Source organism: Nothobranchius furzeri, chromosome 6, assembly GCF_043380555.1.
Source record: "Nothobranchius furzeri strain GRZ-AD chromosome 6, NfurGRZ-RIMD1, whole genome shotgun sequence".
In the NCBI taxonomy this organism is placed as follows: Eukaryota; Metazoa; Chordata; class Actinopteri; order Cyprinodontiformes; family Nothobranchiidae; genus Nothobranchius; species Nothobranchius furzeri.
The window spans coordinates 50,288,932-50,351,508 of NC_091746.1; the positions used below are offsets into that span (position 1 = coordinate 50,288,932).

General features: G+C 41.3%; 2 protein-coding genes across 5 annotated transcripts; both read left to right on the forward strand.

Moving 5' to 3' along the window:
* The first annotated feature begins 22,019 nt into the window (after positions 1–22,019).
* Positions 22,020–36,122, forward strand: LOC107372615 (uncharacterized). Of its 3 annotated transcripts, XR_011520967.1 has the most exons (9): positions 22,020–22,178; positions 22,319–22,404; positions 26,856–26,893; positions 29,702–29,832; positions 30,321–30,606; positions 32,375–32,476; positions 33,061–33,271; positions 33,582–33,656; positions 35,869–35,894. XR_011520967.1 is itself a non-coding variant. In XM_070552760.1 (8 exons), exons 4-8 carry the CDS (start codon positions 29,758–29,760, stop codon positions 35,889–35,891), a joined length of 516 nt encoding a protein of 171 aa, XP_070408861.1. In that variant the 5' UTR covers positions 22,020–22,178; positions 22,319–22,404; positions 26,856–26,893; positions 29,702–29,757; the 3' UTR covers positions 35,892–36,122. The 3 variants fall into 3 exon arrangements, 2 of the variants coding, with proteins under 2 accessions (XP_070408861.1, XP_054600234.2); XM_070552760.1 differs by lacking the exon at positions 32,375–32,476 and having other exon boundaries at positions 33,215–33,271; positions 35,869–36,122; XM_054744259.2 differs by lacking the exons at positions 29,702–29,832; positions 32,375–32,476; positions 33,061–33,271; positions 33,582–33,656; positions 35,869–35,894 and having other exon boundaries at positions 30,321–31,106.
* Positions 36,123–42,674: 6,552 nt separating this feature from the next.
* Positions 42,675–60,661, forward strand: si:ch211-243g18.2 (keratin, type I cytoskeletal 18). Of its 2 annotated transcripts, none has more exons than XM_054744263.2 (10): positions 42,675–42,799; positions 44,679–44,992; positions 45,094–45,219; positions 45,566–45,648; positions 46,548–46,704; positions 48,196–48,360; positions 48,471–48,596; positions 49,579–49,805; positions 56,745–56,773; positions 58,813–58,909. In XM_054744263.2, exons 2-8 carry the CDS (start codon positions 44,729–44,731, stop codon positions 49,798–49,800), a joined length of 1,143 nt encoding a protein of 380 aa, XP_054600238.1. In that variant the 5' UTR covers positions 42,675–42,799; positions 44,679–44,728; the 3' UTR covers positions 49,801–49,805; positions 56,745–56,773; positions 58,813–58,909. The 2 variants fall into 2 exon arrangements, with proteins under 2 accessions (XP_054600238.1, XP_054600237.1); XM_054744262.2 differs by having other exon boundaries at positions 42,679–42,799; positions 49,579–49,796; positions 58,813–60,661.
* Positions 60,662–62,577: the final 1,916 nt, after the last annotated feature.

Genomic DNA, 62,577 nt, shown 5'->3' on the forward strand with positions numbered 1-62,577 from the left:
GGGCCGCGGTGGCGGACGCCTTGTGCATATTCAGTGCACCCGCTGGGCATATTGATCAACAACTTACTTTGAGCAAGAAGCATTGAAATATATCATATCGCAATGTCAGTTGTAGAAAAAATACTCTTTTCTTCTTCTGTTGTCAAAACTGACAGTAATATCTAGAGGGACAGACCCTTTAAATTTGAGTGAATACTTATTTATAATCAAGCTGTAGTAATTTACAAGATACTGCTTTGCAAAAAAAGTGTAATTCATAAGAAAGTAGCTCTAATTTTGGTGCTTTTTCTGCTTTTACTTGATGTAATCACCTCTCTTTAAGGTTAATAACTCTCAACAGTGTCATGCAGGTTTAGTTTTTATCTTTATCGTGACAAATACTTCATATTTTATCCATTTTTGTATATTTAAGGCTTTTTCTATTTGGTTCACAATAGACTTAATCACCAAGGGTCCTAAATTGAGTGTATTTTTCACTAGATTGCACCACCAATGCTCTTTAAAGATCAACTCTTTTTTCCATTTAGTTACAACACGAGTAATTGTTCCTGATAAGAGTCAGAACATTACAGTCAGAGCTGCTCATGTTTTTACACTCCTCTGATTGTTGTGGTAGAATACTTAACCAGCGATTATGTTCTGGAACATGTTTTATATTTATTTGTAAAACACACACACACACACACACACACACACACACACACACTCGCATGAGAGTGCAGACTTCAGAACATGGCGTATGAATATGAAAGGGCTTCTTTCAACAACGGAAAAACAAGCGTGCTGCCAGCAGTTAATGGGACCAAATGAAGGAAAGCTGAGCAACACTGGATTCTGAGCTCCTTCCCCTCAAAACAAACATCAAATGATCACATTAGTGATGGATCACAGAGAGATTTCACTGTTGTCTTAAGCCTCTTGTCTGGTTTACGGCTCTGGCCTCAGTCATTCACACTTTAGGAAATAAAAAAAAGAAGGAGTGATAAAAGGTGGCTTTTGTAGAGTCAAATATAATTAAAAAAATTCCCAGTTTATTTTGGCTTTTCATGCAGAAACAAATGGCAAGCAACAATGAGAGACTTGCTGGTGATACATGGTGGTCGCTTTACCATTATCAGGTACTGTATGATCACATGGCTCGTGATAATGTCATTGTAGAGTGCCTAAGTCACGCCCATCTTCTTCTGGACCATCGACATATGTACTGGACAATTAATTTCCATAGGCTCCAATATCACTTTTTTGAGGCCAAATGGGAGGTGGCCACCACCACCTTTTTGACCATGTCACAGGTTCCGTCAAGCCCAGACAATTCCAAAAAAGGGAAGAGAGGAGGAGCTGAGGGTGGGGCTGTAAGGCTGGGATCGACTGACGACACCCGGTCGAACTAGCTACAAGCTAACCTGAAGCTAACCCAAAGCTAATGCGGCGGTGGGAGCTAAGCTAACGGAGGTAGCAACCTAGCTACAACCGGAGTTAACGGTGCACCACACCAGAGCTTCTGAGTCAGAGATACGCCGGGCTGACCACTTGGTAAAACCGGGTGGAACACAGAGGTCTTCGAGACCAGGTCTCGGAGACCTCCACAAGCCGGCAGCCACACAGCACACAGAAGCCGCGATCAGACAGATGCGCCGAGCTGCTGGGAGAACCAGCCCTCAGCCCGCCGCAGCACACAGAAGCGGCGATCAGACAGCGATGTGCCGAGCTGCTGGGAGCACCAGCCGTCAGCCCGCGCAGCTAAGGAGCCGTGATCAGACAGAGATGGGCCGGGCTGCGGGGAGAAACAGCCGGCATTCCGGGTGGAAAACATCGGTCTCACGAGAGCTCCACAAGCCGATAGTCGGAACCCAGCTCCACCAACATGTTATATTTCAACCCATTTTCTAAAGTGCAGCATTATGTTAAATGCACTGAGTTTTACCCTATTACATTTAAATTTCATGGTTAAACAGTAATGTTAAAATCTAAGCTCAGCTCGGCAGTGACCTAAAATACATAAATATAATTTTACTTACCGAAAAAAATGAAGTGGAGACTCCTTGGACGCTCTATTAGTGCAATTAATGCCACAGGAAGTCATTTTGTCCAACAATTGCACAAAAAACATCCAAAAAAGAATACACAATCACAGAGACTCAAAATCCCGGAGCAGTTTCCAAGCCACACCGAGGCTTAGACTCAGTGGCGGCTGGCCAGTAGAGGGCGATAGGGTGCCGCCCTCCCAGTTTTCCCCAGTGTTTTTAATTTTTATTCAAAAAAATAAATAAATAAAATTAACAATAATCACACATTCTAAGTTAATTGTGTGTTTTGTAACAAAAATAAATCATATATATATGCAGCCGTCCAATTGCTGACAAGAATATCAAAGGGTAGGAATGGGAATGTATCCAGTCAGCGTCGACGTTGTTTCAGAAGCATGATGGGCGATAGAGCTACCGCCAAAGGCTTTCGTTGGTGTTCGGTAGAACTCGGCAGAGTCGTTTTTGGTCGTGACGTAGATGTAACATGGATCACGCCAGTGACTACAACCAGCATGGATACCGGATCTCAGCAGCCACTGAATTCAGTTCGGTCTCTTCTCCAGTATCCGTTCGAGAGAACTATGGTGGAAAAACTTAATGTCAAAGAGCTTGGACCAGATCAGCCCGACGTAAAGATAAGCCAGCAGGAGAAGGAGAGAGGTAAACTGTACACACGAGGCTTCTCCCGAAATTGGGACACCAGGAAGGCTTGGCTAGCTGGATGCAATCACGCTAATGCGTTATTTTGCCTTCCGTGTTTGTTATTCAAAACGGCTGGGACAGATAAGGCATGGATTGAGTCAGAAGTTACAGACATGAAACATTTTTCTGAGAAGGTGAAGAAACACGAGCCATCCCGGGCACACATGGACAACAACACGGTGAAGCTAGCCATGCTAGGCAGAGCTAACATTGCCATGCAGCTCGACGAGGGAAACGGAAGAAACGGAGGACTTTTGGACAGGGAGAACAACAGCAGCTGGGTTCAAAGGTAAGCTGTTGTAAGGTTATGAAGTTCATTATTTTCAGCTCCACACAGCTGCCCCTGTACACAGTAACACCCGTGTAGAAACGCCAAGGTCGGGTGTTCCTCAGACTGTTTACATTCCAGGAGAAGAGTCCGAAGGAGAAGAAGAACGCTTTTACTTAATCAAAGTACTTTATTGGTGATTAAAAAAATTAAGCAGAACATATGTTGATCAATAATAATCAATTGAATGATCTGTGAAATAAATATGTCATGATTCATGTTTAATGAAAACAGGACTATTGCACAGACAGACTGATCCTCATCTCCATAGAAACGCATGACACATTGTTCCAACCAATCAGAGCTTTCGGCTGCTGCAGGAGAATCTGGCTTGTTGACTTAAAGTGTCCAATCCCCTTTACTAAAACTTATCAACAATTCAGAGATATAAAACAAGGCAACGCCATTTTAAGCTCAGTTCCATTTTGACTTCAGTTCTATTCACCGTCATCCTAAAGAAAAGCACAGCCTGGCCAGATGTGTTTTCTTCTTTAAACTAAGAACTGTGAAGTTGGAGATTTTCGTCGTTTAACAACCAGACGACATCCTCTCAAAATAAGAGCACCTGCTGACGCTGCCGATCGGTACCGGGGTCGACCCTTCAGACGGGCTTTGACGTGCTGCGACCGCTGCTCCGACAGCTCCAGTACACATCCGAGGTTCTTGGACCTGGCATTTCCTGATCTACCTGGGAGGCCCCCACTGGGTACGTACATGGCAAAATAGCAGCTCATGTCATCATTTTATAAGCCTCGTGATATCTAGTCATAACAAAGACGACCAGAATCAATTACGTCAGCCTAAGGAGTCTGAAACAACCACACACACACACACGCACCAACACAACATCCAAATCCATTTTCATACATCACAGAGTTAGTCCTGGTAGATTGTTTAGAATTTATAATTAAGAAATTAAAGATTCTCAAACGATCCCAACTCTCTCTCTTTTCTTGTCTCAAAGTCAATACAGAGTGTTTAATTAAACTCCCTGATGATAAAAACAACCTATTCTTCTGATTATAAAAAGTGATCTACTTACAGTGTATTAAAATACAACTCTAGATAGTTACATCACTCTATTCCGTTACACTGTACATTACATTTCTGTGAACAAGACAATCAGATTCAGAAATCCTTGGTTGTCCCACAAACCGGGACATTTGTTTAATAACATGTTTAATGTGCAATAACTGTAAAAACTAATTTCAACACACATACTTATTATACATATTTAATCATGTAAATGTGTATTTCATGTAAATTTGTTCATACATCAATCTGATTCCATTTTACTTGTTACACTTCTGCTGCAGCAAACAAATTTCCCAGCTTTTGGGACAATAAAACATTTCTGATTCTCAATTAGATGTTTTTACCTCAAATGTAAAAACATCTGATTGAGAATCAGAAATGTTTTATTGTCCCCAAAACTGGAAAATATGACATTTGTAAGAGGATACTGATGACATTATTTCCTATGAAAGTGTTTCCTATGTACTTATCTGTTGTTTTTTTTTTATTTATCTACTTTAAAGAGGATTAAGACTTTCCTGAGGAACACCATGACACAGGATGGGCTGAATGCTCTTGCCATGCTCTCCATGGAAAAAAAGCTAGTCACAAATATTCCTGACTTCAATAAAAAGCTAATCGAGAGCTTGCCACTCAGAAGGACAGAAGGGCAAAATTTCTGTACAAATGAGGTATCACACACACACAAATGCATCCACTTGATCTTTGTATAAAGTTGACCTTGGCACAACACTCCAGAAATATTTAACAGTGTAAATTTCTGGCATTTTGTCTAAGTAGTGTTTACTACCATTACTGTAACAGTGACCTGCTCATAATTTTTCGTGTTCACTCAAATGTTGAAAGTAAACAAAATGTTTTTGTTACTTGCCTCTTGCATTGCCTATTTACCATTTATGGTCATATTATTTTATGTGCAATTTAATGCAGTATTTTTCAACCTTGGTCCGCAAGGCAGTGTGCCAATAGACAGACACACCTGGATTAATCAGTTTGTCCAATGATGTAAGACAGGAAATAAAAGAGCTGTGCTTAATTCAGGAAATAGTGAAGTTGTGCACAAAGCTCAGAAAGCACAAGTTTGTTTAAAAATAAAAAATAGCACAGCCCCACCAAAAATATTTTTCACCAGCCGCCACTGCTCAGACTGAGGCCTTTCCACGGAGCTAGCTCTGCGGTCACGTGGGTCGGATGCTCATTAGTTATACAGAATTTTAGGCTTTTAATACACTTAAACAGAACAGTGAGAAAAAAATTCACCCCCCTCAGAGCTGTCATGAGTGTAAACTAGATAATTTAAACAAAAAACATGTTCTGGTACCAGGCTGTAAACATGCTTATTTCTGCTGTGAAATTGGCATTTTTAACATGGGAGTCAATGAGGATTTGCTCGCTTCTGATACCAGTCCCCAGCGGATGAGGGTGGAACTGCAATTTTTGGTACTTCCGGGTTTGACTCAATTTTAAAGCCGCATTGTGGGGGCTTGTTCCGGACCAAGGAAAACTGAATGCAAGTCAACAAGGCAACAAAGCTATTTTCTAATCCCGTTTGATATGTGCCATTGATTTCACTAATGATGTCTGTGAATTTTAAAGACACATTTTGATACCAAGAAAGCGATTATTTTTGAACGGCTGCAACAGTTTTTTTTAGGTTTCGTGTGAAAAGATGTGTAGGACTACAAATGTCCGTCTCACCATCAAACCAGATACGGAGAAAAAAAATGGCTGTTTAACAAGCTTGGAATATTTCTTCCAGGACAACAGAAGGAACATTAAACGTGTAAAACCATAGCAAACAATCTGGCCATGTGGTGAGTAAGTGAGATTCTGCAGTGGAGTCATAGATGCAACGTCTAATTTGTAGTCATATTTTGTATGAATTTTAACAAGCTAACAAATCTCAAAGTACATGAAAGACATAGTCTAAATTTATATAATTACTTTTAATTTAAACTGAAGCACAACATGCGTGATCCAGGGCGTAAGGCAAAGCAGATTAGAAATTAGCTTTTATAGCTCCAGTCATTTGAATTCATTTCGTCATTGTTCCAGGATCCCATAAGCCAACTGGAAGGGAAGGAGACTTAAGCTCCTAATAGGGAGCCTAAGTCACTTCTGCATCATGGGTCCCCGGAAGAACGAAAAAATTAATGCAAGTCAACGGGGCTAAAAACAATATTTTCTAATCCACTTTGCCTTACGCCCTAGATCGCACATATGTTGTACTGCAATTTAAATGAAAAGTAATGATGGGTGTTTTGGCCACGCCAGTCACGCACTTTGAGATTTGTTAGCTTGTAAAAGTTCGTAATTAGCATGACTACAAACTAGAAGTCGGCATTTTGCATATGTGACATCACCACAAAATCTCCTCTCCCCTAACGTAGCTGCTACTTACCACATGACCAGATTTATGGTGGTTCTTTCCTTCTGTGGGAAGTTTGCTGAACTTACATTCCTTTTCCCTCAGTTTTCTCCGTGTCTGGTTCGATGACATCACTTTCATGAAGTGCATTTGTAGTCTTGGAGTTATTTTCACACAAAACCTAAAATATCGTTGAATTGTCGATTTCACAAATTCTTGTGAAGTCCATGTCACAAAACAAGTGGAATTAGAAAATAATGTTTTTAGCTTCATTGACTTGTATTCATTTTTTTCTTCGTCCGGGGACCCATGATGTGTAAGTGGCTTAAGCCTGAGTCATGCTTCTGCGTCTGCGTCAGTGTGGAGACATGCAATGCCATTATCAGCCCTTGCGGGCCTGCTGGAGAGCCCCCGCAAAGACGGACGGAGTCAAGCTCTCTTTTCTAAACATCCGTCTGTCGAGACAGAGAACACAAGCTTGCAATTGGTCAGGGCACCGCTGTCGTCTACACCGCCGGCATTATGCCCTCAAAACCATAAACGAGAGCCGAGGATAACTAGCGGCAGACACGGGAGAAGCTTGAAGAATACCTCGCGAAAAAATTCTAAAAACATGATCGTTTAATTCCCCCGTGACTGGAAGAGTGAAAAGATATGCAGCAAGAATTTTTTTTTGTGGACAGAAATGACAGGAAACGTGGGTTTAGAGGTGGCAAGCCCATGAAGAGGTGGAGGAGAATAAGAGACAAATTTGTCTGTGTTAAAAAGTCTCTTATATACAAAAAAACCCCATAATATAAACACACTATCTTGGACCGGATACATGACAGGATACCACAGAACAGCGCTACGCCCTCTGCTGTCCTGGCGGGGATTTGCTTTGCAACACTCCCCAGGAGATGGAGAAGTATGAGGACAAAACATCTCCGTCTGTGCGTGCGTGTTTCTCCCTTTTGGAGCTGATGGAGAAGCATGACTCAGGCTTTAGGCTCCCTTTAAAAAGGTCAACCTCTTACAGCACACTGGTCCACTATCACCTCTAGTGTTGTGGAGCGGTGTTGCAACTCACCAACAATAAACAATACTGATCCAATATTTCACAAGCCCATATTGTCATAAATAAACAGCGTTCTGCTAAATGCTAAATACCTCCTGATTGCAAATGCTTCAGTTCCATTGAGTGGAATGGGCTGGGTCGCAGCAGGTAATTTTGGGCCGGTATCAACCAGTATGAACCGGTCTGGGGCGGCGATGTTAGGAGAACATTTTCATCACCACTTGGACTTTTACTTAGCAGGCGGAGTTAAATCTACATACGTTCCATCTACAAGTGGCTGTGGTCAAATATGATGAGGCGTGTTTGTAAATGCTGACCAAACCATTCTACTTACCGGCATCTTCTCACATCTGTGAGATACCAATAACAGCGTGAATGGCGTGATCCAAGTTGGTTTTCTGGCCCGCTTTTACAATTATATCCTCACCCACTCCAACCCAATCCTGAAACCAATCAATGGAGCAGACACTTAACTTTTACTGATTATTAATTTAGTCCCTGAAATTGAAATTATGAATTTAATTAAGTTATTTGATTGGGGCTGAATCTGTATTGTTTCTTCATCCATGGTTTAAAAGATTCACCTGCATGATTGTTCTACCAAGGACCTTTGGAGCACATTTGCTTGTCGCAGATGAACTGTGGTTTTCACATTATGTCTCTCTTTGGTTGTACAAGTAAAGAAGGTAGAGGACTTTAAGTGCTATGGCCCCAAGCAACGAAATGTGTGGAACAGAGGTGAAGAAGCATGTTCAGGTTGGAAAAGGAGGAGAAAAGCATCAGGTGTGTGCGATTAATGAGTGAAAGAATAAGCAACAATGAAAGATAGTGGTGAGACCAGTCATGTTGTCTGGTCTAGAGACTGTCTAGGAGCAAAAGACAGCAGAACTGGAAATTGAGGTTCTCTTTGGGAGTAATGAGGATGGATAGGATCATTAGAGGGACAGCTCTTGTTAGATGTTTTGGAGATAGAGAAGAAAGACTGAGATGGTCTGGACATGTCCAGAGGAGAGACAAAGATTACAATGGTAGAAGGGTGCTGTGGTTGGTTGGGGAGAAAGAGGCCGTGAAGTTAGCTGGTGTGAGGGTGCGGAAGATAGGACTAAATGCAGACAGATGATTGGTTGTGACAATGCCTGAAGGGATGAGCGCAAAGAGAAAGAACTTGATGTCGGGAAAACTCTGAGTACAGTCTTTTTCTAACATTATAGTTCCATCAATTCACAATAACACGTTTGTGAGGTCTTCAAGCCTTAAAAATTAGGGACTCAAAGATCAAAAGAGCTTTGCCTACTTAGTTAGTAATGAAATGTATTTATGAGTAATAGTAGTGACCATCAGCACAAAGTTAAATGGAATCGAGTGTAGATCCTGTGACGTTGAAATACGCTCATGTCATCAGCAAACATAACAAAGTTTTATTTTCCAACACATTTTGGGGTTGGGTCCAGGATTTTTATTCTATTTTAGCCAAAATTTTATCTCGTCATGTTTAGAATGAACAAAAATTAAAGGGACTTTACGGAGTTTAAAATTTTTATGCTCGCGATTGCCCCCTCTGGCCAAAAGCGTAATGGCAGCTTCAATAAGAGGCTCGTGCACGAGGCACGCATGCTGTACGTGCACACTCCTTAATGAAAATAACAGCTGAGATGAAGCTCTGTGAAGCTGACGGGGTCAGCTAATTAATTCCATCATAAACCTCATCATAGACCTCAGGAATTCACATGATAGGGTGGGGCCAGGCTTCACAATGAGCTCACCCGAAACTCTTGCTGAATAGGACCCACACCCACCCTCACACCTGGGCTCATGTGTTTATGTAGAAGATCATCAGGGGGTCTTTTGTTCCCTCTTTGGGGAAACTCCCACTGGGTTTAAATCTGGGACTCTCCACCATTTGACCTTAGAACTGAAGAAGCCTCTCGGATGAGAGGTGAAACGTCTTCAAGCAACTCAAAGAAGTCCAGACGCTTTTCTTTCAAAGCTCCTTAGACTACAAGGACCTGGATGACTGAGAACCTTCACAGACATTAATGTAAAAAAGAAACTCTAAAAAAAACTGTGTTCTCACCCAGAATCAAACCCAGTTCTCTTGCTCGAGCGTCCGACGTCTAACTAGATGAGCTAAACCACCACTGATGTTTTTGGTATCTGTAATATTTATATCCTTGATTACAACTAAAACAATGTTCAAAGAACGGTTCGGAGTGAAAATGGCTATTTTGTTGCTAATTTGCAGGAAATATCTAGAAGAAAGTAGCTAAGGGTCCTCAGAAATGTAGCTAGGTTTATCACTAGGCGTTAGGAACAGCGACAAAGTCGCTGAGTTGGCACTACCCCACTCTCTGCTGCTAAAGCTACTGATAGCAAATGCTATGGGCTATGCATGAGCGTGAACGCGCATGAAGCAGCCTGCTCGACCCGAGCAGCTCAGCTCAACTCTCTTTTTCTGTGATTTTACAGAAAAACAGGCAATCACAGTAAAAATGCCAGGGCTCATTCTACAGGACCAGGGCATTGCAGGAGAATGTATGAAGACGAAATTTATTATTTCTATACATGTTTTGGCTGTCAAACTTCCATAATGCCCCTTTAAAGCCACTTTAAATGCCAACAGTTATTGAAACATTGGCCACCTGTTTACATTTAAAATGTCCTCACACTCATGTTGTAATATTTTAGTCACTTATCAGACCCTGAATGTCTGGATTCATGCTTCAGTATGCAATGACTCTCTTTCCCCATACTCTAACTTTGCTGTGTCAGCCATTGTAAACTATACAGTCAATGACAAACAGAACATTCAAAGTGGATTCCTTAGATAGGAATGATTATGATCCAGATTTAATTTTTATGTGTAGAATCTTAAATCACAAGTTAATATTCTGGTATAACAGCAGATCACTGATGTTCCACGAAGACCCCAGAGCTGACCCATAAGTGCATGTGCTAGTAGGATATCAAAAATTAAAGTGATACTTTGCAAAACATTCACAGAGCATCAAAACATTTGCAAGAGCATGCAAATATAACATGAAATGTTGCAAAAATACACCTTTCCCCCAAGATCTCTTGTGGGTCTCAGTGATAGCTGCCTCCACCGTAAAATTAGAAACCTGCTTTCAGACGTGACATTCATGCTGCATTTGTATGTTTTTTATACTGTAGAATGAATGGTAAAAATTAGCTACTCTGCATCTCTCTCTCTCTCTCTCTCTCTGTGTGTGTGTGTGTGTGTGTGTGTGTGTGTGTGTGTGTGTGTGTGTGTGTGCACTTGTCTTTATGGGTTTGTGTGGACCAACCCCTGATGGGAGACCAACATTCTGTGGACATTGACCATTGTGTGGACATTTACCCGGTCCACACAACCAAAACCCTAGAGGAAGCTTCCTTTGTCCTAATAAGTGTTCTGACTAATTGTCACTATATGACCCCATAGAGATGTTAATCCCTGAAAAGTGTGTGAACTGCTCTGCTCTTGGGTGTCTCTGGTGGACACACTCCGGTACTGCGGCTAAAATATTTCTTTCACAGTTGATTTTTTTGATTTGTTGGTGGAGGGAATTTTCTGATTGGCTGTGTGGACTGCTCTTGAGTCACTCTAGTGGACGCTCTCAGCACTGCAGCTAAAATATTTATTTGGCAGTATTTTTTTTAATTTGTCTGTGATGGTAATTTTCTGATTAACTAATGCTTGGATTTTCTTGGTGGCTGTTCCTTTCATGTTGGAATGTAAGCAGGAAGTTGTTTAGGAAAATATGCACAACTAAGTTCTTCAGTTTATTTTAAATATAACATATATAGTTCTTGAAAACAAAAATTAAATAGATGATTTTAGATTATACAAATGATTGAAAATAATGAATACATTTACAACTTAATTATTGTATTTGCTATTTTTTCAATGTGAATATTTTTCAAAGCCTTTTAATTGAGTTTTTTTGTTACTTTTAAAGGTGTGGAGTAGAGGCTGACACATTTTTGGGATCCCAGTGGATCATGTGAGGCCTGCAGGATTCCCGTGAAAGGGAGTCAAGTTATTTATAATCACGTTACTGGGACAAAGCAGGAAAAATGATCATCGAGAGTGGGCATGATTAGGAATAAAATAAATTTTGTTTCCCGTTCAATATGAAATGAGTTTCTTTTAAAATAATGTGTCGTCTTAATTTATATTTAGTTTTGTCTGACCCCAATCAACCAAAATTAATAATTGAAAATACAAAAACACCTCTAAAGTATTCCAGAGCCTTAAATGGTCTCTCTGTCTAAACTACCGAATAACTCCTGGGCGCAGCCACCGCTCCGCTTCATGGGGATGGGTCGAATACAGAGATGAATTTCACCATTGTGTGATGATGACTATGGAACTTTAACTTTAATTACTGAAATAAATGCATCATATTCTAAGTTTTCCAGTTTCACTTGTTTGTATAATTTGGAGTTTTTATTGGCGTTTCTATTATTCATAATCTAGTAACAGCTTATCTATGAATAAAAATCCTTAAAACTGACACTAGAACAGGCACAAATGCCCTATTTGAGACCACATGGCATAAAATGCGGGAAAACTGCCCACGCGGCCCAAACGGACCCTCGCACATTGCAACAGGCACGGATTTGACTTGTTTGGTTTGGGCCAGAACCAGGATGCACCAAAAAAAAGTTTTGCGCGCCTCGGACAAACGTAAGCCGAACAGCAGCCAAAAAGAGGGTCAAATCTAGTTCAGGCTCCATTTCGGGCCTTTAGCTCTTGCATGTAGGGATTTTTCGACCCACCTTCCATCGTCCAATTATGATGAAATGTAGTGAGCACTTACAACTTATCAGTAGCGACTCTCACCAATATTTCCAGATTTTTATCTTATTCAGGGGCCGATCTATTACCTGAAAAATGCCAAAAAATTAATTTTGGCCTACGTTTCTGTCTTTTAAATGAGCCTAAAATGAAAAAGGCCTAAAAATGTTTTGTGACCTTTAACCTTTCTGAATGGCCTAACAGCCTATAAAATGGGGAGGTCCAACCAGAGGATCACCTGAAGCTACAGTAAAAATTTCAAGGTTAATCAGAAGCCGAGTTTCAGCGGCTGAATATTAAAGGCACGCCTTAATGAGGTTCACCTTTGTCCTAGTTACAAAGCAAACAAGCAGGGGAAAGGGGCGCTTAACCCTTCAATTTGGCCTAAGTTTTAGTCTTTTTAAAGCAGCCCTAAATGAAGACGCTGTTTGGGATACCTTTTAACAGTCAAAACTTGCCTTCATTTTGAGTTGCTTTCTCTCGTAGTCCAGAATGAAGATGCACTTTTTAAAAAACAATGCTTTTTAATTACTTAAAATTGCTTCTTTATTCGTAGGGACATGACTTTCAGATACAGTATGTTTTAAAGAAAGACGTGCCAATTCATAATATGTTGATTGCACTGCCCAACATTGCTCCCAGACCAAGTTAGCCTCCTAAAGGACGTGGACCAAATTTTCTTTCACTTTGTGGTATGGGGGGTTAGTGTGAGCGTGAAAATCCACTCGCCTCCTCAATGGCACGCATGGCACCAAAGGTATGCCACCTCCTAACAGTGAAAAGTGCGGGTTTTGCGGGGCTATATCTTGGAAACCACAACAGATTTTGGCATGCAACTACCCCAGGTGGACTTTTCCCAGGCTCCCGATCAACATACTAAAAGATGGGGCCACTGCCACAAGCAGAATTTTTTTTTCTACTTTGGACCAACTGAATAATCAGGTCTTTTTTGGAGCTATGTGTCCAAGACCCTATTTTGTGGCTGAAATCAGACATAGGACTTTTTTTCTGGGGGGTTTCTGGGAATTTGACACTGAATTCTGATTGTGCGGCCCCATGGGGACATACCTTCTGAAAATGGGGCCAACCATTGAGGAGTAATCGCAATAAAAGAGAATGACCCCAGTCACCTGCCGGTCAAGTGCCCACAAGGCCAAAAGAGCACTCAAATGACAAGCTACGGCTACAAAATTGCCAGGGCTTGCTTGGGGTGGTGCCTGCATGCAGAATCAGTGTTTGTTTGGTGAAAATCGGTTGAAAAAAATGCAACATTTGAGACCACATGGCAAAAAAGGTGGGAAAACTGCCCACACGACCCAAACGGACCCTTAAAGGGTTACGACCAGCACGACTTTGACGTGTATGGTTTGGGCCAGAACCGGGATTCCCCCAAAAAAGTTTTGTGCACCTCGGACAAACGTAAGCCGAACAGCAGCCAAAAAGGAGGTCAAATCTAGTTCAGGCTCCATTTCGGGCCTTTAGCTTTTGCTTGTAGGGATTTTTTTTGACCCACTTCCCTTTCTCCAATCGGGATGAAACGTTGTGAGCACTTACAAATTATCATTACAGTCTTGTCAGTATGAAATTGCTGGTGGCCGCCACATCAATACATTTATCTTTGGCTTCAATTTTTTCATTTTAGTCTACATGGTGTTTTACCGTGTTGCTACATGTGGAGGAAGTCTATTAATAATTTCATCAAAGAGTTTGCATATATTATTACTTTAAATGTACAGGTAGTGTTTCATGTGTATATTTTAATAGTCTTCACAATATTTAATCAATTTTCTTAACTACATCATTCTCACTAGTGTGGCAGGGCGAGAGAAACCCTGGACAAGCCTCGGTCCATCACAGAGACACACCCTGGGATAAACAACCAGTCACTTAATCACTCATAACTAGGGACAATTTAGATTCACCAGTTACCTTGATTGATGTGCATGTTTTTGGTCTGTGGAAAGAAACCAGCGCTTACATAGGGAAAACATGCTACCTCCACACAAAAAGGCCACGCAAGCTGGATTGAAACAGGTGGCCTATTTGCTATAAGGCAACATTCCTACTAATTACACCACCATCAAGCACCACAATAATTAATTATGATGAAAGTCCAAGTCTGAAGTTAAAGAACTTATATCAAATAAAAACTTAGACATAGAATTGACCGACAGGTAATTAAATATTTAACTCAAATTTAGTCCTGTACCCTGTTCTCCCATTTGCTAAGTTTAATGTGAGCTTAAAAATAAAAGCATGTAAAAGAAGGTATTAAAAAAAAATTGGTTTCAGATAAAAAAACAAACAGTAAACCAATCATTTAAATTTTTTCTGTCTCTATTTCCAGTTGAAAATGTAAAGAACATATTACGAAGGGGAATGTTTTTTTCTACAGGGTCAAGTCATGAACATTGAGGCAGGGTGAGGGAGAGGTGGCCCTTTTCAATCCAAACTCTGTTCTGTACAGGCTGTTTCTCTTGAGTTCAGAGGCACTAATCAACAAGGAGTCAGGGTGGGGGATGGGTGGCATTAAACAGTGGACTGGCTAACTCTGAAACCTCTGCTGCATTCAAGGAAAATGTGTAACTACCAGTACACTAGTTACACAACATAAAATCTGATCGCTGTCGTTTTAAATATAAATTTCACACTGTTAAAAAGTGCATAACAACTTCCTTTAAAAGTCATTACATTAGCAATTTTTCAAAATAAATATTTTAATCCATTAAAACTTAAAGATCTGCAGGCAGTTGTCAACTTTCCCAGTGCTCCTGAAAGCAACATCAGTGCACGACCACTGAGGGGATTCACGCAGCTGCAGAGCATCTGAGAAGCAGAAGGAAACAGTTTTAATGTTTGGAACCAGAAAAAAGTCTGCAACTAAACCAGGTAAGATTTATTTTTATTCATAGATAACTGTGTGAGGTGTTTGTGTGTGTGTATTTTGTTTATTTTGTCAAAAAATATATGTTGTTTATGTGCTTAGCTTTTACCCAAAGCGACTTACAATTTTTTTTTATAACCTATAGGGCATGTTGTGATCTGTGGGGGAAACCGGAGTACCCGGAGAAAACCCACGCATGCATGGGGAGAACACGCAACTCCACGCAGAAAGGCGAGTTTTGAACCTGCGACCTTCGTGCTGCGAGGCAACAGTGCTAACCACTGTTCCACCATGCAGCCCATATAAATATAGACAACTAGTGTGGTCTTGTGCAGCCAGTGTTATCTTGTAAGCTTGACAAAGTAACTTCAGGGGATCATTTTTATATTTTATTTGTTTTCAGAACAGTTGAATTATCTTAAGCCTGGTTTATGCTTCTCCGTCAGCTCCGCAAGGGACAGACACACACGGATTGACGGAAGCGTTTTGCTATCATACTTCGTCTCCTGGAGAGTGTTGCAAAGCAATTGCCCGGCAGGACCACAGAGGGCGTAGCGCTGTTCTGTGGTATCCTGTCATGTATCGGTCCAAGATCGTTTGTTTATATTGAGTTTTTTGTGTATATAAGAGACTTTTAAAACGGACATATTTGTCTCTCATTCTCCCACCGCTTCATGCGCTCCCCACCTCTAAACCCACGTTTCCTGCCATTTCCGTCCACAAATAAAATGCTTGCTGCGCATCTTTTCACTCCTCCAGTCACGGGAGGATGAAACGTTCATATTTTTAGAGTTTTTTCGCGAGGTATTCTTCAAGCTTCTCCGTGTCTGCCGCTTGTTAAACTCGGCTGTCTTTGCAATGGGGGCGCTGTAAACAACAGCGGCGTCCTGACCAATCACAAGCTTGCGTAATCCGTCTCGTTCGACGGATGTTTAAAAAAGTGGGCTCGACTCCGTATGTACTTGCGTGCCTGCCGAATCCCTACGCAAGGACGGATAATGGCGTTGCGTGTGCTCCGCACTGACGCAGACGGAGAAGCATAAATCAGGCTTTAGTTTACTCCTTAAACCACTGCAGGGATCCTTTTTATTGCTCTGAATGTACGTAGCTTTGCTGCAAACTTCAACCCACTGTTTTAGCTTGCTAACCAGGATTTAGCACTACATATTGACAAAAGGACTTGTAGCCCAAACTATTGCCATTGACTTTCTAGTCAATTCAAACTGTAAACAAGATATTTGCTTCCAATCTATGAGTTTGCTTCTCTGAACATACCAGTACTGGTCCAGAACTACAATAATTACCGGAAGTGCATTCATCCTGGAACTCTGCCAGCAAATAAGCACTGAGGTGGATTAAAAGTTTAATTAGTTTAAATTACTTTAAGTCACACAGAGAATAAGAAAAGAAACTGCTGCATCAACCTGTAATGTGTACTGTAATTACTAATACTAAACTGTGTTGTGTACCTGTGTGCAGTAAGTGGTCAATGTACAGTAACTGAGTAAGCCAACAGCCTGTGGGTGGACATTGAGTACTTTATCATTGTGAGATAATCTTTTTGTGATTTTTATTTGACAAACAAAAGCTGTAAGTATTGCTGATAGGTTAGTGAATTAAGTTAATAACTTTTATTGTCAAAATACCTAATGTATTTTAAACTTTTACACTAAGGACCCACAAATTCAACCACAACACATGAATAAATGTTAACAAAAATTATTTTATTGAAAATGGTACATTTTGATTGATTGCCGGTTACCGGCGGTACTCATGGCTCATTTTGATTGATTGCCGGTTACTGGCGGTACTCATGGCTCATTTTTGTGTTCCACTCAGCCAAGTTTTATTTCATACAGTATTTTACTTTTAATACACACTGAATATACAGCTGTAGAAGAGAAGCTAGGGGTTTTCCTGCATTCAAATTTGCGTGGCGGCCACGTGCCGCCCCAGCCTGATTTCACATATATGTATGATGATATCTATCTACTTTATATCTATGGTTGGTGCTATTGACGTCCTTAATTTCCCCCAGGCTCTTCCATATCAGAGCAGAGCTGTACAGTGCGACGAAAAAAAAACTGTCTGTGTGTCTCTGTCTATTTTTAAATGTAGCACTGGTGCAACAAATTTGAATTACTAATTTCACCAGAACTTTATTGAACAAAAGTAAGTTACGTGTAAGAAAAATGCTTTTTACTGGCGCACAGTGTGGTCATCTCGATGCAGTGAAGGAAAATAAAGGAACCAGCAAAGGCACAAAGGCAGAACCGGTCCAAAGTTTGGGATCAAAAGTGAAGCTACATGCAGATTGGCTAATGCTAAAGCTAATGGGTAGCAGTCTCACAATCAAGGGGCACACAGAAAAATATATGATGATCGTAAAACTAAGACTAAACTCTACAAGCGGATTAAAAGTCCCCACCATCCTGTTTATTCTGCATCCTGCAGCGCTACGAATCAGAACCGATGCAGATACGAGTCACATAACTGCTACAAGTGCTGCACACACAGAAGCCGATAGTACGTCATGCTGTTGTAGTATATAATTCACAGACGCCTATATCTTTGAACATAATTTCAACTGGATTATTGCCAACCCGTAAATAATAGCTGTGCCACCTAAAGTTGTCACTTGTGAAGGTGTAACCTCACGGTTATTGTGACCAAAATTATCACAGTTTTCGGCATTATCACGGTAGTTTTTTATGCGTGTTACATTTTCAGACAACTAAGTAAACCCTGTATATCAGGAAAATATTGTCCTCAGTTTGTGTAAAATTTGTTATTTTGTAATTATGTTGTTTATTTGTTTACATTTTTCCCCTTTAGTCTTTAAAATGCCAATATTTGCCCATAACGTCTTGTTTTTGCCTGTTTGATGTCATCATTTAAAATATATTAGATCAGATGATACTCAGTACTCAAGTAGCCATCTAATCAGATACTTTTTTTTTTACCATTGCTTGAGTAATAAACCCTATATCAGGAAAATATTGTCCTCGGTTTGTGTCCTTCCAGTGAGCTTTGCAGATGTGGGAAAATGTCATCAGGCTGTAATCATTGTTAAATTCATAATTATTCTCGGCGAGAGACCAACTCTTATCTGCTCTGGGAGCCCCATAATGCATAGCGTCATTTCAATATGGGGGTGTCCGCGACACGTTTTATATGCAGGTAGCGGCGCTGCGGCTGCTTTACGTATATAGTGGCTCGTTGCATTCTCCCTCAACCCAAATCCTCAGATCACGCATTTTAGCTAAAGCGCTAACGTTAACTTGCCTCGCGTTGACTGTAGAGTTGTGGGTGATGGTCATGCAGATGTGTCATGAGATTTGAAGCGTTGCTGCCTTTCACAGACACTTTTTCCTGCACATGCTGCAAACAGGATAGCCGTCTTCTATCAACCGTCCCTCGGCATTCTTCAAATACCTAAAAAAGGCCCATACTTCCCACTTTGTCTTCTTTGAGGGATAATACATGTCCTGAGCGCTGCCGTCTGCTCCTTTGGCCGTTATTTCAGCTTTAGCTTTAAGAAAGTTTTGGTTGTAAACAACTAAGTGCGCATGTGCCGCCGGCAACTTCAGCAGATGATACCGTGGCTGGTAAGGGTCACCGCGCCTACACCGCAGCCACGGTAATCCACCGAGATAATATATATATTTTTTTAAAAACAAGATGGTTATTATTATTGTCCACTTTTTTACCGGGGGTTTCCTCTACACCAGTTACTGTGACAACCCTACTGCCACCATTACATTGTTAGCAACAGAAATTAAATGTTCTTACCATTTTCAATGCAAATGCATGTTAATGAAGTGCATTAAATTTTACTGGATATATTTATGTGTTATTTTGACTAAGGCGAGTGTTATTAATACAAACCTTAAATGTTACTGAAATGTAGGTCGAATATTAAAAAATATTTTTAACTATAAATATCTGATGGGGAAAAAGGAACTAAATAACAATCTAATTGATATTATTGAACCTTTTATAATAAGTCTGTTGTTTCAGCCTGATAATTTTGTTGTTTTATTTCATATGTTTTAGCAGCAGACCAGTTTTGTTTCACTTGAAACATTGTCAAATGGAATATTCAATTAAAAGAAGCTTAGATTAGAACACTTAACGAAAACATATTTTGCCCTTAACAAAGTGAGGCAGTTGAATGCACAGAGTACCAAAAAATTAATTTTGGCCTACGTTTCTGTCTTTTAAATGAGCCTAAAATGAAAAAGGCCTAAAAATGTTTTGTGACCTTTAACCTTTCTGAATGGCCTAACAGCCTATAAAATGGGGAGGTCCAACCAGAGGATCACCTGAAGCTACAGTAAAAATTTCAAGGTTAATCAGAAGCCGAGTTTCAGCGGCTGAATATTAAAGGCACGCCTTAATGAGGTTCACCTTTGTCCTAGTTACAAAGCAAACAAGCAGGGGAAAGGGGCGCTTAACCCTTCAATTTGGCCTAAGTTTTAGTCTTTTTAAAGCAGCCCTAAATGAAGACGCTGTTTGGGATACCTTTTAACAGTCAAAACTTGCCTTCATTTTGAGTTGCTTTCTCTCGTAGTCCAGAATGAAGATGCACTTTTTAAAAAACAATGCTTTTTAATTACTTAAAATTGCTTCTTTATTCGTAGGGACATGACTTTCAGATACAGTATGTTTTAAAGAAAGACGTGCCAATTCATAATATGTTGATTGCACTGCCCAACATTGCTCCCAGACCAAGTTAGCCTCCTAAAGGACGTGGACCAAATTTTCTTTCACTTTGTGGTATGGGGGGTTAGTGTGAGCGTGAAAATCCACTCGCCTCCTCAATGGCACGCATGGCACCAAAGGTATGCCACCTCCTAACAGTGAAAAGTGCGGGTTTTGCGGGGCTATATCTTGGAAACCACAACAGATTTTGGCATGCAACTACCCCAGGTGGACTTTTCCCAGGCTCCCGATCAACATACTAAAAGATGGGGCCACTGCCACAAGCAGAATTTTTTTTTCTACTTTGGACCAACTGAATAATCAGGTCTTTTTTGGAGCTATGTGTCCAAGACCCTATTTTGTGGCTGAAATCAGACATAGGACTTTTTTTCTGGGGGGTTTCTGGGAATTTGACACTGAATTCTGATTGTGCGGCCCCATGGGGACATACCTTCTGAAAATGGGGCCAACCATTGAGGAGTAATCGCAATAAAAGAGAATGACCCCAGTCACCTGCCGGTCAAGTGCCCACAAGGCCAAAAGAGCACTCAAATGACAAGCTACGGCTACAAAATTGCCAGGGCTTGCTTGGGGTGGTGCCTGCATGCAGAATCAGTGTTTGTTTGGTGAAAATCGGTTGAAAAAAATGCAACATTTGAGACCACATGGCAAAAAAGGTGGGAAAACTGCCCACACGACCCAAACGGACCCTTAAAGGGTTACGACCAGCACGACTTTGACGTGTATGGTTTGGGCCAGAACCGGGATTCCCCCAAAAAAGTTTTGTGCACCTCGGACAAACGTAAGCCGAACAGCAGCCAAAAAGGAGGTCAAATCTAGTTCAGGCTCCATTTCGGGCCTTTAGCTTTTGCTTGTAGGGATTTTTTTTGACCCACTTCCCTTTCTCCAATCGGGATGAAACGTTGTGAGCACTTACAAATTATCATTACAGTCTTGTCAGTATGAAATTGCTGGTGGCCGCCACATCAATACATTTATCTTTGGCTTCAATTTTTTCATTTTAGTCTACATGGTGTTTTACCGTGTTGCTACATGTGGAGGAAGTCTATTAATAATTTCATCAAAGAGTTTGCATATATTATTACTTTAAATGTACAGGTAGTGTTTCATGTGTATATTTTAATAGTCTTCACAATATTTAATCAATTTTCTTAACTACATCATTCTCACTAGTGTGGCAGGGCGAGAGAAACCCTGGACAAGCCTCGGTCCATCACAGAGACACACCCTGGGATAAACAACCAGTCACTTAATCACTCATAACTAGGGACAATTTAGATTCACCAGTTACCTTGATTGATGTGCATGTTTTTGGTCTGTGGAAAGAAACCAGCGCTTACATAGGGAAAACATGCTACCTCCACACAAAAAGGCCACGCAAGCTGGATTGAAACAGGTGGCCTATTTGCTATAAGGCAACATTCCTACTAATTACACCACCATCAAGCACCACAATAATTAATTATGATGAAAGTCCAAGTCTGAAGTTAAAGAACTTATATCAAATAAAAACTTAGACATAGAATTGACCGACAGGTAATTAAATATTTAACTCAAATTTAGTCCTGTACCCTGTTCTCCCATTTGCTAAGTTTAATGTGAGCTTAAAAATAAAAGCATGTAAAAGAAGGTATTAAAAAAAAATTGGTTTCAGATAAAAAAACAAACAGTAAACCAATCATTTAAATTTTTTCTGTCTCTATTTCCAGTTGAAAATGTAAAGAACATATTACGAAGGGGAATGTTTTTTTCTACAGGGTCAAGTCATGAACATTGAGGCAGGGTGAGGGAGAGGTGGCCCTTTTCAATCCAAACTCTGTTCTGTACAGGCTGTTTCTCTTGAGTTCAGAGGCACTAATCAACAAGGAGTCAGGGTGGGGGATGGGTGGCATTAAACAGTGGACTGGCTAACTCTGAAACCTCTGCTGCATTCAAGGAAAATGTGTAACTACCAGTACACTAGTTACACAACATAAAATCTGATCGCTGTCGTTTTAAATATAAATTTCACACTGTTAAAAAGTGCATAACAACTTCCTTTAAAAGTCATTACATTAGCAATTTTTCAAAATAAATATTTTAATCCATTAAAACTTAAAGATCTGCAGGCAGTTGTCAACTTTCCCAGTGCTCCTGAAAGCAACATCAGTGCACGACCACTGAGGGGATTCACGCAGCTGCAGAGCATCTGAGAAGCAGAAGGAAACAGTTTTAATGTTTGGAACCAGAAAAAAGTCTGCAACTAAACCAGGTAAGATTTATTTTTATTCATAGATAACTGTGTGAGGTGTTTGTGTGTGTGTATTTTGTTTATTTTGTCAAAAAATATATGTTGTTTATGTGCTTAGCTTTTACCCAAAGCGACTTACAATTTTTTTTTATAACCTATAGGGCATGTTGTGATCTGTGGGGGAAACCGGAGTACCCGGAGAAAACCCACGCATGCATGGGGAGAACACGCAACTCCACGCAGAAAGGCGAGTTTTGAACCTGCGACCTTCGTGCTGCGAGGCAACAGTGCTAACCACTGTTCCACCATGCAGCCCATATAAATATAGACAACTAGTGTGGTCTTGTGCAGCCAGTGTTATCTTGTAAGCTTGACAAAGTAACTTCAGGGGATCATTTTTATATTTTATTTGTTTTCAGAACAGTTGAATTATCTTAAGCCTGGTTTATGCTTCTCCGTCAGCTCCGCAAGGGACAGACACACACGGATTGACGGAAGCGTTTTGCTATCATACTTCGTCTCCTGGAGAGTGTTGCAAAGCAATTGCCCGGCAGGACCACAGAGGGCGTAGCGCTGTTCTGTGGTATCCTGTCATGTATCGGTCCAAGATCGTTTGTTTATATTGAGTTTTTTGTGTATATAAGAGACTTTTAAAACGGACATATTTGTCTCTCATTCTCCCACCGCTTCATGCGCTCCCCACCTCTAAACCCACGTTTCCTGCCATTTCCGTCCACAAATAAAATGCTTGCTGCGCATCTTTTCACTCCTCCAGTCACGGGAGGATGAAACGTTCATATTTTTAGAGTTTTTTCGCGAGGTATTCTTCAAGCTTCTCCGTGTCTGCCGCTTGTTAAACTCGGCTGTCTTTGCAATGGGGGCGCTGTAAACAACAGCGGCGTCCTGACCAATCACAAGCTTGCGTAATCCGTCTCGTTCGACGGATGTTTAAAAAAGTGGGCTCGACTCCGTATGTACTTGCGTGCCTGCCGAATCCCTACGCAAGGACGGATAATGGCGTTGCGTGTGCTCCGCACTGACGCAGACGGAGAAGCATAAATCAGGCTTTAGTTTACTCCTTAAACCACTGCAGGGATCCTTTTTATTGCTCTGAATGTACGTAGCTTTGCTGCAAACTTCAACCCACTGTTTTAGCTTGCTAACCAGGATTTAGCACTACATATTGACAAAAGGACTTGTAGCCCAAACTATTGCCATTGACTTTCTAGTCAATTCAAACTGTAAACAAGATATTTGCTTCCAATCTATGAGTTTGCTTCTCTGAACATACCAGTACTGGTCCAGAACTACAATAATTACCGGAAGTGCATTCATCCTGGAACTCTGCCAGCAAATAAGCACTGAGGTGGATTAAAAGTTTAATTAGTTTAAATTACTTTAAGTCACACAGAGAATAAGAAAAGAAACTGCTGCATCAACCTGTAATGTGTACTGTAATTACTAATACTAAACTGTGTTGTGTACCTGTGTGCAGTAAGTGGTCAATGTACAGTAACTGAGTAAGCCAACAGCCTGTGGGTGGACATTGAGTACTTTATCATTGTGAGATAATCTTTTTGTGATTTTTATTTGACAAACAAAAGCTGTAAGTATTGCTGATAGGTTAGTGAATTAAGTTAATAACTTTTATTGTCAAAATACCTAATGTATTTTAAACTTTTACACTAAGGACCCACAAATTCAACCACAACACATGAATAAATGTTAACAAAAATTATTTTATTGAAAATGGTACATTTTGATTGATTGCCGGTTACCGGCGGTACTCATGGCTCATTTTGATTGATTGCCGGTTACTGGCGGTACTCATGGCTCATTTTTGTGTTCCACTCAGCCAAGTTTTATTTCATACAGTATTTTACTTTTAATACACACTGAATATACAGCTGTAGAAGAGAAGCTAGGGGTTTTCCTGCATTCAAATTTGCGTGGCGGCCACGTGCCGCCCCAGCCTGATTTCACATATATGTATGATGATATCTATCTACTTTATATCTATGGTTGGTGCTATTGACGTCCTTAATTTCCCCCAGGCTCTTCCATATCAGAGCAGAGCTGTACAGTGCGACGAAAAAAAAACTGTCTGTGTGTCTCTGTCTATTTTTAAATGTAGCACTGGTGCAACAAATTTGAATTACTAATTTCACCAGAACTTTATTGAACAAAAGTAAGTTACGTGTAAGAAAAATGCTTTTTACTGGCGCACAGTGTGGTCATCTCGATGCAGTGAAGGAAAATAAAGGAACCAGCAAAGGCACAAAGGCAGAACCGGTCCAAAGTTTGGGATCAAAAGTGAAGCTACATGCAGATTGGCTAATGCTAAAGCTAATGGGTAGCAGTCTCACAATCAAGGGGCACACAGAAAAATATATGATGATCGTAAAACTAAGACTAAACTCTACAAGCGGATTAAAAGTCCCCACCATCCTGTTTATTCTGCATCCTGCAGCGCTACGAATCAGAACCGATGCAGATACGAGTCACATAACTGCTACAAGTGCTGCACACACAGAAGCCGATAGTACGTCATGCTGTTGTAGTATATAATTCACAGACGCCTATATCTTTGAACATAATTTCAACTGGATTATTGCCAACCCGTAAATAATAGCTGTGCCACCTAAAGTTGTCACTTGTGAAGGTGTAACCTCACGGTTATTGTGACCAAAATTATCACAGTTTTCGGCATTATCACGGTAGTTTTTTATGCGTGTTACATTTTCAGACAACTAAGTAAACCCTGTATATCAGGAAAATATTGTCCTCAGTTTGTGTAAAATTTGTTATTTTGTAATTATGTTGTTTATTTGTTTACATTTTTCCCCTTTAGTCTTTAAAATGCCAATATTTGCCCATAACGTCTTGTTTTTGCCTGTTTGATGTCATCATTTAAAATATATTAGATCAGATGATACTCAGTACTCAAGTAGCCATCTAATCAGATACTTTTTTTTTTACCATTGCTTGAGTAATAAACCCTATATCAGGAAAATATTGTCCTCGGTTTGTGTCCTTCCAGTGAGCTTTGCAGATGTGGGAAAATGTCATCAGGCTGTAATCATTGTTAAATTCATAATTATTCTCGGCGAGAGACCAACTCTTATCTGCTCTGGGAGCCCCATAATGCATAGCGTCATTTCAATATGGGGGTGTCCGCGACACGTTTTATATGCAGGTAGCGGCGCTGCGGCTGCTTTACGTATATAGTGGCTCGTTGCATTCTCCCTCAACCCAAATCCTCAGATCACGCATTTTAGCTAAAGCGCTAACGTTAACTTGCCTCGCGTTGACTGTAGAGTTGTGGGTGATGGTCATGCAGATGTGTCATGAGATTTGAAGCGTTGCTGCCTTTCACAGACACTTTTTCCTGCACATGCTGCAAACAGGATAGCCGTCTTCTATCAACCGTCCCTCGGCATTCTTCAAATACCTAAAAAAGGCCCATACTTCCCACTTTGTCTTCTTTGAGGGATAATACATGTCCTGAGCGCTGCCGTCTGCTCCTTTGGCCGTTATTTCAGCTTTAGCTTTAAGAAAGTTTTGGTTGTAAACAACTAAGTGCGCATGTGCCGCCGGCAACTTCAGCAGATGATACCGTGGCTGGTAAGGGTCACCGCGCCTACACCGCAGCCACGGTAATCCACCGAGATAATATATATATTTTTTTAAAAACAAGATGGTTATTATTATTGTCCACTTTTTTACCGGGGGTTTCCTCTACACCAGTTACTGTGACAACCCTACTGCCACCATTACATTGTTAGCAACAGAAATTAAATGTTCTTACCATTTTCAATGCAAATGCATGTTAATGAAGTGCATTAAATTTTACTGGATATATTTATGTGTTATTTTGACTAAGGCGAGTGTTATTAATACAAACCTTAAATGTTACTGAAATGTAGGTCGAATATTAAAAAATATTTTTAACTATAAATATCTGATGGGGAAAAAGGAACTAAATAACAATCTAATTGATATTATTGAACCTTTTATAATAAGTCTGTTGTTTCAGCCTGATAATTTTGTTGTTTTATTTCATATGTTTTAGCAGCAGACCAGTTTTGTTTCACTTGAAACATTGTCAAATGGAATATTCAATTAACAGAAGCTTAGATTAGAACACTTAACGAAAACATATTTTGCCCTTAACAAAGTGAGGCAGTTGAATGCACAGAGTATGCATGTGCTGGCGCATGGTTAGGATGGTACCACCTCTCCCTCAATTTGAGCCGGGAAAAACCCTGGAAGTATTACCTAAAACAAGGAAAATACTCCCAATCATAGCCATGAATACATAGATGCCCCATTGGCCACTGGAGAACGTAACAGTGTCGTCGCCGTATTGGATGGGTCTCCTCACTGTCCAAAGTCAACGCAGAGTGAGCAATTACGCCAGACCAAGTGCCAGTTTTTGTTCAGCTAACGGTTAACACAACCGGCGTACAATTGAAAACAGATCATGTGGGATTACTATTGACTTTTCTAGCCTTCCTGATTGGATTTTATCTTTACATTTATTTTGTTTAATTATATTTATATATTAATTATGCCATGTCATGTGTCTGATTTTGTGAAAAAGCTTGATAAAATGTGCTGTTAAGTTGGGTAAGTGCCTTAGAAATGAATGCACTGGGGGCAAGTTTCTTCACATTTACATATTTTTATTTTTTTTAGATAATGAGCTGAAGGAAGAAGAACAGGAAGAGATAATGGTAAGTATTTCTTAATTTATCCTATAGGGCTTAAATATGGCTTAAAAATAAAATCTCAGATTTTTTTCTTCCAAATTTTAATTGAATTTTATTTTTTTCTCCCTTCTTTTTCTTGAAAAGAAAATACAAATAACAGACTTTATTTTATTTATTTTTTTCCCAAAAACAATAGTTTTAGAAACATCTTTAGGATGGTGGTCACCATGAAGGCAGCTGGTAATCAAACTAAATATTCACTGCTTTGGTTTTGGATTAAATTTGTTTAGACATCATTACTTCATCCATTTCAACACGACTCTACAAGGGAGGTCCACTACTTCCTCCCCAATGGTCTCATTCCTCCGCAGTATGGCACCCAACCACTTATCCTCTCTTGTTGCCTCCACTCTTCCATCTTCCAACACATTCTCTGCTTATGAAGTGAATGATGCCACCGAGTCACTCTGCTCCACACTCTGCTCTTGTCTTAACAACTTGTGCCCGTTAGCCACTAGACCAGCTAGATCCTCTCAGTCGCACCCTTGGCTACCCTCCGGTCTCTACTCACCAATCTTAGTGCTGCAGAACGGAAATGGCGCAAAACAAAAGATCCTGGTGATTAATTGAAATTTCATGAATTACTGTCCTCATTCTCTGCCAGCATCACTGATGCAAAGAAAGCGCACTGACAAAATTCTCAATTCTACTGACACTCATAAACTATTTTCAACATTCAAAACTCTGCTCAACCCTCCATCTCCACCTCCTACCAACAGTCTTATCAGCTGACACCTTTAACCCATTCTTCACTGACAAAGTGGCAGCTATAAGCAATCAGTTTACTCAACTGGCCACTCTTGAACATTCGCTACCACAAACTCCTTCTAGCCCAACCATCTCAAGCCCTGCTGCTTCATTTTCCTCTTTTTCCCCTCTCACTGAGAACTGTGTGTCCAAGCTTCTCACGTGCAGCCGCCCTACTACATGCCCACTTGACCCCATTCCGACTAAGCTGCTCCAAGCTATTGCTCCTACAGTAGCCGCAGCAGTCACACATGTGATCAATGCTTCACTGACATCCGGTACATTTCCCACCTCTCTCAAGCATGCTCAGGTTAAACCGCTGCTAAAAAAACCCATCTCTTCCTCCAAATCATGTGGAGAACTACTGACCTATCTCTCTCCTCCCTTTTCTGTCCAAAATCATTGAAAGGGTGGCTTTCAAGCAGATCGCAGAATATCTCTTACAAAACTGTCTGCTTGACCTTTAGCAATCTGGGTTCAAAAAGGGCCACTACACTGAAACTGCTCTGTTAGCAGTGAGGGAATCCATGAAAGAAGCTAGAGCGATTGCCAAATCTTCAGTGCTTACCCTGCTCGACTTATCGGCTGCATTTGACACTGTCAGCCATGGCTTCCTTTTGTCCACACTCTCTATCATGGGCATCACAGAGAAAGCACACGCCTGGTTTCAATCGTACCTCACAAGACGATCATTCAGAGTATCTTGGCTTGGACAATCCTCTACCGTGCACCATCTTGCCACAGGAGTCCCCCAGGGCTCCATACTAGGACCTCTTCTCTTTGCCATATACACCACCTCACTGGGTGAGATCATTCGATCACATGGCTTCTCCTACCACTGCTATGCAGACGACACCCAGCTCTATCTGTCCTTTCCACCGGATGACCACACTGTCTCTGCACGAATATCAAACTGTCTCTCTGACAAAACAAAATGGATGAAATCCCACCATCTCCAACTCAACTTCTCTAAAACTGATCTACTTGTCATCCCAGCAAAACCATCCCTCCAGCACAATATCTCAATCCAGAATGACTTCCTATCTCTGGCTCCTTCAAAGGCAGTTCGAAATCTGGGTGTTGTGATTGATGAACACCTGACCTTTAAAGATCATGTTGCCTCTGTTGCTCATTCATGCCGCTTTGCGCTGTATAACATACGAAAGATCAGACCATACCTAATACAACATGTCACCCAGCTCCTGGTGCAACCTACTGTCATCTTCTACCACGATTACTGCAATGCCCTTCTAAATGGTCTTCCAGGCTGTACTGTCAGACCTCTTCAAATGGTCCAGAACACAGCGGCGCGTCTGGTCTTCAACCAGCCAAAAAGAGCACACGTCACCCCTCTGTTCATTGAGCTCCACTGGCTAACACTAGCAGCATGCATCAAATTCAAACTGCTAACACTAGCATTCAAAGTCCGAGATGTTCAGCTCCCATCTACCTGAATCCTCTTGCAAAGGCTTACGTCTCGGCCCCGCCGCTCCGGTCATCACAGGATCATCGGCTATCAGTGCCTACACCATGCTCAGGACAATCCAGACTCTTCTCATGCATCGTTCCACAAATATGGAATGACCTACCAAGCACTACCAGAACAGGGGCTTCCTTTTCAATTTTCAAGAAACTCCTGAAGACCCTGCTCTTCAGAGAGCATCTTCTAAACTAGCACCCTCCCTGCACCCGTCCCCCCTCTCTACTGTCCACTCCTTGTTCCCTCCTCTCCATGATTGATGTCAAGTTGTTGTTGTTATTGTTATTGTTAGCCTCAAGGGCAACATGCCGATTATCACCTGTAAGTCGCTTTGGACAAAAGCGTCTGCTAAATACATAAGCATAAACATAACCTCTGTTGATGTTAGCAGCTAACAAGAGGTAAACTTACAGAGGGGACTCTGTTCTTCCTCTTTAGATGCTCATGCATTGCTGATGTGCTCCTGTGAAAGGAGAGTTTCGCTTTGCAGAGTTTGCACTACTTGGCTTTCTTTTGAGTTAGTATAATGCTCCCAAACTTTTCAGATATGTTGCGACTCGACACTTTCTCCGATGATGAAGGCTGAGCTGGATGGCCACCAATGCGCATGCGCCTCGGAGCCAAAGCGGTGGCTGAGCAGAGAGGCAGGAAGCAAAAGCCGAACGTGCCACAGCAGGCGAGATTTTAAAAAATTGTTTATAAAATAAGGTTTATTTTATTTGTCGGCGTTGTCGTGACGAGTCGACTAATGATGGCAGTCCTAGACATCTTGCTGCCTCTCGCTCTCTATTGGCTTGAGAGGGGAGGGCCTGTTCACGTAGCGTGCCGAGTCTGTGGTTTTGATTGGTTAGGAGTAAGTAGTGAGTCTAGTATGCTGCTACCTGATACTTTTTTATCAAATTTTTATCGACCAGTTTTTTTATCTATCGCACCACATGTCTATCCACAGATATATTGAACTATTGAATTATTGTCCAGCCCTATATTAGAGCTAAACGTATTATAGAGAAAAGTTTTTGAAAATACAGCAGCAAGGTAAGAAGTGCAAGAATTAACCGAAGTCAGCAGCTGGAAAGATTTTTCTGAAGTGTAATTAAAGGTAAAGTTAAGAATTGTGGTTTAGAAATTCCTGTCCTAAACTTGTCTTTGCACTATTTCTTTCAGGAGCTTTCTGCTTCAGAGGACTTTCTCTCAGACTCCAGCTATGATTTGGACAGTGATTATATCCCATTAGCTCCTCCTTCCTCAGAGGATGAGCTAACCTCTTCACAGTCTAAGCTCATGAAGACACATGATGCTTTAAAAAACCCTGGCAAAACCTCTCTCAGCCAAAGCTATGTTCATGAACAGAAGACACTGATGGACAGTGGTAAAAGTAATGAAGCTCTGGACAAGGATTACAATGCAGATACTGAGGAAGAAAATCCGGAGGAATATGAAGATGATGAGGGTAGGTCATGTGTTACCGTTAAAACTTGCACTAAAGGAGACAAAAGAAAGTATGACAAAAGGCAGTATTGTGTTTACTGTCAAAAACCACTTAGCAAAATGGCACGACATTTAATCCGTAAACGTGGCGATGAAAAAGAAGTTGCCCAAGCAACATTTTTTGTCTGCCAAAAAATTCAAAGAAACAGCGGCAAATATTTGAGCTGCTGCGCAGGAAGGGGAATTACTACCACAATGTTAAAGTGCTGCAGGAAGGAAAGGGTGAGATACTGACCTACAGAAGGCCAACAGAACAAGTAGATGCAGAAATTTAATTACCATGCAACCTTTGTTTTGGATTCTGTTCTAAAGTCGACCTGTGGAGACAGGCAAAGCAGTGTCAAAAAGTTACAGGACATTCGGACAATTCCCAAAAGAAGCGCAGAGTTCAGTCTGCTGCAGTGGCTCCTCTGCCATCCAGAGGACACTGCTCATGAAGATGTTCCAACATCCTCAGCAGGATGATGGTTGATGAAGTGTCAGCTCAGGTAAAAAATGACCCACTCATCTGTGAACTGGGAGAAAGACTACTTGAGAAGTAAGGAGGAGATAAATCCAGAGATGGCCATGTCAGCCAGAAGGAAAGAGTGGTTGGGAAATTTGTTTTGGCAGCTAAATCTTAAGGACTGCAAAATCAACAGACTTGATTTGCATTAGCTGTGGCAGCAGCAAAGAAAGCATCTGGTTTTACCAATCACCAGTCCAGATATGCAACACCATCACTTGCAGTTAAGTTGGGGCATTCTCTGAAGGCAGCATGTGAGGTTCTGATTGGACGGCACATACAGGCTGAAGATGAATCAGCTGCAACCAGATTGAAGAACTTCTCATCACTCTTGGCTTCAGAGTGGAACATCTTTGTATCCCGCTGTGCAAGAACAAACCTGGAAGAGGAAAAATGGAACAAGAAAGAAATGATCCCACTGACAGAAGATCTGAAGCTTCATAAAGTGCTGAAGGCTTCAGAGGAGGATCAAAGCAGAAACTATTGGAAGGACCAAATCCCATGGCTTACAAGACACTCAGTGAAAGTCTTCTCACACAGATCATTCTGTTTAACAGACGGCAGCAGGGCGAGGCATCAAAAATACCTCTGCTGACCTACAGAGACAGACTGTCTGAAGAACCAAATGAGGATGTGATGAGGTGCCTCTCAAAATTGGAACAGGATCTGAGTCACAAGTTAACGAGGCTGGTGGTCCGAGGTAAAAGGGGTCAAAAAGTGCCAGTGCTACTTACAAGTGAGATGACACAGTCTATAGATTTTCTCATTGCCCAGAGGAGTAAGGAAAATGAAATTTTGGAGAGCAATAAATAAGTCTTTGCGAGACGAAAATCAGACTGTCATATTTGAGGTTCAGACTCTTTAAGGAAGTTTTCATCTAAAAGTGGGGCAAGAAGACCGGAGACCCTCACATCCACTCAGCTGAGGAAGCATGTGGCCACTCAGATAATGAACCTGAGAGACAATGAACTGGATCAGCTGACCAAGTTCATGGGGCACGATATTCGTGTACATCGTGAATACTACAGGCTAACAGAAAACACACTTCAGCTGGCCAAAGTCAGCAAGCTCCTGATGGCAATGGAGCTGGGAACAGAAATGTACAAGGGAAAATCTCTGGATGAGATTGATCTGAGCTTAGAAAGTGAGCATATTTTAGATGACTTATTTGAAATTCAACTAAATTAAAGCATAAAATTAGAACCTTCTGTTTTTATTTTAACAGTTGCTTTGTCTGGAAAAGAACCTACACACGCACCACGAGTCAGTCAAAGTGATTCCGAAGTCCAACCTGAGGATGCATCTGAGCAGGCTGATGATTCAGACAGTACAAGATAACATGATGACCATGTGTTCAGTCACATTTCAAATGAATAGTCAATAGTTTGAGATACTAATTCAAATTGTGTATATGTGGCAGAAATAGTGCCACAGAGAAAAAAAATATTTGTATTTTTCTTTAAAACTCCTTGTTATGTTCTTTCTGTGTTTCTTTTCTAGTTCCATTTTTCTGATCTTATCTCATACAGAGTAGCAAAGTTTATGTTTTACCTTATGTTGCTGACAGTTTTGGGTACTTCCTGTCATCTTCGGGAAGTAGCTGAAACTGTCAGCAAAATAAGCTAAAAACTGAAACTTTGCTACGCTGTGTATGATAAGAACAGAAAAATGGAACTAAACAATTTGTAGAATTGAAAACATTTTTTACTTAGCGACCAACTGTAACCGTTCTCGTTGATTTTCAGTTATCTATTGACTATTAGTTTAATATTTTAGTTTCATGGCATTAAAAAATTATTGTAGGATTTAGTGAGGTAAAAAACTTTTTTTCTTATTTATTTGATAACATTTGAGTATTTTAGTTGGTATCTGTCAGACAGGATTGGTGTTCATGAATGTTTTGTCTTGTAGAACCTGACATTCTGACTCAGAGGCCCACAAGAGCAGAACCATCAGATGATCACAGACAGACAGCAGGAAAAAGAGATAAACTTTTGCTTGGCTAAAGTACCTAATGATCATAAGATCACACTTGATTTTACAACTGTTTTTCTTCTCTTTGAAGGGACCCACAGAGGAAAAGGGCCAAGGAAGAAGGTTGAACCAGCTGAAGATTCAGATGGTGAGACAGCACAAGGTTCACTGCAGACGGATTTTACATATGTGACACTCATTCCTGATCTTTTCCATCCTCATCACTCCCAAAGATGACCTCAACATTTTGAGCTCTGCAACCTCCAGTTCTACCTCCCGTCTTTTCTTCATTGATGCCATTTCTTAACCAGACAACATGGCTGCTCTCACTACTGTCTTCTACAGCTTTTCTTTCCTTCTTGCTGAAACCCATAGACTCACTGCAGTGTGACTTGGTACATAAATGTAGTTGATGCACCTTGGTTACTAATATATTCTGCATGTTCTTTATTTTTCAGATCAGGTAGAACTGCTGAGCCAGAGCTCAAAATATGCAGAACCATCAGAGGACATCAAGAAGAAATATAAGATAGGTACATTTTTTTCTTCATTTGTCATTGTGCTGTTGGGTGTTGGGTTTAAATTTCTGTGTATTTTATCATATGCACATTTAATTTTAACTAGTTTAAAAATTTGCATTTACATGCCATGGTGTACTCTCAAGCCTACTGCACACTGGCAGCAAAAGCACCGTGGAACGCCAGCGACACGGCACCACTTGAAATAGAATCCATTATAGTATATGGAGTGTCACAAACCAGCGGCAATTTTCAGACGCGGCCCAGGAGCGGCATGCCGAGGAGCTAAAGATAAGATCGTGTTCAAATTTTTCCGCGAGCCGCTTCTGGGATGCGCCAATTTCCGCAGTTACCATTGGGCTAGACAGGAAATCACACACAGTTTCAGTGTAAAATCCCTGGTAATTTTTAAAATAAAAGTATTGCAGCGATGCAATTTCACATAAATGAAGCCTACGTGTGATCGGCTTATTTACTCCCAGTATCATTCCAGAAGTGCAGTGGCATGTTTTTCATGGCTTTATTCCTGGCAGTGGAGAGGAACAACATCATATATGACATCAAACAGTGATAACAACGTGATTTCCTTCTTTTTGGTTTAATGGCGGATGGCATAAACAAACTGTAGCCTGTGAAGTCTCTAGAGATCGTGTGATCTCGCAAGTCGAACGAGGAGCACAGCGGAGCAGCTGCTTCGCGGCTGATCCTATCCCGGTGTGCGCTGATGTGCAGCGATTTTCGCGAGTAAACCTCTCCACTGCCATTCTGCGGTGCTTTTGCTTCCAGTGTGCAGTAAGGGTCACTCTCAAACAGTGCACCGCTCCTAGCTTAATAGAACTTAAGGACAGCAGCTCTGGCTGTAGCCCATTATCGTCTAATGACGAGAAGCACATACGATACTACACTGCATCCTAATGGCATGACGAGATGTCAGATATTGGTCTAACATTAATGTCTCTGATATTGCCATTAAAATTTAATATTGGAGAATATGTATTGGTTTTCAGTCTTTTAATGACCCAACTTTTACCACTAAAACCACTAAAACAACAACAAGAATATTCACCCAAGGCTTGCTTTTCTCATCTGAAGATCTTTAGAAATGTTTTATCATCATAGTTGCAATTTACAGATTAAGAAAAAAATCCTTTACCAACTAATACACCATCTTAGCGTCACACTTGGGGAGAAAGAGATTCAGCTACTGTTGGGAGACAAAATCAATATGGCACTTTTCCTGTTAATTAAATTGAAGTAGTTGCCATTTTGCACAGAAAATGTTTAAAATATAAGCATGCATGATAAATGATTAGAGATGTTAAAAACCTAAAATGTTTTAGTTTTTCTTTTTTTATTAGAGCATATATTGAGCTTGTATTGATTTTTATAGGAAATTAAGAGTCGACAATATTGGTAAATCAGATATTAGTAAAAAAGGCAATATAGAGCATCCCTAGAATGTAGTGAAAACAATTACATCTAGGGGTCCACAATATGTAGCTCACAGGCCAGAAAGATGCAGCTCACTAACCAGATCCATCCAGGGGAAGTACAGCCTTTGGGTGGTGTGAATGATCAGGTGAGGTCCTCTGAGAGATTGATGCCCAGGAATTTGAAGGACTGCACTAGCTCCACTTTGATGTAATTTTAGGGGTGTTTCTGTTTTGTGTTTGAATTTCAGAGTAATTTCATTTGTTTTTGAGATGTTTAGTGATGCGTTGTTTGCAGAGTGCCACGTTGATTGTTTCTGGATCTCATCTCGGTATTGTACTCATTTTCTTCAGAGATGAGTCCAATGATGGTTGTATCTTCTTCATATTTGATGATGGTTTGATGGGTAATTTGGTGTACAGAGAGTAGAGGGAGGAGCTCAACACACTGCCCTTTGGGGAGCCAGTAATGAAGGGGAAAGATATAAGTGTACAGGCCAGTTTTGACTCTGTGTGAGTTCAGTGATGGAGTCTTTCATCCAGAAACAGGTGCAGAGTCATAGTGTGTCTATAATTGTAAAATTGTAAAGTTTGGTATCACTCTCTCTCTTTCTTAACATTTTTCTTTTAAATCCCAATTGCCTATTTTTGCTCATTTAAAATATATTTTTAAACATTTTCTAAATGCTTTTTTACATTGTTACATTTTGTTTTTGTTTTTGTGAAGCGCCTCGTGATTTTTATCTTGAGAGGCGCTATAGAAATGATATTTTCTTCTTCTTCTTCTTCTTCTACAGATCCGCCCCCCAAAGATGTGTAGGAGATGGAAGGAGCTCCAAGTCTTAGAGATCCAGGAGCTGTCCCAGAGCACAGGGACCCTAGGGAGACTGCGACCCGAAAAGCCCCTGCCCGAATAGCACGATTGTGCTTTTAGCCAAATTTCCCCTTTTAAAGAACATAACATGTGCACCCACTCACACTAGGCGCACAAACAGACCTCTTTTCCTTTCAACTTTCATACAATCACCAACTATGCATATAGATCTATATCTTAAATATTACCACCCAAATGATAAGAATCTAAACACACACACACACACACACACACACACACACACACACACACACACACACACACACACACACACACACACACACACACACACACACACACACACACACACACACAGAGCGGCCTGACGTGTTTCTGTCACACAAAAGCAACCTGCACTTAGGCAGAAGGGGGAGGAAACCCAAAACTGAAGGAGGAGGGAATGATAACAGATATCAGAAGCAGAAAAAGAACAAAATAGGTGCAGGTGCTGACCTCCAGAGTTGTTCACATATGTTCTTATCTGTGTGTAATTTCTCCTCTGCAAATTCTTATCTTCTTATCGCAGAGTGGCTGGTGGACTGAAGTCTGCTAATCAAACTGTGACTTTGGGGACTAAATTACATCAATCAGAGTCTGTAAGAGAACAAAGTACTTTTAGAAGTTCAAAACTGGTGAAATTACACAAATCAATTTTATAAGTTACCAAAGATTGTTAGATGAAGAACTGAAACTAGCATTGTTCCAACGCGTTTCTTTATTGTTCATTTTCACGCAATCATATTACTCAAAATAGATATACTATTAAAATGTCCTTTACATTATTTTATTACATATTTTTTCAGTTAGTCAGATGAACATTTATAATTTGATTTCACTATTAAAAAAGAAACAATATTTGTTTCTTCATCTCCTCTTTTTTTACCACTCAGAGCTGAAAAAAGGATCTTTTCTGAGACCCGTCCGCTTCTCTGCAGCAGGAGGCGTCCCACAGGGAACCGTCCTGGTTACCTTTATCTTTCTTTACCCTCCACACTACAGATGTCATCATTAACTGAGCTAACCTAAACTGACTGAAACTTTATAAAGACGTTAATCAAAAATAGTAAAGACTTCTGGTGCATTACATCTAAATATATAATACCTTTGACATTAATATGTTTTATCTGTGTTTTTTATTTACAGGCAGCAACTAACTTTTATTACTTTCCTAATATGTTGTATCTATATTACAGTAAAGTGTTTAGCATACTTTATTTATTTTTTAGGATTATTTAATGGTATATATTTTATGTTATATAAAAACATGCAACGCGTGCAACAGTAAAATCCATAAAATTGAAGAAAAGAGACATTTATCAAATCAGATTTTATAATCTTTTCTGTTTGAATTTCCAAGACAAGGAAGTAAAGTGAATCATTATCTTCTAAAGAAAAAGATGTTGTGTGTTTGGGTTGTTGTGCAAAGTTGAATAAAAACAGAATTTTTGGAGATGCATAGTCACTTATAGTTAAATCAGTCCTTAAATTAGTGATTTCAATTAACCTTGAGTTAATGCAACTTTAAATTGTTTTCACCTGCCAGTAGGAAAACTGAAACAGTGTACAGAGCTCTGATGCATAAACATTTGCTGCTGTTTCTTAAAATCAGAGCGATCGGCATAAAAATGCAGCTGACAGCGTCTAAACAAAATTATAACTGCTGGAGAGGGCTGCCTAAGCTGCATGGTCACTTGTAACTGAATCTGTGTGTGTGTGTGTGTGTGTGTGTGTGTGTGTGTGTGTGTGTGTGTGTGTGTGTGTGTGTGTGTGTGTGTGTGTGTGTGTGTGTGTGTGTGTGTGTGTGTGTGTGTGTGTGTGTGTGTGTGAGCCAATCCAGCATGAGCAGTAAACCAAATCAGAGTCAAAATGACTATTGAAGAATCCATGTCATGTTTGTAGAACACCGCTTCGCTAAGGTCCTCCAAAAGTAGACTTTTTGTTCCCCAAATGCCATTTTCTGGATTTTACATGAATAAATCACCTGGAAAATCAAGCGTGCTAAATCAATCAATAAACAGCAAAAAAAAAAAAAAAAAAAAAAGCATAAATAAGATTAAAATTGGTCCAGTAGCATTGGTGTGTTGTGTGATGAACACGTGGTGTGATAATACGCCAAATATTATACAAAAGTAATCAAGTAATCCTGGATGGTAACAGAACAACAACAAACAGCTACAGCTCCCATATTCCAGGCAGAATGGGTACAGCTCCTCGGATGAGAAGCTGAGTCTTCAAGAAACCAAAGAAGTCCAGTTGCCTTCTTTCGGACCCCTTGGAGAACAACCAGATTCTAACTCCTGTGAATTTTACCGTTGTGGTCACATGACCACATGTGACGGGTCATTAGGGGTCAAGTGGGGTCACGAGTAGTATCCCGACATCCTGCCAGTCTAATCACCTGTTTATTTATTTAACGGCTGAAGTCTGCTCTACTCTGACTGAAGTAGAAGGAAAGTGAAAGTGGAGGAGGGGATGAATCCTAGCGCAGTCTGATTGATCTCAGGTTGGACTCAAAATGTGTTTGATTTCATTTTAAAATGGTTTCCCCTTTTGAATCTGTAGTTTAAAGACTAATATTGATGCAGACAGGTGATGGATTCTGGAATAAATTGAGGTTATCAGATATATTATAACTGACCTGATGATTTAGAGTTTATGGTCACTTCTATGATTTATCTTTGGCCATCTGTGAGACAGGTTGCCAAGGCCATCTGCAGATATTGTAAAGCTGCAGAGAAGCTAAGGGAACAGAGTAACAGTGAGGAGCCATGTAGGCGACCACAGTAACAAGAATGTCTTGAGTGAGGAACAGGAGGAACTTGTAGCCAAGTAGTACAAGGCAGTCTGAAGTTCTCACAGACACACCGGGAAGCAGCGCAAAATCAGAAATCAAGTATCAGGGTCAAAAGAAGAAAGTGACAAAAGGCCTAAGACTGATGACACAGGAGATGCCAACTCTTCAGATAATGAAAATATCTGCATCGTGCGTTTAGAGCACTTTGAAAACTCACAGCCAAGAGAAGCGTGGATCAAATGTCAACGTTTTAGATTCTGGGTCCATGAAGCCCACAACCCATTAAAGTGTTTCTGTACATTTATTAGTGTCGATCTCTTTTTAAGCATAATCATTTTATTGTTACATTCCATCCACAAGTAATGTTACAGCTCACCCCGGTACTGAGGTCAGTTGCAACAACATCCCTCTTTGCATTTAACACTATTCACCGGTGATAATGTGGTGGAAGTCTGTAGCATTTGCACTCTCTATCACACAGAACCACTGAGCTACATTTGCTAAAACAGAAAGTGTTACAACCATCCCCGGTCTCCCATTACAACTACATATTTTGCAAACACAAGAAAATTAGAATATCTAGAAATGTATTAAGGTATTAGTGCATGTGATTGACTGAAAGTAAATGCTTAAGATTTAGAAGATATTTTGTTTGTTTTATTTTTGCATATTTATGTGAGAATTAAACTGGGTAATAATAAAGGAAGAGCAGTCCAGAGAGTGGCTTTTTGCTGCCCTCTTTTGGAGTTTCCAATTTTGTTGTTGGGTTCATCTGGTTTTACCCACTCTCGCCACAGAGAGGAGGCAGATCACCACCTTACTGAGTCACATGCTGTTTGAACAGCAAAGAAGCTGAAGCAACACCTAGAAATGCTATAAATTAATTTTATTGTAAGCATGAGGTATATTTTTTCTTTCCAAATCTGCCACATGTTCTCTTACGCTATTAAATGCAACACTATTTAACACTCAAGACATGATTTTGTTCCTGTTGGAGTTTTATCTTGTTAATGCCATCTTTAAGGTCATCTTTTTAATTAGTACACACTTTTAATGTACTTTATTACAGTTTAGAAAATAGAATGTGTCCCATTTCATAAAGGAAGAAGCTTGTGAATAAATCAATGTACAAGAAAAATTCTGCAGTGAATACCTGTACAGTAAATAATAATCAGGGACTAAAATGAAAGCTGTTTATGATAAAATGTTTCCTGTTTAACACATTTTACTGCTAAGCTTACTGCTCTGTGGTTCAATGATATGCTTATGTAACCCAATTAAATTTTTGATATAAATCCTCTGGCTGCAGCAAGCAGAACCACGTTAGTAATCAATAATCTCAGATGAAGTGTTTCACCTCCAGCAGGGGCGACGAATCACTAAATACTTTAGCTCATTTACTGCAGTCTTTTTTTCCCTTTATTTTTGAGAAGTATTTGACTATGTCAGGATGCTGTTGGGACATTCAAATCAATGTTAATGAAGACAAATAGTTTTTTTCAGGCATGCTATGTTTAGTAGTTGTTACATAAATGACAAGAAATGAAAAATTGAAATTTGTTTCTGAAATAAGCTACAAAAATTGAAACACGTATAACCTTGAATTTGTTCCAGTGGAACTAAAACCCAATAAACTAAAATATTACACGACCACCTCATCAAATATACAATTATGATATGATGCAAATGGAGTTCTTTGCTATTTGAAGAGGTTCCTCTAGCTTTCATTTGCATAAAACAACATGAAGGAGTGACAATCTTCACCTACAGTTTTATTATCGCAGGTTCCTCTGTTTTATTTTGCATGAACTACGTTCACAAGAGAGAGAATCGCTCCCCTCTGGTCCTATGACGTGTGCTAACACACACACATGCACGCACACACACACGCACACACACACACACACACACACACACACACACACACAGACACACACACAGGAGCATGCACGCACACACACACACACACACACACACACACACACACACACACACACACACACACACACACACACACAGGAGCATGCACGCACACACACACACACACACACACACACACACACACACACACACACACACACACACACACACAGGAGCATGCACGCACACACACACACACACACACACACACACACACACACACACACACACACACACACACACACACACACACACACACACACACACAGGAGCATGCACGCACACACAGGTATTTGGAGTTAGAGTTACAGAAGCTTAAATTCAACCACAATCCTTTCCACTCAAACACTGCAGATCTTAAGAGTATTTATCCAAACTGAAGTTCTGAATATTAGGATGTTTTTTTAATTCTTGCGTGAACAGGCAGAAAAAAACAACACTTTTTTCATGGAATAACTTGCTGAATATTTTATCACTAGCAGGCAGAAACTGGATAGAGTTACAGGACGTGAGGGATCCCAGAGCTGCTGGTTGACATCTGCTGATCAGTGTCCAAGAAAAGACTGTAGCTGTCCCTAATAAATTACATTTTTTAAGTCTAATGTTTGCTACACTGTAAAATATATTTGTATTATTATTTTTCACTTATCCAATTTGATGAATATCAGTTATGAATCAACAAACAAAACTCTGACAATGGTCAGTGAAAATTGTAGAGTGTATCATCAGCAGGACAAAAACTTACATCGTTTCTTAAAAATGTCATGGAAGAACTTTGAAAGACAAGCAATAAATAACTTAATAAAAAAAACAATTAATGAAACAAATGCTGACCTTTTGACTGAGTTTTGTATCTTTTGTCGATATGCTCAACAAACATTAACCAGATAAAAAAAACGTTCCTGGGGGAGGGAGAGGTGTTCTGTTAAGTTTTTTTTGTTTTCTTTTTTGTGAAAGAAGCATAAAAATAATCTTGTGTAGAAAAGCTAAAAATAAAAGGAGAAACTAAAACATTTCATGTGTTTAAATATTTTTTGTTTCATCAAGCGTCACTATGAAAACCAGTGATGACCCGTTCATAGGGGGCGCTAGGGCACTGCCCCACCAGTCTCACGGAAAGAGAAGAAGAAGAAGAAGAAGAAATGAAAAATACTTTTAAAACCACATCAAAATTAAACTAAATATCTATTAATCATACAGATTATAAGTGTTGTGTGTAATTTGCATTTAAGCGTAGCATAAAAATGTTCTACGCTTTTACCGCGACTGAACGGTTGTATGATGTATTTCCTGTTCCTTTGGGGTGTAAAAATCGTTCCCATAGACCTACTCTATGACTGGCACATGTGCCCTGGATCCCCCTCTAGTACAAAGAATAGGAGAGCTTTCAGGCGTAGAATTTCGTGATCGAAGCATGCACAGCAGACCAGAGTCGCAGCTCAGATCAGGACATTCAAGCAGAAACTCTCCACAGATGCCTGGTTAGACCCTAGTGGTGATATGTGGCTAGAGCACATCTGAAAAATGCTCCATATCCAAAAATAAAATGCCACCAGCCGCCACTGAGGTTGATGAACACTTTGGGTCAATGTAGACAGTCATAATAAACACACACTTGGTAGGAGACTGACTTTTGACAAAAAAAAAAATGACATTTAAAAATCTATGAAGTTTATTTGGTTTTATCTGTATAAAACGACCCAAAATATTTAAATGCCATCACTTGAGGATGGAACTCTTCCCCACACCTGAGCTGGTGATTAACATTTATTTAAAGTCATATTTTTTTTATTTAAATAAAATATTGACAATAAGGTGATAGTTTTCTTAATGAAATAAAGTGACAGAAAAAAATTGCCTACTGAGTAGTTTTATTATTTATAAACATTTTATTGAAACAAAAACTCATCAAATCAACATGCAGTGTTTCAACATCAAAACCCACCGTCGTTGGGCAGGTAATGTGGAACGTTGTGTTATTTTCACCGCAAAACCACATTATTCTGGACCTGCAGGTGTACAGTAAACACTCCTTTGAAGAGTTGCTCCTCCCCCTTCCTGTACACCTGCATATAAGCACACCTGTGGTATTAGCAGCACAGAGGAAGCTGCAGTCTCCACGTTTAAACTATTTCTGAAGGTAAGAAGAGTATTTTTATTTCCTTTGAATAACTTTCTTTTTAGCACAGTTTCTCAAAATGCTTCGATTTAAACAAGTCTGATTGGTTGAATTTAGTTCTGGACAAATTAAAAAAAAATGTTCCTTGATATAAATTTAGACTACAGTTTGGGTAAAACATAATAAAAGAAAAACAAATTCAAGCTAATTATTCTCTTTTTTTTTTTTGTTCTCTTTCATTCAAAGTTGTCATCACAGCTATTTATCAGCTGGTAGGGAGATAATATCCAAAGCTGAAATGACAGTCCATTTCCTCGTGAACAAAGTGTCTCTCTGTGTCTCTGAAATTCCCTCGGAATATTTTCTAGATCATTTTCCCAAGCTCTATCTTTCAAGTGAACAAGGACGGCCTGTCTCCTGCTGGGTCTTTGTAGCATTGTTGGAATGGTGTTGCGAGGATCGAGTGACGGAGACACAGGGGGGTTCTCTTGACCACTGATCAGCCACTGAAACCCTGCACACACAAACTCAAACACACAAGTGGACAAAGCTGTGCCGTCTTCCACAGTTTGACATCCAAACAGCTGCTTGTGCTCAGAAGTAGTGCCCACACTTGTTTATAGTAGTTACACCAGGTTTCTATTGAACATTAACCTTAGCAAGCTGCTGGTTTTTAAAACCGCACATCTTCTCTTTGGTTGTTTCTGTTTTTGTAAATTGTTTTATTTTGAAGCAAATCTCATTTTCATCCTAAAAGTGTCCTCAGCCTCCCTGAGAGGCTCTTCTTTGACTTGCAGCGAAGCCACAGTCATTTACATTTAGATTTCACACTGGCTGCAGCTGAAGTTGTGTATGCGCAGAGCTGAGAACGACACAGTGAAGTGGCTCAGACCGTAAAGTCAGTCATCTCTCCGATGCAGATGGTTAGTTTGAATGGCCACTAGCTGGCTGTAAATACACTCACTAAAGGGCTCCTTTCATCAGTTTCAGTGAGCAATCAGCAGAACTGACACTTGTGTTTCCATTAAAAGGCTGGCCGAATGCATCAGTAAAGCACATTTGCTTAAGTGCCAGAGAAGAGTGCTTCTGAAAGCAGATCTCATGTAACACTAGCTTTACATGGATAAAAAGGTCAAACTTTACAACTTGTATGTGATGATTTCCTGACATTTATGACTAAGATTGTATTAATCTGTTTTTCAGCAACACGTTGTTCAGGTTAAAGAGTGCAGACATTTTAAAACCATTTCTGTGAAAAAAGTTATATTTAGTTGTTTTATTTTTAGATTCAAACAATCTCAGTTTGAATAAACAGATGATCTGGTGAGATTGATGAGCTAACTGCTAGTCAAGTCCAAAGTTTATCATTGCTGTTTTAAAATCGCTCAAATGTAAGTAAATATGTTGTAGTAAACGATAAAACTCAAATTCTTCACAATAAAGTGACTGTAAGACAAATACAACTTCCAAAGCCTTTGATTTTACTCTCATTTAATTTGCAAAAGACTCTGTTTCAACAGGATTTTGATTCAAACTGTTAAAAAGAGGTTTGAGTATGTCAGGAATGTTTAACTTAATAGCCAAGTAGACCTGGATATTGTCTGCAAAGCAATGAAAATGTTGTAGGGAGCCAAAAGGCAGCATAAGCAAGTCAATAAGCAGTGGACCCAATACAGATCCTTGAGGGACTCCTCAAGTAAAAGGAGCTGCAGCAGAAAAGCATTTTCAAAAATGAATAGGAAAGCTGTGAACTGATGATTCATTTCCTTTTTTAATTTTTACATTAGATGTGTCTAAAAACGCAGTGTTCAACTTTTGAAGTCAACTAGCTGTTAGCTTGTCAGTTCAATTAGAACTACTCTGTCTCTTCAAACTGAGGTTGTTCATACCTTTTCTGCAGAAACCACCATTAAAAGATCTGAACTATTCTTCAAATCTCAGTCCACCATCATGGCCTCAAGCATCTCAGTGAGAAGTTTCTCTGTGAACCGTCGGCCATCCTTCTCCAGTCGCTCCCTGATGGACACCAGCCGGGCTCGCTCTCGGGCCTCCGTCTCTTTTGCTGCAGCCAGCCCACTGACTCGTTCAGCATCCATCAGCCAGGATCTAAATGGGCCGATCAGCCTCCAACCAAATGGATGGCATGGCAACAGCACCAACGAGAAGGAGGCCATGCAGAGTCTGAACAGCCGCCTGGCTAACTACCTGGATAAGGTCTGACTTGTAACAGAGTACAGCATTGTTGGATCATGTTAGAGGGAAACGATTCAGCCCATCGTAACCTGAAACACTTCTCCTCTGTTTGTGTCTCTTAGGTGCGCTCACTGGAGCGCTCCAACGCTGACTTGGAGATGAGAATCAAGCAGCTGATGCTTGACCGCATTCCTAAAGGTCACGACTTGGATAGCATGATGGCCCAGGCACACGCTGTGGAACAAGAGGTGGGGATGATGAGACCCGCCACCTCACAGATTTCACATGGCAGGGTCTGGGGTGTCGGTTTCAGATCTAAAGATTAAAGTAAAGCTCCAAGTGTAAGCAAGGCTAGACTTGAAAATTTGGTAAACATGTAACAGAATTAAAATCCCATTAATGGTCATTTAACCTTTAAAAATAGATTTAGCTACAGTTTAATGACTAAGGAATGTGTGCTCCCTCACAGGTCTTGTTTAAACATCAACAGTGACATAACACTGTTTCAGAGCTCTTCCACTGTGATGTAAAACACAAAGGACCCCATTAGACTCTAATGACAGACTGTGTTTGACTACTGTTAATATTTATCAGGTGAGGAAGAAAACCTTGGAAAACGCCCGCCTCATGTTGGAGATTGATAATGCTAAACTGGCCGCGGATGACTTCAGAATCAAGTGAGTGACACTAAGATGCTTAAATGTTTGCTCATTTGTGATAAAACTTATAAAGCTGGATGGATTTCAGTGTTCAGCTGCTGTAAACAGTTTACACACTAAAAAGGCCTTAGTAATGCTTAGTTGGGTGTTTTTGTCATGAGGGTACACGAAGAAAACCAAAACCAAAGCAGATGTTTTGCAATGATTTCTCAGCTCAGATCATGGGAAAAGTAGAAAAGGCATAAGGAAAGGCATGAAAATATTTCATTATTTGATTATTGGACAGATTTGTTGTTCTCTGCAAACAAGTGGATAAAATGTATGTGCATCAGCAAATACGAATAATGCATTAATGTGGAAGCTCTTATCTTTTTCATTTTCTACATATTTAGTTAACGTTTTGAAACAATTGTCAAATAAAAATATCCATATCTATACGCAGCTTTACTCTGATGAAGTGCAACCTCTTGAAATGGTTTCCTGAACTTTACGACTACTTTGAGCGATCAAAAGAAAAGAGTTCCTCTGCAGCCATGCTAAATAGATTTTTTCAATACATTTTGAAAGGTTTTGAAGATGGTCTTGTTACAAAAACAACAAAAAGCCACCTTCTCAGTGGCCTAGTGGTATGAGTGTCCACTCTGAGGCTGGGAGATTGTGGGTTCAAAACTACAGTCGGGTCATACCAAGGATTTTAAAAATCTCACTCAGCATTAAGGGGTTGGATTGGGGGATTAAACCACCAAATAATTCCTGAGTGCAACCACTGCTGCAGCTGACCGCCCCCTGCATAGATGGGTCAGATGTGGAGATGTGATGATGGGACTTTAGCTTTAAAATGGATCAGAGCAGACCTAGACTATAGGATAACTGTCCCCACACCCTGTAAACTGTATTGTTGTTGTTTACCTGAAAAGGTGGGAGACTGAGCTGGTGATGTGCCAGTCTGTGGAACGGGACTGTGTTGCTCTGAAAAAGGCTAAAACTGATCATGAGCAGATCATTTCCTCCCTGAGAGGAGATTTGGACAGCCTCAAAGAGGAGCTTTACTTCCTGAAGAAAAACCACGAGGAGGTGAGCCCGTGAGCGCGCACACACACACACACACACACACACACACACACACACTTTAATCCCTTCTCCTTTTACTTGCCTATAGTTGTATGTGAATTGCAGCTCATTGGGCAGCATTTACTCATTACCTGACATTTACAATGTTGCACTTTCACTTTGGCCGTTTTTCTTATTGTACGATAAATCTTCACAAACAGCACATTGTTCGATGCTGGTCTGACCCAATTAGGTGGTATCTGTCGTTTGTCTGGAGCCAAAGTAGACAGAAATGGAGACAGAGAGGTAGAACTCTAGTTACTGTAGACAAAAGGCAAGAAGATCTGATTGCTACTAAATGCACCTTCTATCCAGTCAGATGTCCTCAGAGGGAAAGAGAAGCTCGCTCCCTCACAGCGATTGATGGATTAACCACAGTCGTAGTGAAAAAGACTAAATGAATCTGTTTTGATGCTGTTTATGATGCAGTATTGAGCAAAAACAGCTGTTAAAGCTAAGTGACTTAGCTGCAACTGGACTATTTTATTTTACACTTACACCTTTCACTGATAAAACAACAAAGTGTAGCCTTTTATTCATATCTGTGATGGTTTTGATCATCTTATTCAGGCATGTAGCCAATCAGTAGTTGTTTTCTGCAAACTGCAAATTATTTTGTGTCTTTTCTCAGCTCTGGTTAGAACATTGCCCCCTCACAAAGATCCATTTAAATATTTCTTTTAACTGAAACACATACTAAACATTTCTAAAAGTGAGAATAAACTGAATTTTCCAAACTTTTGACCTTAAAGGCTTCAATCATTGTAATAATCAATATTTATTATACAGAAAATGCTAAATCATTATGAAAAATCATTTGACAGTGTTAAATTCCAAACCATCAACCCTGCACCACCATGCTTGACAGCTTGTATGTTTGAGCCAATAATTTAGATCCCTGTTCTGCTCTTGTCAGAGAAAAAAACAATGTTCCTAACTTTTGCACAGATTGTTCAGACTTTAAACATTTAATCTGTGCTGACATGTTTTTAGAAAGAAGAGACTTTTGTTTTCCTGGCGAACCTCCTGAACAAGACACACTTAAGTCCTTTTTAAAATTGTGTAGCAATCAACTGTAACTTATACTGTAAAGCTAAAATGACAACAGGAACAATATACTCAGTTTTTGCACAGAGCTTTTTTTATAACTATGTAATCAACCATAACTGTACCACGACTGTACAACAACACATGACACAGTGAGAGGATATGAATCCTATGGATCAAGAGTAAGATGAGCTTCATACTGTTAAGTATTTATGAAGAACATCTAAATAATGAAAATGTAGTCTAATCCTTCCTGCCACTCTGTAGTGTAGGTTTCACAAAGCTGCAGCTGCTGCTAAAGGTCCATATGTTTCCTGTTTGGCCAGATGTCAAACATGATACAAGCATCTAATCTGATACTATATCGACTTGGTCTGAAAAGAAACAATTTTTTTAATGTCCCTGAAGGAACTTGAGCAGATGAAATCTCGAATTGCCAGAGATGAAGTGAATGTTGAGGTGGACTCAGCTAGTGGACCAGAGCTGGGAACCATTCTGTCTGAGCTGCGCTCCCAGTATGAGGGCATTGTCAAGAGGAACAAGGAGCAGGCGGAGCAGTGGTACCGCAAGAAGGTGTCCGCAAAAATCCAGTGGAAACACTTCCTGACTTTCTCAATTTAAAGATCTCATTAAACAGAGGTTGCGTCCACTAAATACTTGTGTTTCTGTTGCGTTGTTTGCAGCTGGAGACTGTGCAGAATGAAGTGAAAGAGAGTAATGAGGCCTTAAGGGGTGCCCAGGGAGAGCTGACTGAGAGACAACGCTTCCTGCAGACTCTGGAGGTGGAGCTGGATAGTCTGCACAAACAGGTGCAAAATAAAGCTCACAACTAAACATTTGCCTATGCAGTACCTTGACATGCAATTGAAAATAAACATCAAGCATTGGAAAAAATATTATCCAAGTCTAATCTCCACTTTTGCAGTAGTACAAATATCATCCTGTGTACACTAGACAATGCAAACACCACAACCTGGAATTAAAATGACGGTTACGAGTGAGCGTTTAAACAAACCACTTTGATTTATGTGTCGTATAAAAAGACAGACTGGTTTCACGACAGATTTGTTAAGCAGATACAAAGAAAATACTTAAAGGAATTAACATTCAGTCTCAACCAGCCGGGTTTCGTCCATGTTTTACTTTGGTGTAATCCTGTGTTGATGGTAATGTCTTCTCCCACGTTGATATGGCATGCAAGGGCATTGAGATTTAGTTGCTAAATGGAGCAGAGGTGAGGTAGCTGCTCCTGAAGTGCGTGTGTTTGTCAGCTCACAGAAATCTGAATATTGCTTATGAAGAGTCATTTCAAAATCAGGAGGCATTCTTGTGGTTTCATACTCACCAACAAAACATTTCTGATGCAACATAACAAGACTGAAAAACCACAACTTTTATGACAAATCAACTTAAAGCATCATATTGCTTAACACTCATTACAAAACAGTAATCATCTCTGCTTTAAACGGATACTATGCAACCATTTCATAAATTATTTTCAGTATGTATGAAAATTACCCTTTATAGGGTTAATGAAATGTCACTCAGACCCCACTGCCCCCTGTGGCCAGAGTACTGCACTTGCAACTTCAGAGTGCCGGTATGGTCCTTGATAGACTTAATAAAGCTGATGTGCTAGTGCTGCAGTCTGCTTCAAGCTTGTTTACTGCATGTTTTAGATCGTGAACATGGCTGATTTGTTTGATTTAGTGACAAATCGCTCCTGTAGATGCTAATGAAGGCTGTGGAGACATTTCAGTTAGTAGATTAATGTGGAATAATTGATTGCAGATTACAGCTCTGGAAGGTAACCTGGGTGAGACGAGTCAAAAGTATGCTGCTGAGATGGAGCGGCTGCAGGTCACTCTGAGCCAGATGGAGGATGACTTGTCTCAGCTCAGGCTGGACATGCAGCGAACCAAAACCGACTATGAGCAGCTTCTCCGCATCAAGCAGAACCTGGAAATGGAGATTGCGACCTACAGACGCCTGCTGGAGGGAGAGGAATCGTGAGTGATGTAGGGTGATGGATGTCGCTACATATTTGTTAAATGATCAATAAGATATTCCATATAAATATCAATTATCAGTCTGATTGGTCTTTGAATATTTGATTTAATATTACCTTAGGTTCTTTGGACTTTTCAGGGAAACAAACACTTCATATTAATTCAGACGGAGTCAGAATATAGTTTAAAAAAATAATTTAATTCTATATTTCTAAACTAATGATGACACAGAACAAATTATGAAGAATGATGGTTGTACAAGATAATGTCAGGTTCGATGGGCTGAGCTGGAGTGGTTATGAGACCCAGGCGCGGAGAGAATGGTGGATGGAGACTGATATGTGGCAGCGTGGGAAGTTCTCTTCCCGTATGGTTCGTAGAGTTAGTGTCTTAGGTCTTAGAATGGCTTGGCGTCTATCGTTAGATGATGACTGAGTGCCGGCTCCGCTGTGACAGGTCCTTAAATAGGCTCAGCGGGATGACGTCACCGGGAAGCGTCGGTGACAGGCATGCTGGGAACTGGAGTGCAGCGCCAGCCCGGCCCGTAGAGGAGGTTAAGAGGAGGAGTTCATGACAGGACCCCCCCCCTGCGAGGGACGGCTCCAGAAGGCCCAGGGCGACGAGACCAGAAATCAGCCAACAGGGAAGGATCCAGAAACAAGCGGGCAGGCTCCCAGCTACGCTCCTCCGGACCGTAACCCTGTCAGTCCACCAAATACTGCCATCCACGGCCCCGGCGGCGGGCGTCCAGAATCTTGCGGACGGTGTAGACGGGGTCCCCATCGACATCTCGGGGCGTCGGCACCCGGGCCGGAGGCGGATGGAGAGGAGAAGACACCACCGGCTTGAGCTGTGAGACGTGGAATACCGGGTGCACCTTAAGAGTGGAAGGGAGGCGCAGCCGGTAAGCGACCGGACCGAGGACATCTCGGACTGGGAAGGGCCCCAAAAAGCGAGGCGACAGCTTCCTGGAACCAGCCGGAAACTGGAGGTTTGCGGTAGAGAGCCAAACCCGGTCACCAGGCTGGAACACAGGGCCGGGCCGGTGGCGGCGGCGGTGTTGTCGGGAGTACTCCGTATTAGCCCGGGTGATGGCGGCGCGAGCCCTGATCCAAGCAAGACGGCAGCGGCGGACCATATCCTGAGCCGCCGGAACCTCCACCTCCGGCACCTGATGGTCGAAAAGAGGGGGCTGGTATCCGTAGCAGGTCTCGAAGGGCGATAGACCCGTGGCGGAGGACGTCTGGAGGTTGTGAGAGAGCTCCGCCCATAGGAGGTAACGAGGCCAGGTGGACGGTTGAGACGAGGCGAAGCAGCGTAAGTAACGCCCAAGCTGCTGGTTTGCTCTCTCCGTCTGACCATTAGTCTGGGGATGATAGCCTGACGACAGACTGGCGGAAGCACCCACCAACCGACAGAAAGCCTTCCAGAAACGTGAGATGAACTGAGGCCCTCTGTCAGACACCACGTCCTGGGGGAATCCGTGGAGCCTCACCACATGATCGAGGAGGAGCTCCGCCGTTTTCTTAGCCGTGGGGAGCCCTGCCATAGCCACTAAGTGCACAGCCTTCGAAAAGCGGTCGGTGATGGTGAGGATGGTGTCCAGGTGGTCGGCAGCGGGAAGCCCCGTGACAAAGTCCACACCTATGTGTGACCACGGCCTTTTAGGCACAGGGAGCGGTTGCAATTCCCCGGCTCCAGGTTGGGTGGTGGACTTAGACCGGGCGCAAGTGTCACATGCAGCGGTGTATTCACGCACGTCCTTTCTCATAGAGGGCCACCACAGGGCCCGGCGGAGGAACTGGAAGGTACGAGCCTGGCCTTGGTGTCCCGCGAGCCGTGAACTATGCCCCCACCTCAAGGCCTCCTGTCGACACACGGCCGGAACGTAAAGGCGGTTAGGAGGCGTCTCTGGGGGCGCCGGGTCCGCCGGGAGAGCCGCCCGGATGGAGGCTTCCAGGGGCCATTGCAGGGCGGCCAAGAACCGTTCGGTCGGGAGGATGGACCTCGGTTCAGGAGGCCTTGGATCCTGGGTGTGTTGACGGGACAGGGCGTCCGCCTTGAGGTTCTTTGAGCCGGGGCGGTAGGCGATGTGAAAGTTATAAGGTTCGAAAAAGAGGGCCCACCGGGCCTGACGAGGGTTGAGTTGGCGAGCGGTCTGAATATGGATGAGGTTCTGATGATCAGTCCAGATTAGAAAAGGAGTGGGGGTACCCAGGAGCCACTGTCGCCACTCCTCCAGGGCCCACTTTATCGCCAACAATTCCCGGTCCCCGACCCCATAGTTCTGCTGGGTAGGAGAGAACTTCCGGGAAAAGAATGCGCAGGGATGGAGTTTGGAGTCCTGGCCACGTTGTGACAGTACGGCTCCCGCGCCCGTCTCAGAGGCGTCCACCTCCACAACGAAAGGCCGTGTTCGGTCCGGGTGGAGGAGGATGGGCTCGCTTACAAAGCGGCGGACCAGCTCATGGAAGGCAGCAACGGCCTCCGGGGAGAGGCGGAAAGGGCGAGGCTGATTGGTTGTTTTCGTCAGGGAAGTTAATGGTGACGCCAGGGCGCTGAAGTTGCGGATAAACCGGCGGTAGAAGTTGCAGAACCCCAGGAAACTCTGCAACTGCTTCAGGGTCTTGGGTAGTGGCCACTGCGCGACCGCCTGAACCTTCTGTGGGTCCATGCGCAGGCCCTGGGAGGAGATGATGAATCCCAGAAACGAGGTGGACTCCTGGTGAAAAGCACACTTCTCCAGTTTACAGAATAAGTCGTGCTCCAGGAGGCGTGACAGAACGGCTCGAACATGCTGGGTGTGTTCCTCGGCCGTGCGGGAGTAGATGAGGATGTCGTCCAAATAAACAAAAACCCAACGACCCAGCATGTCACGGAGGACATCAGTGATGAAACGCTGGAAAACGGCAGGGCTGTTGCAGAGGCCGAAGGGCATGACCAGGTACTCATAATGTCCAGTGGGTGTAATGAAAGCGGTTTTCCACTCCTCTCCTTCCTTTATGCGGATGAGGTTGTATGCACTGCGGAGGTCCAGCTTGGTAAACAGTGTGGCTTGGGCAGTGGCGTCCAGAGCCGTGCTCATTAAGGGAAGAGGATGGCGGTCCCTGATGGTGATTTTATTCAACCCACGATAGTCTATACAGGGCCGGAGGTCACCTTCCTTCTTCTTCACAAAGAAGAACCCTGCCGCCCCAGGAGACGTGGAATGTCGGATAAACCCCTTCTGGAGAGCCTCATTGATGTAAGCGTCCATCGCCTGGGTCTCTGCCAGGGAGAGCGAGAACAGCCGACCCCGAGGCGGGGTGGTTCCGGGCTGAAGCCTGATCTCCAGATCGTAGGGGCGATGAGGAGGCAGCTTGGTGGTAGGCTCCTTTGCAAAGACCCGAGCCAGATCGTGGTATTGGGGTGGAAGGAGTGTTAAATCCACGTCCTTGGGTGGTGTCTCCCTAGGCTTTGATCCTGGAAGGAGTGTTAAATCCACATCCTTGGGTGGTGTCTCCCTAGGCTGTGATCCTGGAGACGGATGATGAAGGCGACAGTTAACACCCCATGCCATGACTTTACTGGTGGACCAGGAGATGTGAGGGTCGTGGAGGCGGAACCAGGAATGACCCAGAATGAGAGGAGTCGTAGGGGCATGAATGACCAAGAAATGAAGGGTCTCTACGTGTTCTCCGATGGTCATCCGGAGGTTCTGGGTTCGGTGCGTGATCGGATATGGCATGAGAGGGCGCCCGTCCACTGAGGTGACGGGAACGGGATGATCGAGGAGGGTGAGTGGAATCTTGAGCCGGTTGACCAACCCCTGGTCGATAAAGCTTTCTGCAGCTCCGGTGTCGAGGAGGGCCACCAGGGGGACCGGTCCTTGGCTCAGCTGGAAGGAGACCGAGAGGGTGGTGTGATGAGGAGCTGCATGAGTGGAAACTCCGAGTGAGGCAGCTCCTACACCGACCCGGAGGGACCGTTTCCCGGGCGTATGGGCATGTTGCACGGGGATGACCCAGAGCCCCACAATAGGCGCATCGTCCCTCCTGAAAACGGCGCGCCCGTTCCTCGGGGGGCAAATGACCCAGTTGCATGGGTTCCTCCATGGGTTGGTTCTCCTGACGGCGGGGGAAAGTTCGGGATTGTACGGGAACCGCCCTCACTCCTGGTCTGGTGAGGAGGCAGCGGTCCAGCTGGAGAGCCAGGTCCACCGCCTGGTCCAGGGTGGTTGGAGCCTCGTGACCAATCATGCCCTCACGGATGCGGGGTGACAATCCCTCCAAGTACACAGCCTTCACCGCGGCATCACCCCAGGTTAGACGGGCAGCGGTGGTCCGGAAGCGTGAGGTGAATTCGGCCACGGTCTGAGAGCCTTGTCGAAGCTGGAGCAGGCGTGTCTCATCTGCGACCTCGCTGCTGGGATGAACGAATGCCTTCTTCAGTTCTTTCACGAAGGCTTCATAGTCGTTGCAGACTGGGGACTTCTGATGGTACAGAGCAGCCGCCCATTCACCGGCTCGCCCAGTCAGCAGGGAGGTTAACAGAGCCACGCGAGAGCAGGAAGTCGGGTAGCGTGCCGGCTGACACTCAAAAGTCATTGACAGAACGGCCAACATGCTCTCCGGGGATCCTTTAATTCCATCCCATTTCTCTGGGAGACTTAGATACGGCTCCACCACGTTAGGAGTGGCAGATGACTGTCGTTGGAGGGCTGAGGAGAGTTGGACTACCAGTTCGGTGACGGAATCGAGTTTGGATGCGAGGCGATCAGTAACAGCACGCAGCTGATTGTTCTCCACACGGAGTTGGGCGTTGTCCGCCTCCTGGCGTTCTACTCGGCTGAGCAGCTGCGCTACCTCAGCTCGCAGCTGTGCGATCTCCGCTGGGTCTACTCGGGACTCAGTCATCCTGTCAGGTTCGATGGGCTGAGCTGGCGTGGTTATGAGACCCAGGCGCGGAGAGAATGGTGGATGGAGACTGATATGTGGCAGCGTGGGAAGTTCTCTTCCCGTATGGTTCGTAGAGTTAGTGTCTTAGGTCTTAGAATGGCTTGGCGTCTATCGTTAGATGATGACTGAGTGCCGGCTCCGCTGTGACAGGTCCTTAAATAGGCTCAGCGGGATGACGTCACCGGGAAGCGTCGGTGACAGGCATGCTGGGAACTGGAGTGCAGCGCCAGCCCGGCCCGCAGAGGAGGTTAAGAGGAGGAGTTCATGACAGATAACAAACAATGAATGAAATTATGGAATGTAAGCCAGATGTTTTGTAGCAAAACCTTATTAAGTATCTGAGAGATCTTGTGATGTCTGGGTTGTAAAATCAGTTTGACTGTTTGGTTTAACAAGCTATCAGTTATTCATGAAAAACCATCTGACGCCAGTGTGCAGGTCTACAGTACCCATGTTGGACGGCAGCTCTCGAGCTGTCCAGAGGAAAGGCAGCCAGATTGGTGATATCACCAAACGATGTGGCTCCTGGAATCTCAAAGGTCATAGCTTCCTTTGAATTCAGTTATCACTGGTCATAAGATGCTACCAGGGTCTGCTAGTCAGATGTTCCATGTCTGAGTTGTTGCATCTGATATCACTCGCAAGCGTTACAGAGAGACTTTGACCTTGGGGTCGGCCGAACCGAGTAAGCAGGCTAAGAACTGACTAGTTCAGGAAGTGAGGTCTATTTTATTAGCTACTGTTTACAAATTTAGGCAAATGAGAATTTGACAAGTTTAAAGGCGTTACCAAAATATCTCAGGCAATCACTCCTTCCCTCAGATACTTAGAGGTTAGATCTTATTGTGAAGTAAAAATGTTAAATATTAATAATGATATTTTGAGGTGTGAATACACTGATAGATTAACGTTATTAAAATCAACAAACACTAATCTGGTGTAATTTAAGATCTGAAAAAAATCATTACAGGAAAAATATTCATTTCAACCCATCATTCATTAATGTAGAGTATCGGACATATTATTAAAACACTTTGGATTTAAACATATTGCTCATTCAACAAATCATGATTATAGAACACATATGAAATTATGAAGTAATTTATGAGCCAAGAAAGATAAGCTTCATTCAGTGAGTAAAAGTCTCATCTTCTGCATGGGACCTTGGGTTTCCAGCTAAGATAAGGGAATCAGAAGAAGGACTTTATTATGGCTTCCCTTCTTGGTAACAAGGTCATAGAGCAGTGTGTTTTTAGGTTTGGAGACCAGACATATATATGTATATATTCAATTCAATTCAATTTTATTTATATAGCGCCAAATCACGACAAGAGTCGTCTCAAGGCACTTCACATAATAAACATTCCAATTCAGGTCAGTTCATTAAGCCAATCAGAAAAAATGTTTCCTATGTAAGGAACCCAGCAAATTGCATCAAGTCACTGACTTGATATGCATATATATATATATATATATATATATATATATATATATATATATATATATATATATATATATATATACATATACATACATATCAAGAGGGTGATTACTAAAGTTATTTATTAGGGTTAAATGTTTGCACTGAGCTTCTTTGGTTTCTGAGTCAGTGAGATAAATGAGAAAAAAAACAAAACAAACATCAAATGTAGATTGGGTTAAATACAAGTTATCTGGTGAAACTTAAACAAAAAATAATTTTACCTCTTAAGTAAAATGGGTTGCATTATGCTAATTTACTTTGTGTCCCTAACCCTAGCCCTTTTCTGTCTCCAGTCTTGATAAGATAAGATAAGATAAGATAAGATAAGATAAGATAAGATAAGATAAGATAAGATGATCCTTTATTATTCCCACAGGTGGACTATGCTCTACTAGTAAAATGAACATTTTTGGTCAATGAACATGTATGGATGTTTAAGCACGGAAGGTTCATTACCAGGTCTGGATCTTATAAATGGGTCATTGTTGTTTTGTAGAATACTAAATTATTTGTTTTTCTTTTCATCAGGGTCAAAGAAATTCTTCCTCCACCAAAAAGTGAGTCCTTGGTTTTAATTGTCTCATGTCACATATCACAATCTGGTATTCAACATTTCTCCAAAAGAACACAAATGAAAACATGATGTCAAGGCTTGTGAAGCAAATCCAGGCAAAAAATCAGAGTTGACCCTTTAGTTTCAGATAACTTTTATAAATATGTATATTTGCCAGATATTTATTTATTGAAATTGTAATTGGGTTTGAAATCATGTGTGCTGGAGTAGGTAAATAGCTAAAACATGCAGGCCAGTGACCCTCCAACACAATAGTTAAAAAGCCCTGGTCTAAAGAATATATTTTTAGGAATCTTAAAAACCAAGTTAACTAAGAATCCATTCATTGCTTTTTTCAAAAAAAAAAAAAAAAAAAAAAAAAAAATATATATATATATATATATATATATATATATATATATATATATATATATATATATATATATATATATATGATTGGTTACTCTGAGTTTAACATGCAGGCTAAATGTGAAAATAGTCATCTACACCCATTTCTTGCTTTAGCTGTAGCCAGCCATTTCCTGCTTTAGCCGGCGACAGGAAATAGATAAAGAATTGTTCAGATTAGAAATCCAGTCAATTCTACATCACACAGAAAATAAGCATTCAAGGACTCACCCATCTTGGCTTGCGATGGGGAAGGTTGTTGTTGCAGTGTCCAGGAAACAGCAGAGCATGTCTTGGCTAGTAGAAGCTAACTGTTAGCATTAGCAACTCCTCAACATGGCAGAACTCCTTCTGGCTTGTGGTATTTGTGGGAATAAAACATCACTGTTGAAGAGAAATCATAGGGAGCCTTAGTCATACCCATCTACTTCTGCACCATGGGTTCCCGGAAGAACAAAAACATGAATGCAAGTCAACTGGGCTAAAACCGCTATTTTCTAATTCCATTTGTTTTGTGCCATGGATTTCATATATAATGTCCGTGAATTGTAAAGGAACATTTTGATATCAAGAAGGTGCTTATTTTCAAACGGGGGAAACACTATTTTAGGTTTTGTGTGAAAATAAGTCCAGAACTACAAATGCGCTTCATGAAAGTGACGTCATCAAACCGGACACAGAGGAAACTGAGGGAAAAGGGCTGTAAGTTCAGCAAACTTCCCACAGGAGAAAATAACCACCATAAACCTGGTCATTTGGTAAGTAGTAGCTACTTTAGGGAGAGGAGATTACGTGGTGACATCACATATGTGACGTGTCGATTTCTGGTGAGTAGTCATGCTAATTACGAACTTTTACAAGCTGATAAAACTCAAAGTACGTGACTGACGTGGTCGAAACAACCATCGTTACTTTACATTTAAATTGCAGTATAACATACGTGCAATCCAGGGCGTAGGGCAAAGCGGATTAGAAAATAGCGTTTTTAGCCCCGTTGACTTGACGTCAGAGGCGAGATGTTCGAATATCAGGAAATGCGACTCCAAAACCTGCCGTCTTCTGCTCACCTCTGCTTTGGCTCACTTCTAGTTCCTGAAACAGGAGCACCAGAGCTTTTTTCCAACAGAGATCCACTCACAAGCCGTTCATTTAAAGACTGTGTGTGTTAAAAATACAAGTGAACACATGGAATATTTAAAGAAAAAAAAAAACATAAAAAGGACATATCTAACTTAACATTTGCTACTAAATATTGGTATATACCCACACATGCCCACAGCTAATCTGGATTCATATAATGTGTATCTGAAACCATCCTCTGAAGAGACGGACAATATATTTTACCACACCCAAAAGGGCCAGTAATAATTACAGTTCTATGGGACTGTGCACAATGCAAACACCAGGGCTCAGCTCCTATAGCAACTACTGAGGGTGTGACGGCACTTCTCCCATGTGTTGTAAGTGCTACGGAGTTGGCCAACAAGAGACTCTTTTGAAAACCGTTTCACTCACAGAAAAAAAACAAACATGGAGTAAGAGACCAGTATTTTAGGGAAGTTGAAATAGGCCATAATGTTCACAGGATTAGTGTTTTTTTTACTCTAATCTATTTTTTTTTCTTTTGCTGTGCAGAGGAGCCTGACGTTCGCACCAGAAAGATTGTGAAGGTGGTGACTCAGACAATGATCAATGGCAAGGTGGTGGATGAATCTAGTGAGGTGGAGCAAATTGAAGAGACAAAGAAATAGGAAACAGAATGGGGAACAACAAGGGTAGAGAACTGAAGAAAAGTAATATAGTTATATTAGTCTACATAGGAGCTATGAGATGCAGTTTTACTAGAAAAAAAACCCTACTTTACTACAGCTGTTCTGTTGTTTCATAGAGATGTTTCAAAGTTTGTGTTTGTGATATTTAGATTTTTACCTTTAGGATAAAAAGAAATAGGCTACTGTTGATGTTAGAGTAACAGATGTTCTAGGAGTTGTTGTCATGAACATTATATTTAATGGCTGTATTAGTCCTATTTTGACATTACATAATCCACAACTAAACATCAAAACCATCAAGACACTTTCTGAAGGTAAAACATTCCCATTTTTTCCCTCTGTTTTTGGAAGTGTTTGTAAAAAAAATCTGAAACAACAAAAACCTTTGGAGACAATGACATCTTTTGAGCTTGCCGTTTCAACATAGCCGGTAATCGTATTACAGAACCTGATTTGATTTTCAGAAAACAATTTACATTTAGAATAGTTAGTTTTGAAACTGAAACAGTTTTAGACATAAATGTTTGTTTTAATAATGAATTTTTATTCAATCTGTTTTCTCTTTCCTTCATAAGGAGACAAATCAGCAAGGGAAAAGGGACAACAGATGAGATGAGACAAAATATCAGGATTATGGGATGTTTTATAAACAGTTGGACTTCCTGTGCAGACTTTGTGTCTGTGTGGCTTAGATGGAATATAATCATGAAAATGTCTATAACTCAGAAAGAATGAAATCTCCTTTTTTTAATAGCCACTTAAATAAAATATAATCAGTCCGTGAGACAGACATCTTGTCTACTTTTATAAGTAGGCTTTGACATTGTTTATCTAATAAACCTTATGGTTAAATTCTGAATGATGTTAGCCCAGGTGTGGACAAGTGGGGGTGTAGAGGGAGGTGGAGTGTTCAGCCTAACAGTGAACAACCATCCCCCACTCCCCGATCTTAACTTTTAACTTTCTTTAACCCTCCCACTGTCTTTATGGGTGATCCCGCGAGGAAAGTTGACCATTGAGCAGGATTGATGGTTTATCCCTTGTGGTCCACGTGGCAGGGGTGAGGTGGTGGTGCTCACTCCTCAGCCCTGCCACATGGACCCAAGGGAAAAAACGATCAACCCTGCTCAATGGTCAACTTTCCTCGCGGGGTCACACCCATTAGGACAGTGGGATGGTTAACAAAGAATGTTCTACTAGTAGTGGACATCTGTTCTGTGTGAGTGAGTGTGTGTGTGTGTGTGTGTGTGTGTGTGTGTGTGTGTGTGTGTGTGTGTGTGTGTGTGTGTGTCTACTCTGTCTTCTTAAACCCCCAGCAGTCACTTGTGATGCAGATGGCTGCTCATAGAAGAAGTTTATTCATATACTACTTTTCACTAAGTCACAAAGTGGTTCACAAACAAGCATCATCATACTGAGCCAGGATTCTCTGGAGGTTTCTTCCTGTTAAAGGGGAGTTTTCCTCTCCACTGTTGCTACATGCTTGTATGGGGATCACTGTAAAGTTTCTGATACAACAAGTCCGTGACTTGACACAATCTGGGTTTCCTTACATACAAAACTTTTAACTAAATGGCATAATGACCTGAACTCAATGCACTGATAAGTAAATAACATTTGAATGTTTACTTTGTAAAGTGTCTTAAGAGATTCTTGTTGTGATTTGGTTCTAAATAAATAAACAGCGTTACAGAATTACAGAAACCTTATTCTAGTTCTAGTTATGTCTTCTATATAAAGATGAGAAAAATGATCCCAACACTGGAACGCCCTTGATGGCCCACAAGCTGAGTCAGTACAAAACGACTAAGACCTCCTAAACCTCGAGCCACCAGTAAGCCCATTACTGCCCAGATTGTATTGTGTTGGGTTTGGCTTACATTTGGTGGGCTAAGAAAGAGATTACCCATTTGCTGGGTCAAAGGGCTGCATGTTACTTTACTTTCAACCATAAATCACATTATTTGAGCACACTGTGTTTCTGTGTTTTGATATATATATATATATATATATATATATATATATATATATAAACATAAAAAAAATATATATATAGGGCCGGGACTTTGACGCATTAAGTATGATTAATTGATTAGAAAAAAGGACGCGTAAAAAAAATTCACGCATTTAATCGCAACTTGCATTTCGAACAAGGCGAAACCTTTGTCATTGCACTACTTCCTCGTAGACCGAATATCACTGACGCACACAACAATGCACAGTGCTAATGGCTACTAAAACGGAATAAAAACAGAAAGAAGTTGCCTTGCTTGGACTGATGCAGGATTTAGGAAACACATCCGCAGCTTTTCTCAACTTGGAAAAAAAATAACTTCCAGACAACAACGGAGTCCGTGTCGCAGACATTTTTCAGAGATCGATACTGCTGCCGCTGCCCGGTGGCACCAGAAACTTTACAAAAGTTGTAAGCTATATTTTTAACATTTACGTAACATCTGTGCAGCGCTGAAAGCACCAGACAGAATAATTATTTGCCCTAACAGTAGTTTATGAAAGTAGTCAGACAAACGAGAGGCACCTGGCTGCCGCTGGGAGAACGCTCCGTGTTCTCACTACTCTGAAAACAATCACAAACGACGTGTCTTAAAGTTGAAAACAGAAGTTTAAGTTAAAACAGAAGCACTCTGAAACTTTTCTGATGATTTTCTAAACAATTCTGTCGGGGAATTATATGTTTCTGAGACGAGTCACTGTCTAAACATCACATGCATTACTATCATTAAGCAGCAAGGTGTGTTGAAGCTGTCATTAGCTAAGGGGTGGATGCTTAAGTGCATCAGGGGCAGCGAGGAACGAGAAAGTTGTGATCAGGCTGGAGATCACACCAGATTCGCTGCTGCAGGCGTGAATCTGCGGGTCTGCAGCATCCCCTTCTTAACGTGACAGCAGGTGTAATGGTATGAAATGACTGTTTTCCACCAAAAGTCATTTCCCCCCTCTCTGACACAGAACTAGTCTGCATGAGATATGGCCTCAAGGTCTCATGCATTTGCTATAAACTGCTTTCTTTCCAGCTCAAGAGAAGAATGAAGAATGGACTCTCTCCTTTTAATAAATCAAAGAACTCTATTTTAATAAAGCTAATCAAACAAAGTGTTAGTCAATAAATAAGATGTGACCAATCTGTGAAATCAAAATATTAATTACTTTATTTTAATCCTATAGAATATAATAAGTAATATGACTTTAAATGTTTCCACTAGGACTGATCTCACGTAGCGTCAAGAGACGACATTGCTTTACTGATCCAATCAGAATCTGCAACATCTGGCGGAGGGATGGTTTTAGTGGTGCTTGGTAAATCTGTCATCTTTCCATTCGACCATAAACCAAAACATCCAATGTATAAAACTATGCCCAAGTCATCTTTAACAAAGCGTTCTAGAGAGGTGTCGGAGTGGCCAATCCGTAACTTTCCTCTTCAGCCAAAAGAACCGACAAGCTGGATAAAATCTGTTGCTGTTCAACTGCTGCAACGGTTCCTTTCAGAATAAAAGCTGAACCATCACGACCCAGGTTTGGGGCTCACTAGATGCCAACAAACTTGTCGTGACCCGGAAGTATCTCAAGACTGGTGGTTGGCTGCCGCGGCTGCTTCTACCGGCTT

What these genes read in the sequence shown, in the direction of transcription:
- LOC107372615 (XM_054744259.2), top strand. Translation starts at nt 22,374, where the DNA reads ATGGGGAGAACACGCAACTCCACGCAGAAAG. An exon ending in ACGCAACTCCACGCAGAAAG is followed by an intron (nt 22,405 to 26,855) that starts GCGAGTTTTGAA and finishes TATTTTTTTTAG; the next exon opens with ATAATGAGCTGAAGGAAGAA. An exon ending in AAGAACAGGAAGAGATAATG is followed by an intron (nt 26,894 to 30,320) that starts GTAAGTATTTCT and finishes TATTTCTTTCAG; the next exon opens with GAGCTTTCTGCTTCAGAGGA.
- si:ch211-243g18.2 (XM_054744262.2), top strand. Translation starts at nt 44,729, where the DNA reads ATGGCCTCAAGCATCTCAGTGAGAAGTTTCTCTGTGAACCGTCGGCCA. An exon ending in AGCAGTGGTACCGCAAGAAG is followed by an intron (nt 48,361 to 48,470) that starts GTGTCCGCAAAA and finishes CGTTGTTTGCAG; the next exon opens with CTGGAGACTGTGCAGAATGA. An exon ending in AATTCTTCCTCCACCAAAAA is followed by an intron (nt 56,774 to 58,812) that starts GTGAGTCCTTGG and finishes TTTGCTGTGCAG; the next exon opens with AGGAGCCTGACGTTCGCACC.